Source organism: Rana temporaria, chromosome 1 (genome assembly GCF_905171775.1).
Source record: "Rana temporaria chromosome 1, aRanTem1.1, whole genome shotgun sequence".
Classification (NCBI taxonomy): domain Eukaryota; kingdom Metazoa; phylum Chordata; class Amphibia; order Anura; family Ranidae; genus Rana; species Rana temporaria.
In genome coordinates this window covers 679,304,403-679,376,491 of record NC_053489.1, presented here as the reverse complement: position 1 = coordinate 679,376,491, position 72,089 = coordinate 679,304,403, and the positions used below count along the sequence as shown (strand labels likewise).

Genomic DNA, 72,089 nt, shown 5'->3' with positions numbered 1-72,089 from the left:
TGATCATTTGTTGTAGTGTCTCCGCAGTCTCTGATCATTTGTTGTAGTGTGTCTGCAATCTCTGATCATTTGTTGTAGTGTGTCTGCAGTCTCTGATCATTTGTTGAAGTGTGTCTGTTGTCTCTGATCATTTGTTGTAGTGTGTCTGCAGTCTCTAATCATTTGTTGTAGTGTGTCTGCAGTCTCTGATATTTATTGTAGTGTGTCTGCAGTCTCTGATCATTTGTTGTAGTGTGTCTGTTGTCTCTGATCATTTGTTGTAGTGTGTCTGTTGTCTCTGATCATTTGTTGTAGTATGTCCTCAGTCTCTAAACATTTGTTGTAGTATGTCTCCAGTCTCTGATCATTTGTTGTAGTGTCTCCGCAGTCTCTGATCATTTGTTGTAGTGTGTCTGCAATCTCTGATCATTTGTTGTAGTGTGTCTGCAGTCTCTGATCATTTGTTGAAGTGTGTCTGTTGTCTCTGATCATTTGTTGTAGTGTGTCTGCAGTCTCTAATCATTTGTTGTAGTGTGTCTGCAGTCTCTGATATTTATTGTAGTGTGTCTGCAGTCTCTGATCATTTGTTGTAGTGTGTCTGTTGTCTCTGATCATTTGTTGTAGTGTGTCTGTTGTCTCTGATCATTTGTTGTAGTATGTCCTCAGTCTCTAAACATTTGTTGTAGTATGTCTCCAGTCTCTGATCATTTGTTGTAGTATGTCTCCAGTCTCTGATCATTTGTTGTAGTGTGTCTGCAGTCTCTGATCATTTGTTGAAGTGTGTCTGTTGTCTCTGATCATTTGTTGTAGTGTGTCTGCAGTCTCTAATCATTTGTTGTAGTGTGTCTGCAGTCTCTGATATTTATTGTAGTGTGTCGGCAGTCTCTGATCATTTGTTGTAGTGTGTCTGTTGTCTCTGATCATTTGTTGTAGTGTGTCTGTTGTCTCTGATCATTTGTTGTAGTATGTCCTCAGTCTCTAAACATTTGTTGTAGTATGTCTCCAGTCTCTGATCATTTGTTGTAGTGTGTCCGCAGTCTCTGATCATTTGTTGTAGTATGTCGGCAGAGACTGAGAAAAATTATTCTGTTGGCTTGTAATTTTCAACATAAAAATAAATGTTAATTAATTTACTTTGATATTTTAAGGAATTTACTTAATTTTCATTAATTCTTAAAACACACCTTTTACAGAAAAGAATGTATAATATTGAGTGATCTAGACAAAACTTTTAAGGTATTTGCATTTCTATATTCTACTTGAACAACAATGATAATTGATAACAATTACTTAGAAAAAAATGATCTTTTCATTTGACTGAAATTGCGACGCGCATGTTCGCCATACGTGCGTCCGCACGAGTTTCGATGCTGTATATTTTAAAGAGTTTGACGTCTTTTGGAACTTTGAAAGCCTGCTCAAGGCAGTTCCCCTACGTTTGAGGGCCATCAGGACAAAAGAGCGCCATCAGGACAAAAGAGCGCCATCAGGACAAAAGAGCGCCACCAGGACAAAAGAGCGCCACCAGGACAAAAGAGCGCCACCAGGACAAAAGAGCGCCACCGGTGACAAGAATTTTTCCAAGTCACTAGAAAGCCGTGCAATGCCATTGAAAGGTGAGAATGAACAATGAACACATTATCGGTCACATGCTTCAAATGTTGTGTGACATACCATCCAAAATGTTTATTTTATTTGAAGATTGTGCAGTCAGTGTAGTATATATAATACAGATCAGAGTATATAGTGTAGTCTGTGTAGTATATATAATACAGTTCAGAGTATATAGTGCAGTATATATAATACAGATCAGAGTATATAGTGTAGTCCGTGTAGTATATATAATACAGATCAGAGTATATAGTACAGTCCGTGTAGTATATATAATACAGATCAGAGTATATAGTGCAGTCCGTTTAGTATATATAATACAGTTCAGAGTATATAGTGTAGTCCGTGTAGTATATATAATACAGTTCAGAGTATATAGTGCAGTCCGTGTAGTATATATAATACAGATCAGAGTATATAGTGTAGTCCGTGTAGTATATCCACTTCCGGACCGCCGCATGTACATATACGTCGGCAGAATGGCACGTACAGGCACATTGGCGTACCTGTACGTCCCTGCCTAGACGTGGGTCGGGGGTCCGATCGGGACCCCCCCCCCCCCCCCCGGTACATGCGGCGGTTCCCGTGGCTTCAGGAGCGATCCGGGACGACGGCGCGGCTATTCGTTTCTAGCCGCCCCCTCGCGATCGCTCCCCGGAGCTGAAGAACGGGGAAAGCGGTATGTAAACACGGCTTCCCCGTGCTTCACTGTGGCGGCGCATCGATCGAGTGATCCCTTTTATAGGGAGACTCGATCGATGACGTCAGACCCACAGCCACACCCCCCTACAGTTGTAAACACACACTAGGTGAACCCTAACTCCTACAGCGCCCCCTGTGGTTAACTCCCAAACTGCAACTGTCATTTTCACAATAAACAATGCATTTTTTGCTGTGAAAATGACAATGGTCCCAAAAATGTGTCAAAATTGTCCGAAGTGTCCGCCATAATGTCGCAGTCACGAAAAAAATCGCTGATCGCCGCCATTAGTAGTAAAAAAAAAATAATAATAATAAAACTATCCCCTATTTTGTAAATGCTATAAATTTTGCGCAAACCAATCGATAAACGCTTATTGCGATTTTTTTTACCAAAAATAGGTCGAAGAATACGTATCGGCCTAAACTGAGGAAAAAAAAATGTTTTAGATATGTTTTTGGGGGATATTTATTATAGCAAAAAGTAAAAAATATTGTTTTTCTTTCAAAATTGTCGCTCTATTTTTGTTTATAGCGCAAAAAATAAAAACCGCAGAGGTGATCAAATACCACCAAAAGAAAGCTCTATTTGTGGGGAAAAAAGGGCGTGAATTTTGTTTGGGAGCCACGTCGCACGACCGCGCAATTGTCTGTTAAAGCGACGCAGTGCAGAATTGTAAAAACCCCTTGGGTCATTTAGCAGCATATTGGTGCGGTCCTTAAGTGGATATATAATACATTTCAGAGTATATAGTGTTGTATATATAATACAGTTCAGAGTATATAGTACAGTCCGTGTAGTATATATAATACAGATCAGAGTATATAGTGTAGTCCGTGTAGTATATATAATACATTTCGGAGTATATAGTGTAGTCCGTGTAGTATATATAATACATTTCGGAGTATATAGTGCAGTCCGTGTAGTATATATAATACAGTTCAGAGAATACGTATCGGCCTAAACTGAGGGAAAAAAAAATAATTATATATATCTTTTGGGGGATATTTATTATAGCAAAAAGTAAAAAATATTGTTTTTTTTTCAAAATTGTCGCTCTATTTTTGTTTATAGCGCAAAAAATAAAAACCGCAGAGGTGATCAAATACCACCAAAAGAAAGCTCTATTTGTGGGGAAAAAAGGACGCCAATTTTGTTTGGGAGCCACGTCGCACGACCGCGCAATTGTCTGTTAAAGCGACGCAGTGCAGAATTGTAAAAAGCCCTTGGGTCATTTAGCAGCATATTGGTGCGGTCCTTAAGTGGATATATAATACAGTTCAGAGTATATAGTACAGTCCGTGTAGTATATATAATACAGTTCAGAGTATATAGTGTAGTCCGTGTAGTATATATAATACAGTTCAGAGTATATAGTGCAGTCAGTGTAGTATATATATAATACAGATCAGAGTATATAGTGTAGTCAGTGTAGTATATATAATACAGTTCAGCGTATATAGTGCAGTCCGTGTAGTATATATAATACAGTTCAGAGTATATAGTGCAGTCCGTGTAGTATATATAATACAGATCAGCGTATATAGTGCAGTCCATGTAGTATATATAATACAGATCCGAGTATATAGTGCAGTCCATGTAGTATATATAATACAGTTCAGAGTATATAGTGTAGTCCGTGTAGTATATATAATACAGATCAGAGTATATTGTGCAGTCCGTTTAGTACTCACTCAACCTGCAGCTCCTTTGTGTCTAGCACTACATGTGTTAAACTATGTTAAGCAAAAAAGTGTAGACACCTGGGTCAACCTACTTCTTCAACATGAAATGTTAGTTTTAACATAAAAATCAGAAGCCATAGAGCAGGTTTATTTATTGGTCCATAGAACATTGTGTGTGATTTATGTGTGATTTATGTCTCCTCCACAGATGGTGTATCCCGAGAACTGCACAGCCGTCACCGAAATTCTACTCACCGGATTTAACGCTTTTGAAGGCTTCAGGGTCCCGATGTTTGTTGTGTTTCTGATCATTTACCTTTTGATTTGCTGTGAAAATGTATTGATCATCTACATCATTTATAGTAGCGCTCGTCTCAAGGCGCTGATGTTTTTTATAATTCAGAGCATGTGCATAAATGATCTGCTGAGCATTTCAAATATTGTTCCACAAATCCTAAATGACGTTCTTCGGGAGAGACCGACCTTCACTGTCACCGGCTGCATTGTTCAATGTCAGGTGTACGGGACCACAGCAGATGTTTTATGTTTTCACTATGTTTTATTGTCCTATGATCGATACTTGACTGTTTGCCATCCATTGCGCTATTCTTCCTATGTGAATAATAGAATGTATCTTCGGGGGGTCATTGTATCTTGGATTATTTCGGCCTCATTTACAAGTGTAATATCTGGTTTACAGAGTCAGTTACAATTTTGTGGCCATAACACCATTCACCATTTCTTCTGTGATTCTTCTCCATTCATGGACCTGGCCACCTCCGATACAACGCACATCCGTCTCTTTATTGTTGTAATAAGTTTCTTCATGATATTGATCACAGCTTTGTCTGTTTTTGTAACATATGTTTTTATAATTCATGCAATTCTTAAAATCCCCTCCACCTCCGGGAGGAAGAAGACCTTCTCTACGTGTAGCTCCCACCTCATTGTGTTCTCCATGCAGAACTGTCTCTCTCTTGGTGTCTATGCGTTGCCAGCTAAAGTAGTAACACCGCAGCTCACCAACTCTTTCACATTCATATTCTTTTTCTGGACTCCCTTGGTGAGCCCGCTGGTATATGCCTTTAACAATAAACAGTTCCGTGCAGAATGTCTGAAAAAGATTAGGACATGGCGTAGGATATTTTGACATTATCACATCTTCCTTTCAACCAAGCAGACAAATCTTTTTGTCAATTGAAAAATTTAAATTCTGCATTCATTATCCACATCATCATGGTCAGGACAGGATGGAGGGTAGGGTGACCATGTGTCCCGGATTGCCCGGGAAAGTCCCGCATATTGCAGGTCTGTCCCGGGTACCTTTATTCCAGGACAATACAGTGACAAAACTGAGACAGCCCCCCCCCACCCCCCCCCGGACCGATCTGATGGCCCCAAAAAAGGCTGCCACATCACTGATTTACTCACTGACAGTACTTGTCCTGGCCGGGAATGCCTGGAGGAGCACAATCCCCACCCCCTGCTTGTGATCGGAGAAATCATAAATCGTGGCCCAGATTCACGTAGATCGGCGCATCTTTGAGCGGGCGTAACGTATCCTATTTATGTTACGCCTCCGCAACTTAGATGGGCAAGTGCAGTATTCTCAAAGCACTTGCTCCGTAAGTTGCGGCGGCGAAGCGTAAATAGGCCGGCGTAAGCCCGCCTAATTTAAATGTGGAACAGGGGGGCGTGTTTTATGTAAATGTTATGTGACCCGACGTGATTGACGTCCGTAGAATATCCCAGTGTGCATTGCTCCAAAGTACGCCGCAAGGACGTATTGGTTTCGACGTGAACGTAAATTACGTCCAGCCCCATTCACGGACGACTTACGCAAACGACGTAAAATATTCAAAATATTCAAATATTCAAAATTCGACGTGGGAACGACGTCCATACTTAACATTGGTACGCCGCATGTACGCCACCATATAGCAGGGGTAACTTTACGCCGGGAAAAGCCTAACGTAAACGGCGTATCTGTACTGCGTCGGCTGGGCGTACGTTCGTGAATTGGTACATATTTCTAGGCGTAGATCAGCGTACACGCCCCTAGCGGCCAGCGTAAATATGCAGTTAAGATCCGACGGCGTAAGAGACTTACGCCGGTCGGATCTAATAGAAATCTATGCGTAACTGATTGTATGAATCAGGCGCATAGATACGACCGCTCAGACTCAGAGATACGACGGCGTATCTGGAGATACGCCGTCGTATCTCCTTTGAGAATCTGGCCCCTTGTGTCCAATCACTGTGCTGTGATTCGTTACAGCACAAGCTGATTTTTGGCAAGGGGGGTGTCCCTGATTGGTAGTTTGGAAATGTGGTCTCCCTAATGGAGGGTGGGGTGGGGGGCAGGAACGGCAGGTGCCCTGGGCGCAACTTGGGAGGGGGTGTTTTGTCAATTTCTCCAACCCATCCAAAATTCCTACCACGTCACTTCCGGTTTAGTTAAAACCTGAGTAATTGGTGGTTGGAAACAACATCGACAACCGGATAGAGTCCGGTACAGGAAGACTGAGCTGTTTTGACAGCACAGCGGCTAATGAGGACAAAGTTGTCGCTGCATTTGTTGGCTAGTATCGGAGCGGAGTAAGAATAATATCCTGCACCGGACTCTATTCGGTTGCCAGTGTTGTGTCCAACCACCAATTCGTCAAAACCGCCTATTACTGCTGGTTTGAAGAAACCGGAAGTTAATCGATTTGATTTTTTGACGGGTTGGAGAACCTGACAGAACAGGGGCAGCCGGTTGATAGCACTCAGAAGAATGTAAACATCCTATGCCCCATGTTGCCGCTACAGACCACCAAAAAACAGAGCTGAGGATGAGCTTTTACTCATTACCAGCCTGAGACAGCCTGAGGCAGCAGTCAAGCCCCCTTTTAGAACGGGAAAACCGGTTCTCTCCGGGCCCCATCCTTGGATTCTTGTTAGTCTGGCTGTCTGGACTGTGGCTTTCACAGTAAGAGCTCCAGTACAAGAGGACGAAGCAAGAAGAGAACATTAAAGTGCAGCCCCAATCACTGCTTCTTGCCCCACAGACACCCAAGCTCTCTCCAAGGCAGAATGAAGATGTTAGAAGATAGATGACACACTGCATCTTCTCCACCCGTGAGTCCTGACCTGATCTGTCTTGCAGATCGTATCATGCTTTACTGTAAACCTGTTCTGAACCTTGCAATGAAGGTTTACTGAAAGAGGAAGCAAAATTCTTGACTAAGGTAGGAAATGCTGGGACTTTTCAGGAGCTATATAGGTGTGTTGAGCCTCGTACACACGATCAGTCCATCCAATGAGAACGGTCTGAAGGACCGTTGTCATCAGTTAACCGATGAAGCTGACGGATGGTCCGTCACACCCACACACCATCGGTTAAATAACCTATCGTGTCAGAACGCGGTGAGGTAAAACACAACGACGTGCTGAAAAAAATGAAGTTCAATGCTTCCAAGCATGCGTCGACTTGATTCTGAGCATGCAGGGATTTTTAACCGATGGTCGTGCCTACTAACGATCGGTTTTGACCTATCGGTTAGGAATCCATCGGTTAAATTTAAAGCAAGTTGGCTTTTTTTTAACCGATGGTTAAATAACCTATGGGGCCCACACATGATCGGTTTTGACAGATGAAAACGGTCCATCAGACCATTGTGCTCTGGTTAACCTATCATTTGTAGGAGGCCTTACACGTCTTATGAAAATCATTCTTTATGATTGTGGTGGAAAAATATGGCTATACGCTATTTGTAATTCATATCTCCTGTGCTAATAAGCACCCATTGAACACATTTCATATATATAATCGTATTACTTGCTCTATATCCAGCATATCCCCAAGTAAAGAGACATGACCACAGCTTACATCCTCATCTCAGTACCATACTCCTTTGCCTCTACCGAGCACAGCACTTGGTTTTTATTCAACCACAACAAAAGGTAATGACAAACAGGAAGTCATGGCCAATGGAGGAAGCCAATCGCTTCCTCCATGGGAAATGACATCACATGATATGACCTCAACACAGGAAATTACCTCACAGGAAATCCTTCCAACAGGATGAGTTTATACAACAACCAATGAACAATGGCTAGACGAGTCTTATGGGCGTGTCTGGGCAGGGACAGTGTGTATGACATGGACACTATCCCTGACCATAACAATTCAAAAGCTCCCGTTTTACCGTTGATATGAATCCCTATTCTGCGTTGTTCAGAGAATGGGAGATTATCTGCAGGGGCACGTCATGCCCCCCCCCCCCCTCGTATGTATGGATAAGGCACACAGGGGTGACATGAGCGTATATCCGCTTATAGCTGATAATATCTTTGCAGAGTAAACACCCCCCCCCCCCCCCAGACGAACGTTCTGTGCATTGCACAGGGGCCCTTTTGCTGGCAGACATATCCCCACTCCGCAAACACCTCTCTCCAACCAAAGGAAGTTTTCCACTGCCAGACGGGACTCAACCAGCGTCAGTCTGCCCCATTCAGCTCTTTAAAGCTGGGAGACACTGGGAGACACTATGACAATAAAAATTAAATACATCTTCATAAAAATGTCCACAACATAATGATGTAGCGATGTGGACTACAGTCATAACATTGTACAACTCCCTGTCATTCTTCACCTATAGACATATGCCTCTAGTGCTGGGCGCCAGTGACTGTCATCACATCTGTGAGACTGACCAAAAAGGATTGTGGCACTAGTAGTCTCTCAGACCGGCAATTTCTTTGTGTGACATGACATCTGGACTACACATCCCAGGGATCCTTGCTACCACCCAAAGAGACTCCTGGGAGGAACTTTAAAAGAGTCTGAAGATTCACACCGCGCTCTCTTCTTCCTGGGCCTTGCTGTGCGCACATCTCCCTGTGTGGGGAGAGAGGCTTCGGCCTACCACGCTGTGATCAAGTGATTCCAACCTGGCCCCGGAGGACCTAACCCTGCATGCTGTTCGTTGGACATCTACATGGTACCTATCCCAGCAGATCTAAAATATGTTCACCCACATCCAATAGCCATGGGTCATCGCTGGTCGTTTCGCTGAAGGACGTCTCTTTCAGGATTGCTGTCTGCAAGGCGCAAGCCAGCCAGGTCATTGGTGAGAGGGCAATTGCCCACCCTTTGCAACCCCACCTTGCAACTTTAGCTGGACACTGTGTACAGACACCTTTACCTTAGGAACACTTTACTGCAATGCTTTTTGGAACACTGTACATAGACACCTTTACTTAAATCCACTTTGAGGCGTATCACTAGCTTGTTAAGCCTTTTGGCTTGTTACCACACCATTGTGCCTTATTGGATACAATCTAATGAGCTCCAACTGCCAGTGAAGACTATCAGGCCTGCATCTTGGACACTGCTGTTATTACCATTTAAAGGGCCCTGTTCTGTCTCATCTATCATTAGGATATAAAGGTTGAATAGGCCGGCCTAGGGTTCCCATTAAGAGTGTGACTGCCTGTCCTAGATAACTAACCTTTTACTGCCTTTGCATGCTATGCTCCAGATGGCAATTCAATGTAAATATCTGTAAATTATGCTTTTGTGCTGTTGAACTATTTCTAAGAGTCTGGGCTGTTATCCAGCACTCGGTTGACCACTTACCCACCTTTGTGTATCAATACCACATTACTCCAGTAAAAACCTAGATAATATAAACATATTTGACTTGTGCGATGTGTCCTTTAAAGCGGGGGTTCACCCTTAGAGGGCACTTTTCCCCCTTAGATTCCTGCTCGTTATTACTAGGGGAATCGGCTATTTATTTTAAAATATGTGCAGTACTTACCCGTTTACGAGACGCATCCTCTCCGTCGCTTCCGGGTATGGGCTTCGGGAATGGGCGTTCCTTCTTGATTGACAGGTTTCCGAGAGGCTTCCGACGGTCGCATCCATCGCGTCACGATTTTCCGAAAGAGGCCGAACGTCGGTGCGCAGGCGCAGTATAGAGCCGCACCGACGTTCGGCTTCTTTCGGCTACGAGTGACGCGATGGATGCGACCGTCGGAAGCCTCTCGGAAGAATGTCAATCAAGAAGGAACGCCCGCTCCCGAAGACCCATACCCGGAAGCGACGGAAGAAGATGCAGCTCGAAAACGGGTAAGTACTGCTCATATTTTAATATAAATAGCCGATTCCCCTAGACCGAACGAGCAGGAAGCTAAGGGGAGATTTTTTTTTTTTTTTTAAATGGGTGAACTCCCGCTTTAAAGGTGTTGTGGAAGATGTCTGAACCCAGAGTGTCATGTGGGTTGGAATATTCACAGAGTCATGGCGATTCAGAAGAGCAGGTACATCCAAGCAGTCCTCAAGGGGGGCGTGCTACAAAAGGATATTGGGGTTAGTTTACTAAAACTGGAGAGTGCAATATCTGGTGCATCCCTGCCTAGAAATTAATCAGCTTCCCTTTTTTTTGTTAAAGCTTAATTGAACAAGCTGAAGTTACAGTAGAAGCTGATTGGCTACAATGCTGAACTACAACAGATTTAGCATTCTTCAATTTTAGCAAATCAACCCCAGTGCTCATGTGAGATACATCTTTATGGCACCTGAAAACTATCAGTAATTTCGAACCTATTCGAAAAGAGGATCATAAACAGCAAGGAATGTGATGCCATAATGCAATATGTGATCCCCTAAAGAAGTCATGTTGTTGTGATGTAACGTGTAGGGCGGAGCCGGCTGACGTCACCACGCACTGTGATCGGATGCTGTAGTGCCACCATTTTCCTGAATCCTAATCCATACTGTATATCATGAGATACAACATTTTTAATCTTGATTGATGTGAGTGCATACTTAATAAATTTGACCTTATAATTTTAATACTAAACTATGGGAAGAGTAACTTATCTTCATTTGAGGCACTGTGTATAGCGGATCCCCAACTCCTTAAAGTGGGCAGACAATGAGATTTGTTGAGAAATCATTTAGAAAAGAGAGGATGAGACTTTAATGTGTCAAGATCGCTAGATGTGTCCTCAAACGCTTTAGACCTATGTAATGTGGGTCACAGCTAGATGGTGAGGGCACTGTTTTTATGGCTTGGGGTGGAGCATGTGTGGAATTATTATTAATTATTATACAGTATTTGTGTAGCGCCAACAGTTTACACAGCGCTTGACAATTTAAAAGGGAGACAATACAGTTATAATACAATAAAATACAAGAGGATTAAGAGGGCTCTGTTCAGAAGAGCTTACAATCTAATAGGGTGGGGCAGGTGGTACAAAATGTTGTAACTGTGGGGAATGAGCTGATGGAAGTGGTAAAACATTAGCTGGAGGCATGGTAGGCTTCCCTGAAGAGATACGTTTTCAGGGATCGCCTAAAGGTAGCAAGAGTAGGGGTTAGCCGGACGGGTTGAGGTAGCGAGTTTCAGAGGATGGGAGAGGCTCTGGAGAAATCCTGAGGATGAGCATTGGAGGAGAAGACGAGGAAACTTGAGAGTAGGAGGTCTTGAGAGGAGCGGAGAGGATGGTTTGGGTGATATTTTGTAGACAAGACTGGTGATGTAGCTCGGGGTAGAGTTGAGAATGGCTGTGCGATTGGTAGCCAGTATAGGGATTGGCGGAGAGGGTTGGCAGATGTTGAACGGTGGGTAAGGTGGATAAGCCTGCAGCATTCGTTTTAGACAGAAGAGGGGATAGTCTATGGAGAGGTAGGCCAATGAGAAGGGAGTTGCAATAGTTGAGGCGAGAGATAATGAGGGAGTGAATGGTGCTCATTGAGGTTTTGGTCACTAAAGAAGAACTCCATAGTCACGTATTCACCTGAAGTTATATATCGTATATACTCGAGTATAAGCCAAGTTTTTCAGCCCTTTTTTAGGGTAGAAAATACAACCCTTGGCTTATACTCGAGTCCGTGTACCTGAAGGGCTGCAAGCGTCCATTGTTTAAAAGTTGTGGCTTCCCCCTGTTCCCTTCCGTGATAGGCGTTTCCCAGCACTGTGTTCAGTGTTCTGTCTATCACAGACGTTCTCTTGTCCAAGGATGAGAAGACATCCGTGATAGGCTGCTGGAAAACGCCTATCACGGAATGGGACCAGGTGGAGACCGCGACTTTTAAACAATGAATGGACGCCCGCAGCCTGTCAAGAATTTCAGGTACACTGACAGGGAGGCTGCAATGGGCACAGTGAGGTGGCAATTGGCACAGTGAGGTGGCAATGGGCACAGTGAGGTTGCAATGGGCACAGTGAGATTGGGCACAGTGAGGTTGCAATGGGCACCGTGAGGTTGCAATGGGCACAGTGAGGTTGGGGCCCGTGGAGCCCTATGATGTGGCCCGTGACCTCCTGCTCCGGGATGGCATGTTGCCAAACCGCCATCCCACAGCATCAGTGTTGTGAACGAAGCAGGTGGTAGAGGAAGCAAGTGACTGTGGAGCAGATCCCCATTAGGCGATGCTTCCTGTACAGCGCTGGCTCTTGCCACAGGCGGAGTCTATGGCAAAGTGCAGCTAACCCGCAGGAAAGCCACAGATGCACTGCAATGCATCCTCAGTGTGGGCAAACGGAGAGAGAGGAAAATAAGGGAAAAGAGGGAATCGGAGCATAGATTTTAAAAAAGAACGGCTAACACTAAGCGCGGAAGACAATGGACATTAGGCCTTGTACACACGACCGAACATGTCCGCTGAAACTGGTCCGCGGACCAGTTTCCGCAGACATGTCCGACCGTGTGTAGGGCCTAGCGGACTTTTTCCGGCCTAGCGGACAGGTTTCCAGCGGACAAAAGTTTCTTAGCATGCTAAGAAACTTGTCCGGTGGAAACCTGTCCGTCGGACATGTCCCGATGGTTAGTACACCTAACCATCGGACCGAAATCGACGCATGCGTGGAAGCATTGAACTTCCTGGTTCGCGCACGTCGCCGCGTCATCGTCACCGCTACGTCGCTGCCACGTTACTGCATTCTCTGTCCGCGGGGATTTTGGTCTGATGGTGTGTACACACATCAGACCAAAACCTCCCAGCAGACATGTCCGATGAAAACGGTCCGCGGACCGTTTTCATCGGACATGTCTGGTCGTGTGTACAAGGCCTTAAACAATCAGGGGTATAACAATTGTAGCACTACCCCCACAGGAGCTGCTGAGTATTTTCGGGCGGAATGTTACCTCTATTTCCTCGCCGTCCAGGGTAGTAGAAGAGAGTTGAAAAAGTTCAATGTCCACACTTTACACTTCTTTTTCTAAGATTTATTTGTAGAACTTGGTAAGAAAAGAAGAAGTGGTTGAAGGGGTGGAAATGTAAATAGATAGGTCGGTTCAGGTGCATAATCTCAATTGGGAAACACTCCTGCTTCCAGCAAACAGTTCTCGTCGCCCCTCTAGCCAGAGTGGGTATTGCTCACCCGGATAGGTCCCTCTCACTGGCCTAGCAACCGGAATGGCGCACGGAATAAAGTACAGTCTCTGCCACAGACCTTCCTTTATAAGGAGACACTTTCGGTCCAGAATCCCCTGACACAGGATTCAGCACCTGGAACTCTCCAGACAAGCTTCTGTAGAACTCAGATCTGACAGGCGATTACCATCGAGCCTTTCCCAAGATACCAGCCTCTTGCATGATCCTCTCCAGGATAAGTCCTCCCCTGGCTTCCTTCATCAAGCGTCTTCCTCCCTCCAGAACAGACAGCACAGGATCACCTTGGAAGTGCAGGCCCCAGTCTGACTACTAGGCCTACTTAGATAAACCACAACCCTGGACCATCGTGGTCCCGGAGCCAGGATTCAGGAGCACACACCCTCGGCCAGGCGGGCCACCAGGTGGTGGGACGACAGACCGATGACCCCGGTCCAATGGCGTCTGCCCCTTAAGTACCCCTCCCCAACATGCACAGGGGGACAATCACTCCCACTGATTGGCTGCAGAGGGGGACACCCAATACACCCTGACTCTGCTGCTGCCACCCCCCTTGACCTGGGATGGTAATAACACCCCCAGGCAAACAATTGTGGTTACTCCCAGCACAGCCATGGCTCGAACAGAGGCTAAATTGCCCATAATTACATTTTCCTGAATCAATTAAGAACTCAGACCCCTCTAAATTTAAAGCAGCGCCCGCCCAACAGGAGCAGTCCGCTACACAATATTGTGAGTAGGTGGAACATATGCCAGTGGGGGGGGTTTGGGGCATAGGTCATTATAACTGTGAACAAGCTAAGTCACATATTGTTCTAGTGCTTCGCTGAGAGAGGTAGGGGGTGGTGTTTGATGAGTCCTTGGCGTCAGCTTACTGGAGGAAGGTGTATGGTGATGATGTTTCCCCATTATGCGGGGGAAATGGACCTGAGATAGAGCTGACTGGGGTTGGCAGAATCTTAGAAATAAGTCCCATGTGGAGTGAAAATTAAGAGAGTGTTTGCTGTGAGATAAGGCCACATAAGAGACTGGACAAGTCCACTTTTACATCCGTGATGGTAGGAGGAGAAGTAGATGTCCATTGTTTAAAAGAGAAGTTTGAGTTTTCATTTTTTTTTTTATTCATACTTACCTAGAGTGATGGAGCATCAGATCAATGCTACAGCTGTCCCCCGCCGTCTCTGCACTGAGGACCGAGCCACCAAACACCGCCGATCGCTCGGTTCTCACTCCTCCCTGAACAGAGAGATGCTGCCTGTCAGTCACTCTATAGCACTCCTGAACCCTAAACTCTGTACACAGTGCACTTCTGAACTCTGAACATAGTGCACTCCTGCTCCTTCCTCTTTCTTTACGGGGCCAATATGGCCTGTCCTCCCTTTTTTACTGTTTACTGTTTACAAACTTAAAGAATCTTTTGGGATTTTTTTGTTCTTCTCAGCTATGTGTCTTTCATATTCTATCTTACCTGCCCTAATTGCACCCTTACATTTCTTGTTGCATTCTTTATAAAGTCTGAATGCTGATGATGATTCCTCAACCTCGTATTTTTTGAAGGCCTTCTCTTTTGCTAGTATATGCATTGTCATGGATATGCAATAGTCTGGCAGCTTACCTGTCTCCATCTGTCCATTAGAGGCCTGACTCTGTTCTGGTTACCTTCTTATCTCCTTTCCTTCCTGTATGGCCACACCCAGGCCATCCCAGGAAGTCTATATTAACTGTTGCACTACAGGCCTGCAGTGCTGTTCAACCGTGTTGTTAGCTTTAGTTTCTGTCTGCAGTGTGCTACGATTATCTTCCTGTGTACTGTTTTTGGCTCGTCCCTGACTTCTCCTATTTGCCTGTGATCCTGACCTTTTGCCTGTCCCTCGGTTACCCTTGTCTGCCTATTGCCCTGACCTCGGCTTACCCATCACTACCGCTTGTCCTGCTTGCTGCTTCCCCTCTCTCCCTGCGGAGCGTGACCTTGGGGATCCCAGGGGTCGCGACCTGGATCCAACTGCGGTGAAGGCCATCCTCACCACTAGAGGCTCTGGTGAACACAAAGCTGGGTCTTAGACTCCGCGCCCTGGGTGATCTTGGGTTCACGCTTCCTTTCTAATCACAGCAATGGCTAATTCTCTTATTTAATATGCTTATAAAGCAAACCCATCTCTCATCCGTGTTCTTTGTTCCTAAGATTTTATCCCAATTTCTGCCTTCTAGCAAGGTTTGTAGTCTAGGGAAGTTGTCTCTTTTGAAATTCAGTGTCTTTATATTGCCCTTATGTTTCCTATTTGTGTGATTTATACTGAAGCCAATTGACCTGTGATCACTGTTTCCTTAATTGCCCCGTATTTCCACATCCGTTATCAGGTCTGTATTGTTGGTAATCAGTAGATCCAGTAATGCTTTATTTCTAGTTGGTGCGTCTACCATCTGACCCATAAAATTGTCCTGCAAGACATTTAGGAACTGGCGAGCCTTAAATAAATGTGTGGTTCCCTCCACCCAGTCTGTGTCTGGATAATTAAAATCCCCCATTATGATAATACTTCCCATCCTTGCTGCTAATCCAAATTGTGATAGGAGATCTGTCTCCCCCTCCTCCCTCAGGTTAGACGGCCTACAGCATACTCCCAATATTATTTTCCCCTTAGCTTCATCCGTTTGGAGCTCTACCTATAAGGATTCCACCTCCTCCCTAGCTCCCTTAGTGATGTCATCTCTCACATTCACTTGTACATTATTCTTGATATATAGGCATACCCTTCCCCCTTTTTTACCTTTTCTATCCTTGCGATAAAGGGTATACCCTTGAATAGTTGCCAGCCAATCATGAGAGCTGTTGAACCAGGTCTCTGAAATTCCCACAAAATCCAAATCCTCCTCATACAACAGTATCTCTAGTTCACCTATCTTGTCCGCCAGGCTCCGAACATGCCACATAGTTTAGACCGGTTGCATACTATCCTCTTATTGGGTGTTCTGAGATTGCAACCAAGGACTTGCTACTATACTTACCCTGGGTTTATGTGCTTTGGTTACCCTACCCCTAATGCCCCCAATACTACCCTCTAAAATATGTTCTGCGCTGACTATCTCTACCTCTGGACCCCCCCCCTCCCCCCCGTCACCTAGTTTAAAAACCCCTCTAACTTTTTGTCCATCTTCATTCTGTCACTTCTATAGTACTGGTTATCAACTGAGAAGTTGACCCAGTCCTCCAGGAACCCAAACCCCTTCTTACTACACCAGCTCCTGAGCCACTTGTTTACTTCTCTAATCTCCCTCTGCCTTTCTGGTGTGGCTCGATGTACCGGTAGTTTTCCTGAGAATACTACCTTGGAGGTCCTTTTCCTCAACTTAGCTCCCAAGTCCCTAAAATTGTTGTTTAGGACACTCCATCTGCCTCTTACTTTGTCATTGGTGCCAACCATGACAGCTGTGTCTTCCCCAGCCCCTCCCAGTAATCTGTCCACCAGATCCATGATGTACCGAACCCAAACGCCAGGTAGACAACATACAGTTCGGTGCTTCAGGTCTTTGTTACAGATTGCCCTCTCTGTCCTTCTAAGAATTGAGTCCCCGACCACCAGAATCTGTCTTTCCTTTCCCTTTGTCCCCACACCCCCCCCCCCCCCACACACACTCTCACTGGAGGAGTTCTTTCCCTGGCAGATAGTTTTTCAACAGGGTAAAGAGCACACAATGCAAGTCACATCTTCAAGAAGATTAGCAGACAGATTGAAACAATAGGTGACTCAATTAACAATGGTAATTCACACCTAAGAGGCACACAATGGGGGATTATATAATGAGAGGAAGGCACCTTAATAAACAGGAGACACCAGCATCAAGTAGTTTGAACTGATTATAAATTGATGCTGTGAGTCTCTGAGTCTGGCTGGTTGAAGCAATCAATGCTGGTTTTGGCACAGGGGCCCCTGATCTAAAGCAAAACCCCTCCAAAGGTCCCTCAGGCACACATCTCTTAAAGAAAGAGTCCCCCAAAAATCCAGGGCTCATAGTCAGTAGGTAAGAAGCTACCCTGCAATCCCCTTCAATAGCCCCTGTCTCAATTGAGTCAATCACACCAACCAACAAGTACCACCCATGGGGGTGAAACAGGAGAGGTCAGGCCCAAAGTAGCATGGGTCGCCTGCTTGACTGTGTGCAGGAAGTTCCAGTGTACAGCTGAGGTGCTGGAGTGGAGTCAGCAGACAGGTGGCACATGTGAGCCGTTGCAGGTCTAGGCAAATGCAGAGACTGGAGAGATGTCAGTGGAAAACCAAGGTCAGGAGCCAGGTGGGTATCAGAGCAGACAAGGTCAGGTGGATAGCCCAGGTCAAACACAGGAGACAGGCAGAAGACAGGTAAAGGACAAGCTGGGTCAGTAATAGGAGATCACAGGAACAAGACAATCACACAGATAACGTACTGGTGGAGCTGATGATCAACCAGCAACTATAGCCACTGACAGGCTTCCCTATAAAGGCCGTTTGGCACCAAATTACAGTGGAGGCATGTGCTGTTGTGCTCCAGTGCGTCTGCATGGTCCGGCGTGTGCCCTTTTGTGCATGCATGTGCTAATGTGCATTCTTGTGTGCATCTGCGCATATATTATACACCAATGCAAATTCCTGCAGCCATGCACAGTACTGACAGGAATGCCAGGTCTTCGAGCACCTCCGTTGCAGATGGTACCCTGACAGCTGGTAACAAAAGTTACTCAGGTCTCAGCCAAAAGTCCTAGCCCATGAGGCGAGGTGCAAAAAGAAAAAAAAAAAACAATTGGTGTCATGGCATAGTGCTCATTTTCACAGTGGAGTCCCAAATCTATAGTGATGGTCACAGCACCCCTGGGTTGCCACTACCAAGCAGCACTTGACACCATGGGCTATCTGTGCTCCCAGCCCTCAGCAAGACAAGGTAGCACTGCTCAAATCAGGATGCACTGGGCCCCTTAGGATTCCTCCACACTAGCAGAGAACTATTGACCTCCCCCTTAACCAGCGGGCACTTAACTTGAATTCCTTCATATGAGGAAGAGCCCTCAGGGCCCCCATCATACCAGCACAGATACTATACCGCCAGCCATCGCAGCCAATAAGCTGGAATGGAGAGTTCCACTAACTGTAAAGTTAAAGGGGTTGTAAAGGTACCATTTTCTTTCCTAAATAGCTTCCTTTACCTTAGTGCAGTCCTCCTTCACTAACCTCATCCTTCCATTTTGCTTTTAAATGTCCTTATTTCTTCTGAGAAATCCTCACTTCCTGTTCTTCTGTCTGTAACTCCACACAGTAATGCAAGGATTTCTCCTGGTGTGGAGTGTCGTGCTCGCCCCCTCCCTTGGACTACAGGAGAGTCAGGATGCCCACTAACACACAGCTCCTTTCTATATATGCATTGTAGAGAGCGTCCTGACTCTCCTGAAGTCCAGGGGAGGGGGCGAGCATGACACTCCACACCAGGGAGAAAGCCTTGCATTACTGTGTGGAGTTACAGACAGAAGAACAGGAAGTGAGGATTTCTCAGAAGAAATAAGGACATTTAAAAGCAAAATGGAAGGATGAGGTAAGTGAAGGAGGACTGCACTAAGGCAGGGTGACCAGACATCCCCGGTTTCTGAGGACAGTCCCCGGATTGAGGACACTGTCCCCAGACCAAGTCTGTCCCCGGTTTTGTCCCCGGATTGGATTTGAACAGGGGCTGGGGCAATTTCAAAGACAGTCAGTGTAGAATTAAAAAAAAAATCTGAATTACACCCCCGCTCCAACACACCTACTAGCATAGGGGGGTTGTATTTTTTCCATTACCTGTGCCCCTTTCTGATGATCATGTGCTGGTCGGAGCAGAGGGAATATTTCTTCAGTTTCGGGTGCATGCCCATTCAGCTCCGCTCGCATGTTCTTCTGCCTTGGCTCAAGTCCCGGGCAGCCGCCTGCCTGCTTATCTCCTTGCCTTTCCTGGCGGAGTGATCTTCCTTCGCTCCCCACAGAGTAGTAGTCGGGGCCCGGAGAGTGAGACTTGACAGGCTGTGAGGCAGGCAGTGGCGACAACGGGCTGAGAGACGCCGCCATTACTAGTACACCTTACACTAAGGTAAAGGAAGCTATTTAGGCGAAAAAAATATCCAAATTTGGTGCTTATCGCATAAACCAGAGGGATACGTTTATAGAAAGCTTGGATCCCACCAGGTACATCATCACCCTCAAGTTCTCTAAAGGGTAACAGCAGGTTCCTTAAAAGCCAGGGCAAAGGAAAACGTAAAAGAAGGCCTTTTGGGAGACCAGATAGACCGTGCTGTATTTGCAGTCCTATCTTTTGGCTTATGTTGGGCCATGGACTCATTCCAAAAAATAATGGACCCCATTTACAAGCCCCACAAAGCATATGCTTTGGCATATCATGGGTGTTTTAGTGCCGATAAAGATTCACTCCTACAGAAGGTCCAAGCAGTTCTAGGTTCCATGTATAAATTTAGGTTAATAGCCAATCCAAAATAAATGTGTGATAGACCTGCAAGTAGCCTGAGCTACAACATAGGAGGAGGGTGGCGATGATGGTGGTGATGGTGATAGTGGTGGCCGGAGTGTATATCTTCCCTTGGACAAGATTGAATCAATTAAAATGTAACTTCAACCAGTGTCAGAAAATCAAGTTTGAGCCTTTTTAGGAATTGTAGGATACTACCGGGGTCTTCACCAAGTCTTATTTAATAAATTGTTTATTTTGGTGTGTCAACAGTCATTGTAATTTGCAACATCAAGAAAAAAAATAATAAAAGATCTAATGAGCTGCTTTGGGAAATGAACCCCACTGGGATAAATCAGTAAAGTAGCTGATCACAAACATATAAAAAGGCCCAAGAAGAATCCATAAGACGGAACACGGAGAGAGACCTCTGCCGGAGCATGGAGGTCCATGGAACACGGAGAATGAGACATTCCGTGTTATAACACCGATCATCGTATTCCCAGGACGAATGGTGAGACAAACAACATTCCACTTGTGTCATTAATGATGACTTTCTATAGACAGCTGAGATCTGATATACACAATGATTTATGATTGTTTTACTGATTGATGTTTTATCATTTGTTATCAGTTTGTTATAACCGAGGTCCTTACAGGGACACAAAACACAATTTCCATCATCTTCATAATGTGCTTTATGTACAGGAGATGTAATGATGTCTGAGGAGGAATATGGAACATCTTCAGGAGATTCTTATCATAGAAAACAATGAGAATATTATTCTCTGATATATCACCTTCATTATTAAACACACAGACTATTCTCCATAGAAACCCGGGGGCCAACATCAAAGTCATTAGTGGAATTATTGATTTTCAATGCCAGTGATATCTAGGTCTCATTTAACATCTTCAGTCTCTAATCACCCCTGTACTGAAACTGCAGTCTCTAAACATTTGTTGTAGTGTGTCCTCAGTCTCTGATCATTTGTTGTAGTGTGTCCTCAGTCTCTAATCATTTGTTGTAGTGTGTCCTCAGTCTTTGATCATTTGTTGTAGTGTACAGAGAAACAAGTATGTAGGTGAATGAATGACTTCCTCTTGAGCAACAGTCACTCACAATCCCATCAAAATTGTAAAAAATAAAAGGGTTTAGCTTATATAAGGGGAGGAGGAAAATCTCCTCTCCAAATATAGGGATTTTTACGTGAGGTGTGTTGCTCTTAGTATCGAAGGTAGGCGCACAAAACACAAGGTTTTTAGATATCAAAAATAATTTAATTAAATAGATATAAAGTTTCACATTTCATAAAATAAGTTAGCAAAAAATGAAATATACATGATCACGACCAAATTTACATGATTTATACAAAAAAGGAAATGAAGGTTATAATTAGAAGAAAAGTAGATGCGATATTGCCAACTAGTTTCGCACTTAGGTGTGCTTCATCAGGGCTTGCATGATACTTCTGTTCCTTATTTACATGTAATGGTCTGTGTACGACATAAGAGTTAATCATTAATACAGGTATGATCAATGTAATATATTTAAACTTTGTAAATGAGTGTTCAACACAGATACAGATACTAAAATATATAGTGCGCTTACCAATATGTGTTTAAAAAGCTCAAAAACCATGGCAGAACAAGCTGCCAAGAAAGTAGCGGAGGCGAACCCGATGCGGGCGGAAGGCATTGACTGCTGCACTTTCAATCAGTGGAAGCCAGATCCACTTGATTTTAACAGGTGCGGACAATGAGATGTATAGAGGGGGTCACCACAATTGAGGAGGAAGAGATACAGGTATTTGTACGTTGTATCTAATTCTCTCCTAAGGAATTAAAAATAAAGATATAAAAGGAGAAGAAAGAATGATAATGATACAGCAGATTAAGGAGGTATCCATATATATTTATAGACATTTTTGTTAAATTAAAATAAGTATCTTGTTTTTAAATGGACATAGACCGAGTAAGTATCTAAGCCTTGAATAAGTATGGATACAGTCTAACAAATATATATAAAAAACTAGAGAGTATTACCTCAGTAGTAGTGAAGTTTAGATATAGGGTTAAAGCTGTCAATAGAGTCCAGTGTAGTTCATACTGAATTCATAATATATTCTATAAGTAAGTAAAATACAAAATATGTATGCATATAAGTATATAAATGAATTCAATTTATTTTTTAAAAAATAATAAGTAACTGTTGCATTGCAGCGTAGTGCCCGTCTATTAGAAAAGAATGTAATTGAAAAGGAAGAGAGTTTACCTTAGATGGTTAATAACATGGAGTATATAGTGCTATAAGCTGATGTCCTAGGGGGATATGCTATCCCAGTGGCATTATACTTAAAGGCAATACTGTCAGAATGGTCCAAGGGCCGTTATATCTATTTAGGTTCCGATTCTAAAAATAGACAGAGTAATGAGTAGATTAAGTTCATGCCCATGACCAGGAAAGCCTACATAGAGGATTAAAACCTAAAGAGATGAACTAGAAAGTAATTACCTTATTTGTGTTGTAACACCAGAGAGCTGACTGAAGCAAACTTCCACGTGTACTGTGATATCTTCCCTCACGCCGTCCAAGTCAGCGTCTGACATACATTGTGTCAGCGCTGGCCTTAAGAACGACATCTCCACCGGAAATGATAAGAGTCAAACATGACCCCTGGCATCATATCCGGTCCACGCGTCCCAAGTTACTATGCGGGGGTAGGCTTTCCTGGTCATGGGCATGAACTTAATCTACTCATTACTCTGTCTATTTTTAGAATCGGAACCTAAATAGATATAACGGCCCTTGGACCATTCTGACAGTATTGCCTTTAAGTATAATGCCACTGGGATAGCATATCCCCCTAGGACATCAGCTTATAGCACTATATACTCCATGTTATTAACCATCTAAGGTAAACTCTCTTCCTTTTCAATTACATTCTTTTCTAATAGACGGGCACTACGCTGCAATGCAACAGTTACTTATTATTTTTTAAAAAATAAATTGAATTCATTTATATACTTATATGCATACATATTTTGTATTTTACTTACTTATATAATATATTATGAATTCAGTATGAACTACACTGGACTCTATTGACAGCTTTAACCCTATATCTAAACTTCACTACTACTGAGGTAATACTCTCTAGTTTTTTATATATATTTGTTAGACTGTATCCATACTTATTCAAGGCTTAGATACTTACTCGGTCTATGTCCATTTAAAAACAAGATACTTATTTTAATTTAACAAAAATGTCTATAAATATATATGGATACCTCCTTAATCTGCTGTATCATTATCATTCTTTCTTCTCCTTTTATATCTTTATTTTTAATTCCTTAGGAGAGAATTAGATACAACGTACAAATACCTGTATCTCTTCCTCCTCAATTGTGGTGACCCCCTCTATACATCTCATTGTCCGCACCTGTTAAAATCAAGTGGATCTGGCTTCCACTGATTGAAAGTGCAGCAGTCAATGCCTTCCGCCCGCATCGGGTTCGCCTCCGCTACTTTCTTGGCAGCTTGTTCTGCCATGGTTTTTGAGCTTTTTAAACACATATTGGTAAGCGCACTATATATTTTAGTATCTGTATCTGTGTTGAACACTCATTTACAAAGTTTAAATATATTACATTGATCATACCTGTATTAATGATTAACTCTTATGTCGTACACAGACCATTACATGTAAATAAGGAACAGAAGTATCATGCAAGCCCTGATGAAGCACACCTAAGTGCGAAACTAGTTGGCAATATCGCATCTACTTTTCTTCTAATTATAACCTTCATTTCCTTTTTTGTATAAATCATGTAAATTTGGTCGTGATCATGTATATTTCATTTTTTGCTAACTTATTTTATGAAATGTGAAACTTTATATCTATTTAATTAAATTATTTTTGATATCTAAAAACCTTGTGTTTTGTGCGCCTACCTTCGATACTAAGAGCAACACACCTCACGTAAAAATCCCTATATTTGGAGAGGAGATTTTCCTCCTCCCCTTATATAAGCTAAACCCTTTTATTTTTTACATTTGTTGTAGTGTGTCCTCAGTCTCTAATCATTTGTTGTAGTATGTCCTCAGTCTCTAATCATTTGTTGTAGTGTGTCCTCAGTCTCTAATCATTTGTTGTATTGTGTCCTCAGTCTTTGATCATTTGTTGTATTGTGTCCTCAGTCTTTAATCATTTGTTGTAGTGTGTCCTCAGTCTCTGATCATTTGTTGTATTGTGTCCTCAGTCTTTGATCATTTGTTGTAGTGTGTCCTCAGTCTCTGATCATTTGTTGTATTGTGTCCTCAGTCTCTGATCATTTGTTCTAGTATGTCTTCAGTCTCTGATCATTTTTTCTAGTATGTCTTCAGTCTCTGATCATTTGTTGTAGTATGTCCTCAGTCTCTGATCATTTGTTGTATTGTGTCCTCAGTCTCTAATCATTTTTTGTAGTGTGCCCTCAGTCTCAGATAATTTGTTGTATTGTGTCCTCAATCTCAGATCATTTGTTGTAGTGTGTCCTCAGTCTCTGATCATTTGTTGTATCGTGTCCTCAGTCTCAAATCATTTTTTGTAGTGTGCCCTCAGTCTCAGATCATTTGTTGTATTGTGTCCTGAGTCTCTAATCATTTTTGTAGTGTGTCCTCAGTCTAAGATCATTTGTTGTAGTGTGTCCTCAGTCTAAGATCATTTGTTGTAGTGTGTCCTCAGTCTCAGATCATTTGTTGTAGTGTGTCCTCAGTCTCAGATCATTTGTTGTAGTGTGTCCGCAGTCTCAGATCATTTGTTGTAGTGTGTCTGCAGTCTCTGATCATTTGTTGTAGTATTGTCACGTACACACGATCGTAAATTCCAACAAGAAAACCGTGGATTTTTTTCTGACGGAAAGTTGGCTCAAACTTGTGTTGCATACACATGGTCACACAAATCTTTTTGGAAATTCTGACCATCAAGAACGCGGTGACATACAAGATGTACGACAAGCCGAGATCAATAAGGTTCAATGGGCAGTTTGGCTCTTCTGCTTGATTCTGAGCATGCATGTTTTTTTACGCATCAGAATTGCACACAGACAAGCCGATTTTTAGATAGGAACTTTTTCCATCAGAAAAATAGAGAACCTGCTCTCAATCTTTTGTTGGTGGAAATTCAGACAGCAAAAGTCCGATGGAGCCTACACACGGTCGAAAATTTTCGGCCAAAAGCTCACATCTGACTTTCCTTTTCGGAATTTCCGATTGTGTGTATGCGGCATGTGTCTGCAGTCTCTGATTATTTGTTGTAGTATGTCCTCAGTCTCTAATCATTTGTTGTAGTATCTCCAGTCTCTGATCATTTGTTGTAGTGTGTCTGCAGTCTCTGATCATTTGTTGTAGTGTGTCCTCAATCTTTGATCATTTGTTGTACTGTATGCAGTCTCTGATCATTTGTTGTAGTGTGTCCTCAGTCTTTGATCAGTTGTTGTAGTGTGTCCTCAGTCTCTGATCATTTGTTGTAGTGTGTCTGCAGTCTCTGATCATTTGTTGTACTGTATCTGCAGTCTCTGATCATTTGTTGTAGTGTGTCCTCAGTCTCTGATCATTTGTTGTAGTGTGTCCGCAGTCTCTAATCATTTGCTGTACTGTATCCCCAGTCTCTGATCATTTGTTGTAGTGTGTCTGCAGTCTCTGATCATTTGGTGTAGTGTGTCTGCAGTCTCTGATCAGTTGTTGTAGTGTGTCTGCAGTCTCTGATCATTTGTTGTACTGTATCCACAGTCTCTGATCATTTGTTGTAGTGTGTCTGCAGTCTCTGATCAGTTGTTGTAGTGTGTCTGCAGTCTCTGATCATTTGTTATCAGTTTGTTATAACCGAGGTCCTTACAGGGACATAAAACACAATTTCCATCATCTTCATAATGTGCTTTATGTACAGGAGATGTAATGATGTCTGAGGAGGAATATGGAACTTCTTTGGAGATTCTTATCATAGAAAACAATGAGAATATTATTCTGTGATATATCGCCTTCATTATTAAACACACAGAATATTCTCCATAGAACCCCGGGGCCCAACCTCAGGATCTTTGGTAGATCCTGTGCAGCTGTCAGGTCTGGAAAGTCATTAGAGGAAGCTGTAATGGCAGTGATCTCTAGCAGTCTCATGTAACGTCTCCAACCACCTCTGTACTGTATCCGCAGTCTCTGATCATTTGTTGTAGTGTCACGTACCTGGTTGTGGAGCCCAACGTGCAGGGAGCGGCCTCTCGTAAGCCTCCGACCCAAGACCTACTGGTAGAATGGACAGAGGGTCAAGGGTCCGGAGGGACACAAGTGCCTGGTGGTAAAGCTGAGTAGTGGTCCAGGAATTGTAGCTGGTAGGTGTGCTGGTTCAGGCAGGTCACTTAAACAGCAGACAAGACGGTAGTATGGCACTTGTAGGTACAGAGATCAGGCAGGTAAGTAAGCCGGTCGGGTCACCGGTGAGTGGTTCAGGTAACAAGGAAAGTCCAGAGAATCGTGGTAGTCCAAGCCGGGTCAGTAATACAGGCGGGCAGCGACAAGCCAGGGATTGAGCAGAGCCGTGGTCAGGAAAAGCCGGGGTCAAAGGTGGGTTGCAGACAAGGAAGGTCAAGGAAAGCCGGGTCAGGTAAACAGGTGAATCAATAGGTAGCAGATGCAGGTTCTCAGGTAAACGCTGTAGACTGGTCAGCAAGATGGTGAGGGACTGGCCAGTTTAAATAGCGTTTCCTTGGCGCCACACGCTGTCAGCGGGCGCGCGCACTCCCGCGACGCGCGCCGCGCGCACTCCCGCGCCGCGCGCCGCGCACACTGATGTGCGCATGCGCGCGCAAACGCGCGCCAATGCGCACGCGCTGGGGCTGAATTCCCCTGACATTGACAGGACTGCGGAATCTCCTTTCATGACATTGCCCCCCCTCTACGGGCAGCCTCCGGATGCCCAACTGGGCCAATCTTCTTGGGTGTGCCCTCTTATAAGCTTGGATCAGTCTCTGGGCATGAATGTTGGCTTCTGGTTCCCAGGAATTTTCTTCCGGACCATAACCCTTCCATTTCACTAGGTATTGTACTAGGTTACGTCTCTTCCGACAATCTAGGATGGATTCCACCTCGAATTCCTCCTCACCGTCGATAAGTACCGGCTCGGGGGGACCGACATTCCGGTCGGTGAAGGGATCCGGGATCGCAGGCTTGAGAAGTGCCACATGGAAAACTGGATGGATCCGGAAAGAAGCAGGTAGTTTTAACTCGTAGGCCACTTCGTTAATCCTCCTGAGAATCTGGAAAGGCCCCACAAACTTGGGACCAAGTTTCTTGGACGGGCAGGCTAGTTTTAGATTCAAAGTGGACAGCCAAACTTGGTCTCCTGGAGCCAGATCAAGTTCCCCCCTTCTCCTCCTGTCGAATACCTCTTTATTATGTTCTTGGGCCTTTGCCATTGTCTCTTGGAGTAATTTATTATTAGTGGCGAAAAAATCCAAGGTTTCTTGGGCAGCTGGTACTGAGCATTCCGGGATAGTGTTGGATAGGAAGAGAGGGTGGAAGCCATAATTAGCAAAAAATGGAGATTGGTTGGTGGCCGAATGGACCGAGTTGTTGTAGGCGAACTCTGCCAGAGGCAATAGAGAGGCCCAATCGTCCTGTGAAAAACTGGAGAAGCATCGCAGATATTGCTCGAGCGTCTGATTGGTGCGCTCCGTTTGGCCATTGGTCTGCGGGTGGTACGCAGAAGAAAAGGAAAGGTCAATCTTCAATGCCCCGCACAGAGCCTTCCAAAACCTTGAGGTGAATTGCACCCCGCGGTCCGATACAATATTAGCAGGTATGCCATGAAGTCTCACAATCTCTCTTATGAAAATCTTTGCTGTTTCAGCCGCAGAAGGTGTCCCCAGCATTGGTAAGAAGTGCGCCATCTTTGAAAGCCTGTCCACCACCACAAAGATAGTGGTATATTCTTCCGAAGGGGGTAGCTCAACAATGAAGTCCATTGAAATCCTTCTCCACGGTTTCTCTGGAACAGGCAGTGGTTTGAGTAAACCCCAAGCTTTGGTTCTGCTACCCTTATGCTGAATACAGGTGATATAGGATTCCACGTAATTTTTACAGTCCTGAAGTAGTTGGGGCCACCAGAAGGTGCGCTGGAGGAGCTCAGCCGTCTTATGTATCCCAAAATGACCAGCTAGCTCATGGTCATGGCAGGACTTAAGAGCTGCTACCCGTAGCTGTTGAGGGACGAAAATCTTGTCCTTGTTCCAGAGTAAGCCGTCCCTTAACTGTAGAGTAGGATCTGGGGCTAAGGAACTTCCTGAAGAAGCCTGCTTGATTTGAGAGAGAAGGTCTCCTTGTAACATGAGAAAATTTCCAGGAGTAAGGATGGTGTCTGAAGATGAAGGGACTTCAAGACCACTGAACATCCGGGAGAGGGCGTCGGGCTTGGTGTTTTTCGACCCAGGTCTGTAGGTTATATGGAACGAAAAACGGGTGAAGAACAATGCCCACCTGGCCTGGCGTGGCTTCAGTCTTTTGGCAACCTTTAAGTACTCTAAGTTTTTATGATCCGTGAAGATCAGAATAGGGTGTGCAGCACCCTCCAGAAGATAGCGCCATTCTTCGAGGGCTGCTTTGATTGCCAAAAGCTCCCTGTCCCCAACATCATAATTCCTCTCGGCTTCTGAAAGTTTGCGGGAAAAAAAAGCGACTGGATGTAGGAGAGATTTGGACCCCTGTCTCTGAGAGAGCACTGCCCCGACCGCCACTTCAGAGGCAGCCACCTCCAATGTATAGGGTAGGACCGGATCAGGATGCTTCAGGATAGAGGCTGAAATAAACAGATCCTTCAAGGTGACAAAAGCAGCTTGTGCCTCGGGAGACCACTGAAAACGGTTGCCCTGTTTGGTTAGACTTGTGATAGGGGCGATTATTGAAGAGAAGCCCTTGATGAACTTACGATAAAAATTTGCAAATCCCACGAAGCGTTGGACCGCTTTTTTATCGGTGGGAGCAGGCCACTCTGTGATAGCAGTGACCTTCTGAGGATCCATCCTGACACCTTCGATTGAGATTATAAGACCCAGAAACTGAATAATTTCTTGTTCAAACTCGCATTTCTCGGCTTTAGCGTATAGGCTATGTTGACGGAGCCGGGCTAGAACTCTTTGGACATGCTTCCGATGATCTGGCAGGGAGGAAGAGAAGACCAGGATGTCGTCCAGATAGATAATAACGAATAGATCAAGGTAGTCTCTAAATATATCATTTACGAAATGTTGGAAGGTGGCTGGGGCATTGCACAAACCGAAGGGCATAACTAAATATTCAAAGTGCCCGAATCTGGTGCGGAATGCTGTCTTCCACTCGTCTCCGTCTCTAATACGGACAAGGTTGTAGGCCCCGCGGAGATCGAGTTTGGTAAAGATGACAGCTGCTCCTAGTCTCTGGAATAATTCGGGGACAAGAGGAAGAGGATATCTGTTTTTAATTGTGATCTTGTTCAAATCCCGATAGTCTACGCAGGGGCGTAGAGAGTGGTCCTTCTTCTCCACAAAGAATATGCCGGCTCCCGCGGGGGATGTGGAAGGACGTATGAAGCCTTTTTCAAGGTTTTCGTCAATATAGGATCTTAACGTGCCCAATTCCAGTTCTGTCAAGGGGAATATCCTACCAAACGGGATTTCTGCACCAGGTAAAAGTTCAATTGGGCAGTCGTAGGACCTGTGTGGGGGTAAGGTTTCTGCCCCTTTTTTACTAAAAACATCCAGGAAACCATGATATGCCTCCGGAACCAGTTGACGGTTTCCAACTTCAGAGTCTAGACACATTAAGGGAGATGAGGAAGCTGCAGACTCCTGGAGGCAACGTTGGCGGCAGTAAGAAGAAAGGAAGTTGATCTCCCCGGACTCCCAGTCAATCTGGGGATTATGAGTCTTTAACCAGGGCATTCCCAAGATAACGGGAAAGATAGGTGACACAATGATATCAAAACAAAGAACTTCTCGATGGTTGTTAGCAATGAGCATGTGTAAGGGGGCAGTTTCCTGAGTGACAGGGCCGGATCTGATGGCTGATCCGTCGGCTAAATGAACGGTGAGTTCCAAGCGTCTAGGTCGAAGAGGAACTCCATGTCGGGCGGCAAAGGAAGCATCCATGAAGCCGCTGCAAGCGCCGGAATCAATAATCACGGGTACTTGGACGTCCCCTCCTGGGAGCTGCAGAGAGATTGAAATTACCAGGTGAGTATCATTATTACATAAAGTAGATGAAAGGGTAGAAGGCAAGACTGAACACTTACGGAACTTGACTGGGCAGGTGTTTACATAGTGCCCGGATCCTCCGCAATACAGACAGAGATTATTGCGTCGGCGCCGCTGGCGCTCTTCCGGTGTTAGAGAGGGCCGCAGTAGGCCTAGTTGCATTGGTTCTGGGGCATCGGCAAAGGTCGATACAGCACTTGGAAGAGGTATATGCGGAGAGCTTGGTACCCGTGGCATCATCCATGTGGGTCGTGCGGAACCGGATGTACGTTCAGCACGCCGTTCCCTTAAACGTCTGTCGATCTGTACAGAGAGGAGGGTGAGGGCGTCAAGCGTTGCGGGAATGCCCACTCGAGCCAGTTCGTCCTTTAATGAGTCCGAGAGGCCCGCACGGAACTGGTGACGCAGGGCAACATCGTTCCAGTTGGTGTCGGAACTCCACTGTCTGAATTCAGCTACATAGTCCTCTACTGCCCTGCGCCCTTGTTGGAGTACACATAACGCTGCTTCAGCAGTTGCCGCTAACTGAGTATCCTCATAAATAAGGTCCATGGCTTGAAAAAAGGCAGCAAGATGGTTAAGGCATTCTTCCTTGCGTTCCAACAGGCGATGTGCCCAGGTTTGGGGTTCGCCGGATAACAGCGAGATGACGAAGCCCACTTTTGTAGCTTCGAGCGAAAAAGTTCTAGGTTGTAGCGCAAAGAAAAGTTCGCAGGCGTTGCGAAAGGCTCTGTATTTGCTGCGGTCACCAGAAAATCTTTCAGGTGTGGGCACACGGGGTTCCGGTGGCAACATCACTACAGAAGGGGTGGCTGAAGTTCCGGATGCCGCAGGAGCGGTTGTAGCCAAAGTTTGGACGCGCTCCTCCAAACGGGTATAACCCTCTTGTAGGTTCCTTACAGCCGTAGTAAGACCATCCAGATGGCGGCATAAGTCCTCCATAGGAGACGCTCCCTGCGTGGGCTCGGTCATGGCTGACCAGTACTGTCACGTACCTGGTTGTAGAGCCCAACGTGCAGGGAGCGGCCTCTCGTAAGCCTCCGACCCAAGACCTACTGGTAGAATGGACAGAGGGTCAAGGGTCCGGAGGGACACAAGTGCCTGGTGGTAAAGCTGAGTAGTGGTCCAGGAATTGTAGCTGGTAGGTGTGCTGGTTCAGGCAGGTCACTTAAACAGCAGACAAGACGGTAGTATTGCACTTGTAGGTACAAAGATCAGGCAGGTAAGTAAGCCGGTCGGGTCACCGGTGAGTGGTTCAGGTAACAAGGAAAGTCCAGAGAATCGTGGTAGTCCAAGCCAGGTCAGTAATACAGGCGGGCAGCGACAAGCCAGGGATTGAGCAGAGCCGTGGTCAGGAAAAGCCGGGGTCAAAGGCGGGTTGCAGACAAGGAAGGTCAAGGAAAGCCGGGTCAGGTAAACAGGTGAATCAATAGGTAGCAGATGCAGGTTCTCAGGTAAACGCTGTAGACTGGTCAGCAAGATGGTGAGGGACTGACCAGTTTAAATAGCGTTTCCTTGGCGCCAAACGCCGTCAGCGGGCGCGCGCACTCCCGCGCCGCGCGCACTCCCGCGCCGCGCACCGCGCGCCGCACGCCGCGCACACTGTAGCGCGCATGCGCGCGCAAACGCGCGCCAATGCGCACGCGCTGGGGCTGAATTCCCCTGACATTGACAGGACTGCGGAATCGCCTTTCATGACATGTAGTGTGTCTGCAGTCTCTGATCATTTGTTGTAGCAAATCCAAAGTTGACCACCTCTACCATATTGTTGTACTTTTGCCAAATGTGCCAAGAGCAGTAAAATATATTTATGGATAAAAATGATATTTATGTAAAGAAAATTCTACAAAATATGGGTAAAGGCAGAATGAAATACAGTATCTCACAAAAGTGAGTACACCCCTCACATTTTTGTAAATATTTTCTTGTATCTTTTCATGAGAATTTCCAATTGTGTGTACGCGGCATTTGTGTCTGCAGTCTCTGATTATTTGTTGTAGTATGTCCTCAGTCTCTAATCATTTGTTGTGGTGTCTCCAGTCTCTTATCATTTGTTGTGAGTACACCCCTAGGGCAAGTTCCCTCAACGCTGTGAGAGGGGTAAAGGAGCCAGGGCCTCCTCTTGCTAGTGCAATGGGTCATACCTTTTTGTCACTGCCACAGTTGCCTCTGCATCTTCCTGGTCCCACACAACCGCGTCCACCACTGTATCATGAAAATAGATTGCGGGGGGCGTGGCCAGCAGCCGAGGAGGATGGCTGTGTAAGGAGAGAGCTCCACGAGACCCGCTCGAATCCTGCTCCATCCAGCGACACAGCAGCTTTTTTTGGGCACCATTCGACTGTCCCTCACCCCGGGGAACCCCGACGCAGCTATGGGGAAGAGGAAAAAGGAGAAAGGGCCGAGAAAATTTACGGACTTCTACCCGTCGGCAAGCACGCCTAGGCCGCAAGATGGCGCCGAGGCCTCGGACTCGCAGTTCGGCCCACGCCGAAACGGCAGCGACGCAGCAATTCCACCGCACGGCAAAGGCTCATACCCACTGCACGATAACGGCAGAGGCTCATCACCCGACACGTCGCCCATACAAAGCCCTCAAAAATCGGCACCAAAGATGTCCTCATCCCACAGATATGCAGGTGAGCCAGGGGATGGGTGTAACTCGCATGATAGCACTAGTGACTTTGTGGAGCAGATTAACGAGTTCCCCACAACAGGCCAACCCCTTAGCGATACAGTAATGAGGGACATGTTGATTACCCTCAGGGGCTCCCTGCACAAGGACATGATGTTATGTGTCACCCAACTTAAAAGTGATGTTTCTGCCATTGGGGATAGAATCTGCCATGTTGAAGATAAGATGGGGGAATTCACAACAGCCCACAACGAACTAGTGGATGCCCACAATGATGCTGAGGGAGAAATGCAAGCCCTGAAAGAGAAATTAGCTGATTTGGAAGACAGATCTAGAAGGAATAACATAAAATTGAGGGGAGTAGAAGAGGCTGTGACCCCTGCGGAGCTCCGGCACTATGTTCAGGCCTTCATAGCAACCATGCTTCCTGATGCCTCTACTAATGAAATCATAGTAGACAGGGCCCACCGGCTTCCTAAACCAAAATATCTGCCTGAAAAGGTACCGAGGGATGTCATAGCTCGGGTACACTTTTTCCACGTGAAGGATGACCTCATGCGATTTACCCGAAAGAATCAACCTCTACCGGGACCCTACTCTAATATCAGCGTCTTTGCTGATCTGTCCAAGCACACTATGATGGCGCGTAAGAATCTGTCCTCGTTTACCAAAATCCTTCAAAATCACAAAATCACATACTCCTGGGGATTCCCAACTAAACTGCTGGTCACCAAAGAGAACCCCACTTATACGATTACCACCATTGAAAATGGGATTGCTCTGGCCAAACAATGGAACCTTCTCCCCGAAGAAACTGATGTTCCTGCACAGAATCAGAATCTCCCAAGATTGTCCCCAGAGTGGCGACAGAAGTGACACTCTTTCCCTTCAATGAGCACTGTTATGCTCCTCTATTTCCTTCTCACCATAGGAATGTGTAGTGCCTTAAAAGTTCAATCACCAGAGTAGCTGGCTCTGGGTCTCGGGGAGACATATCCCCCTATCTCCATTGCGAAAATTCTCGCACTTAGTGGAACTGTTCGTATGTTCTTATCGTTTTTGTTCATGCTATTTGTTTTTTTATTTTATGTTTTTACTGTACCAAGGGACTTCCACATTGAAAATGATCCTCCTTCAGCACAACTTTTATCCGCAAACACCTCCAGCATTGCAGGAACATTGCAGCTCTGGAACTTTGGAACAATGGCACCATCTTCAGGCAAATTTAAGGTACTACACCGACATATAGAATATCTCTCACCTCACATGGAGCATATCTTACTGTTACTGCCATGACGATTTCAATTGTATCCATGAATGTCCATGGCCTTAACAGCCCCTTTAAGAGATCTTCCATGTGGTCAGAAATGGCTAAACTCAAAGGAGACGTGATCGGCATCCAAGAAACACATTTCATGACTTCTAACCACCCTAAATGCTCACACAAGGCCTATCCACATATCTATCAATCCACGGCCCCTGTTAAGAAAAGAGGTGATCTGTTGGCTATTAAGCATTCAGTGGCGTTTAAATTACATGACCTGGTGTGCGACACAAATGGAAGATACATAATCCTGACCTGCGATCTGAATAATACAACCTACACTCTGGTTAACCTATATGCACCAAACAAAAGACAACCTAGATTCCTAAACTCCTTACTGAAGAAAGTCGAGAAAATCAAAAAAGGTTCTCTAATTCTGTGCGGTGACTTTAATTGCATACCCGACAAATCTATGGACTGTTCTCAACCACAAAGAACACGCAGAACGGAAATCCGATCCCTAATTCATAACCATAATTTGTATGACACTTGGAGATGCCTACACTCCTCAGAAAAGGACTACACCCATTATTCCTACCCCCACAGAGCGTACTCCAGGATTGACCTGATTCTTTCTGATTTACCTTTACTGCAAAAAAATTTGTCGATTAAAATACACTCTATAACATGGTCGGATCATGCTCCTGTGTCCATCTTACTTCAAGATGGAGGTTCGCCCTCTCCGACTTATCTGTGGAGGAACAACGTAGACTTGCTTTCTAACCCTGTCCTAACAGATAGAATTGGATTGCAACTTAAATAATTTTTTACCATTAATGACAATGGTGACACCTCTGTTGCCTCCCTGTGGTGCGCACATAAGGCGTTTAGCAGGGGCATTTTAATTCAGGCAGCTGCCAGGCAAAAGAGGAGGAAGGCAAAACAGTTAAACGACTTGCTAGAGGAGCTTAAAATACTGGAAACACAACATAAACAAAAACCCACCCCAGATATAGAAGACAAACTATTCCTATGTAGACACAACCTTCGCCTACTACTGATTACAACCCATCAAACATATCTACGACGGTCTAAGGCCACATACTATGCCCATGGTAACAAAGCAGGGAAGGTCCTGGCGAGATACATAACTAAACGGCAACAACAGACCAAATTTCCCTACATCAGGGACCCTCACTCTAATGAAATGGTTAATCACCCGACACATATAGCAAATGCATTTATGAAATACTATAGTGACCTTTATAATCTCCAACTAGACCCACATACTATACAACCCACTGATGTAAACATTAACTCATTTCTTGATGCAATAGCTTTACCCTCATTAACTACCGAGCACCTATCAACACTTAATGCCCCAATCACAATTACAGAAGTCACTGACACCATACATGCTCTTCCTAATAATAAATCTCCAGGCACAGATGGTTTCACTTCAGAGTACTACAAGGTCTTCTCTACGATCCTTGCTCCATCCCTATGCACCCTATTTAACGGTATTGCCTCCTCCTCTATGTTTCCGGAAGAAATGCTTCAAGCCACTATTGTGACATTGCCTAAACCGGGGAAGAAGCCCGATACACCACCAAATTTCAGACCTATTTCTCTCCTAAACACAGACCTTAAGGTCTATGCGAAGATCATAGCGAACAGGCTGGCTAACATTACCCCTTACCTGGTCAAACCTGACCAGGTGGGATTTGTTAAGGGACGCCAAGCTCCTGATGGCACAAGGAGGCTATTTAATCTGATTAACATATTAGAAAGTAGAAAGACCCCAGCAGCTTTATTGGCCCTAGACGCAGAAAAAGCATTTGATAGGGTGCACTGGGGCTATCTCAGAGCTACCCTACAAAAATTTGGCCTGCAAGGCAATATTCTCTCAGCAATTTTGGCACTGTACACACGCCCCTCGGCGAGAGTTTTCACGTCCGGTGCCTTGTCTGACCAATTTTATATCACGAACGGCACGCGTCAAGGCTGCCCGTTATCCCCTATAATCTTCACCCTGATGATGGAGCCTCTAGCGGAGACTATTAGATCCAACATAGGAATATCAGGGATTAAAATAGGAAGAGAAGTCCACAAAATAGGCCTCTTTGCAGACGATCTAGTACTGACAGTAACAAATCCGGCTTCTTCCTTGGCAAAGGCACAAGAAATCTTGCAGCAGTTTGGTACAATATCATATTATAAACTGAATATAACAAAATCCTGTATCCTACCCACTAACCTAAATCATTAGTAGCATATCTCAAAGATAGATTTCCATTCCAATGGATGACTAAATCCCTCTCATACCTAGGTGTAAAACTAGTCTACCCCTCTGCCCAAACATATAAGGTGAATTTCGAAATGCTTCTCGCCACTATTAAATCAGACCTTGAACACATCACAACATTTGAAATGTCGTGGCTAGGTAGATGTGCAGCATTAAAGATGACCCTTCTGCCTAAAATAATCTACTATTTTAGGACCATTCCTGTCACAGTCCCTGAAGCATTCTTCTCACAAGCTGAACGGTTGTTCAGGAGGTTCCTATGGCAGGGTAAAATGCCCAGAGTGACGTTCGCCACTATTCAAAGACATAAATGGGAGGGGGGTGTAGGCTTCCCTACCCTAAGGAACTACTATAGGGCGGCGATTCTGGACCAAATGAAGGCGTGGTTTGACCCAGTCCCATCCAGACTTTGGGTAAAAATAGAAAAGGCAGTTCTTAGGGAAAGGGATCTTCCGGCACTTCTGTTGGCTAAACTGACGAATCTACCATTACCACGTACTGTTTTGCCTTCTATTGAGACTACACTCTCGGTATGGGGAAGTATACAGTCCCATGTAGACCCCACGACTAAAAATAGACGCAGACTTACCGACCTGGCACTAGCGGAACACTTGATATCTGACTTGACAACTACCTCATGGAGACAGGACGGACTGACAACCGTTCAAGGGGTACTGAATAGTCACCCCACTTCACATGCATACTCGTTTACTAGACTACAACATTTCCAAAATTCGCATTCTAATTTAACCTTTGAACTCCCAGTAGATATCTGGTCATATCTTTGTACGTCCTATGGTAAACCACGGGGTCTTTCATGGTTCTATTCCCTTCTACAACACAACAAAAAATTCTCTAAAACATCCAACATGACTAATTGGGAAAGAGACTGGGACCACTCGTTTCCACTTGCAGAATGGACGAGGGCGATCAAATTGACGTACAGACATACCCATTGTTCTAACCACTGGGATAATATGCTAAAAATTTTGCACAGATCCTACCTTACACCAGTTAGACTAGCATTGATCTTTCCCTCCGAAACTTGCCTCTGTTGGAGGCAGTGCGGAGCCAAGGGTAATATCTTCCATATACTGTGGGATTGCGAACGTATTTGCAATTACTGGTATGATGTGTTTCAGTTAATAACCTCCGTCACAGGTTTATATATACGTCCAACTCCTCCTTTAGCCTTAATGAACATCTCTGCCACCTCCATTCCGGTAGCATTGAGAAGCATAGTAATACATATTTTGATAGCTGCTAGATTAACGCTTACATCAAAGTGGAAGACTGCTCAGATTCCTAGGTTAGATGAAGTAATACAGAGAGTCTCGACTCAACATTCATATGAAAAATTATTTTCTTTTCAAACTGGCAATTCCCGCATTTTTTACGAACAATGGCTACCTTGGACTTCTAAATTTCCTGGTTAAAACACTTTCTTAAACTTAAAAAGACAACTAAAGTGGACCCATTTGGTACAATGTTCAATGTGTTAATTATTCTCTTTTTAATTTATGTTTTTTTTGATACTTGTTTTTCTTTTTTGTTACTACTTTAATTACTCTTATGATTTATATGCCTCATGTCATCACGTTACTGACATATTGGTTTTCATATAGTGACTCTGACCCCTGCCTGGGGGGCACACCTATTAGGGTTGGCCCTACTGGCAATGGTATTCTACCCTACATAGGCATTGACAGAAGCACACCCTGTTGCATGACATATGGTCAATTTATTATGACATTCTCTAAGTTACTAACATTTCTTTTTATAGGGGACCGTGGCTCCACATTGTGTAGTACAGGGGTCTTGAATTAAAATTCAAGGAGGTCCGGTCACTAAAAAAAATTTTGGGTCGAGGTCCGAATCTCAAGTCCCCATTTGTCCCCATCACGGTGCCCCTTTACATCAGGCGTCCCCATCACGGTGCCCCTTTACATCAGGCGTCCCCATCACGGTGCCCCTTTACATCAGGCGTCCCCATCACGGTGCCCCTTTACATCAGGCGTCCCCATCACGGTGCCCCTTTACATCAGGCGTCCCCATCACGGTGCCCCTTTACATCAGGCGTCCCCATCACGGTGCCCCTTTACATCAGGCGTCCCCATCACGGTGCCCCTTTACATCAGGCGTCCCCATCACGGTGCCCCTTTACATCAGGCGTCCCCATCACGGTGCCCCTTTACACCAGGCGTCCCCATCACGGTGCCCCTTTACATCAGGCGTCCCCATCACGGTGCCCCTTTACATCAGGCATCCCCATCACAGTGCCCCTTTACATCAGGCATCCCCATCACAGTGCCCCCTACATCAGGTGTCCCCATCACAGTGCCCCTTTACATCAGGTGTCCCCATCACAGTGCCCCTTTACATCAGGTGTCCCCATCACAGTGCCCCTTTACATCAGGTGTCCCCATCACAGTGCCCCTTTACATCAGGTGTCCCCACCACAGTGCCCCTTTACATCAGGTGTCCCCATCACAGTGCCCCTTTACATCAGGGGTCCCCATCACGGTGCCCCTTTACATCAGGGGTCCCCATCACGGTGCTAATTTACATCAGGCATTCCCGTCAGAATGCCTCCTTACATCAGATGCCCCATCAGAGTCCCCCTTAACATAAAATAAGGGTCACGCTGATGGGCACATTTTATGTTAAGGGGCACCCTGATGGACACATTTTATATTAGGAGCACTCTGATGGGCACAACCAAACGTGCCCCTTAATTCAAAATGTGCCCATCAGTGTTGCTCATAAAATATGCCCATCAGCATGACCCTTAACATAAAATGAGGGTCACGCTGATGGGCACCTGTTATTTTAAGGGGCACTCTGATGGGCACATTTTATTTTAAGGGGCATGCTAATGGGCACAACAAAATGTGTCCATCGGTGTGCCCCTTAACAAAATATGCCTATCAGTGTGCACATTAAAAATATACCCTTCAGTGTGCCCCTTAAAATACAATTTGTCAATCAGAGTGCCCCTTTAAAAAAAAAAATTGTCCATCAGAGCGCCCCTTAACATAAAAAAAATATGCCCAGCAGTAAATACCAGCTAACATGTGGCCCACATACCTTGAATGAGGGCACAACAGAAGGGGCAGAAGCTGCAAGATAAGGAGACAGGACCCGGGAACCGCGAGTAGCAGGGGGCGGGTCGCACCCGTGACGTCACGCCCCTACTAGCAAGAAGAGTCAGGACCAATTGTCTGGTCAGAACACCGGGAACCGCGAGTAGCAGGGGGCGGGTGGCACACGTGATGTCACGCCCCTACTTGCGGCTATGCAAGCTTTTCGTCTCAGACCTGAGGTGAGGAGCGGGGAGCGGGGAGCCGGCGCACGCACGCACACACGCACACACGCAGCGTCACTGGGGGAAACTCGCAGTCCCAGCAAACAAACAGCTGCGGACATTAATGATTATACTGGCGGTCCGGGCAGAAGCGGCACTCGGTCCGGACTCGGACCGCGGGCCGCCATTTAGTGACTGCTGGTGTAGTAGGATGCGCGGTCTCCGACCCTGATTTTCCATATGTAACATGTAGTAACTATAATACATGCAGCTCAGATTGAATTATGTCTTGTTGACTATCTCGTTGTGGACCTGTGTTGTCCCTCTTTTTTTGATGTCTTGCCTATGCATGTGTTTATGTATAAACCCAATAAAAACTAATTGAAAAGAAAATAGATTGCGGGTTGCATTCTAATTCGCTCCTGTAGGGCCCTCCTAACTAGGCCATTTTCCACTCCCACCACAAACTGATACAGACATGTAACACTTTCAAATCTCTCCTCCCACTCAGGCAAAGGAATATTGGAGCCATTATCCATGATCCCTTCTCCCACCACCAAAACCCAAACCCCCCCTTTCCAACCCTATCCGCCCCCTTCCTTCCCCCATCCATATCCCCCTCCCTCCCCTCCTCCTTTTCCTCCCAATTCCTACCCCATCCCATCCCCCATATTCCCTTTTTTCCTCCCCTATTTCTCTCCCCCTTTTTCTCCTTCCCCCCTCCTTGCTCCCCCCGCCGCTCAATTGTCATTCAAAGTGTGACAGCACTGAAAGCTAAAAATTGGCCTGGGCAGGAAGGGGGTAAAAGTCCCCGGTGGGCAAGTGGTTAAAAAGGTTCTGCCTGACCCAAGATGTCTTCCAGAGTCACATGAGGTGGCAGAATCCACTCAGTTTCCACAGTGACCCAGGAAACCATAGAGAAACCATGTTCCTCTTGACTTCCCCTCCATCTGCAATGCGACTGCGGTCGAGCACCACCTACAGTGGAGAAAATAGACTGCACCTGCCAACATGGGCCCGGATTCACAAAGCACTTACGCCGACGTATCTCGAGATACGCCGCGTAAGTGTAAATATGCGCCGCCGTATCTCTGCGCCGGACTCTGAAACCAAGATATGCCTGAAAATAGGCTTCATCCGACCGACGTAACTTTTCTACGCCGGCGTATCGCGGGCGCATATTTACGCTGGACGTAGGTGGCGCTCCCATTGATTTCCTATTCAAATATGAAAATGAGGGAGATATGTCGATTCACGAACGTACTTGCGCCCGGCGCATAATATACACGATTTGCGTAAGTCGTATGTCCGGCGTAAAGCTATTCCCCATAGATGAGGCGCAAGCCATGCAAAGGTATGAACCAGGGAACACTAGGCGTAGGTTACGTTAATGTCATAGGCAGTGATCCGTCATATCTTAGGGAGTAGTTCTGATGTGATTCTGAGCATGCGCACTGGGATGCATCCATGGGACGGCGCATGCGCCGTTCGTTATTCGTATAATTATGGCGCTTGGCCCATCATTTGCATGGGGTCACGCCTCATTTGCATGGCTCACGCCCACTTCTACTTACGAGGACTTACGCCTAAGAAAACCAGCACAGATTTGGTGGCAAGTGCTTTGTGAATTTGGGGCTTGCCTCTCTGCGCTGCGTCGGCGTAGCGTAAAGAAGATACGCTACGGCGGCATAAATATGTGCCGATGTATGTGAATCCGGGCCATGCTTTCTAAAGCACATTTCAACTGCAGGTGTGTCAGTGAGTTCAGGTACTACCCAAGTGGCTCATTGTCTCGGGAAGCATAAGGAGTCACTCAACCAACAGCTCCTTCATGGCTAACGATACATTTGCAACACTATGTTATAAAGATGAGAGAAGATAACTAGATGATTAAGGTCTTTTCCTTTAACCTGAAAAAATTGCTTTAGCACAACTAAATAGAAGACATAGACCTTTATTGACCTTCAAATTATTGTATGTCATGTTTGATTGTCTCCCCCACAGATGGTGTATCCCGAGAATTGCACAGCCATCACTGAAATTCTACTCACCGGATTTACAGCTTTTGAAGGCTTCAGGATCCCGATGTTTGTTCTGTTTCTGATCATTTACATTTTAATTTGCTGGGAAAATGTATTGATCGTCTACATCATTTTTAGTAGCTCTCGTCTCAAGGCGCTGATGTTTTTTATAATTCAGAGCATGTGCATAAATGATCTGCTGAGCATCTCAAATATCGTTCCACAAATCCTAAATGACGTTCTTCGGGAGAGACCGACCTTCACTGTCACCGGTTGCATTGTACAATCACAGATGTTTGGTACCACCGGAGATGTTTTATGTTTTCACTATGTTTTAATGTCTTATGACCGATACTTGGCTATATGTCATCCATTACGCTATTCCTCCTTTGTGAACAATAAAATCTATCTGTGGGCGGTCATTGTATCTTGGATAATTTCGGCCTCATTTACAAGTGTAATATCTGGTTTACTGAGCCAGTTACAATTTTGTGGCCACAACACCATTCACCATTTTTTCTGTGACTCTTCTCCATTCTTGGACCTGGCCACCTCCGATACAACACACATCCGCCTCTTTATTACCATAATAAGCTTATTCATGATATTGGTCACAGTTTCGTCTGTTTTTGTTACATACGTGTTTATAATTCAAACTATTCTTAAAATTCCCTCATCCTCCGGGAGGAAGAAGACCTTCTCTACGTGTAGCTCCCACCTCACTGTGTTTTCCATGCAGTACGTTGTCTCTCTTGGTGTCTATGTGTTGCCAGCCAAAGTAGTAACACAGCAGCTCAGCAACACTTTTACATTCATAGTCTTTTTCTGGACCCCCTTGGTGAACCCACTGATCTATACATTCAACAATAAAGAGTTCCGTGCAGAATACCTTAAAAAGGTTAGGTCAGTGCATAAGATATTTTGACGTATTACTTTGAACCAAGCAGATCTATGTTTTTTGCCAACTTAAAGTTGAACTTCATAGAGGTACAGTGCATCTGGAAAGTATTCACAGCGCTTCACTTTTTCCACATTGTGTTATGTTACAGCCGGTTGGAAAGCAACATGGTTTAGGGTCGTAGTTCTGGAATTTACAGTCAAAGCTTGGTAGCATATTAGAATCTGCATAACAAAAGGGCTTGTCTCCAGCCCACCTGGTGTGGCTATAAGCTTCAAAGAGAGGAGAAGGAATACCTTGGCATTATCTGATTGGACAGGAGGAAAGTGGGGGTGGTTATGGGTGAGGGGAATGAATGTTAAAAGCACATACCGAAGAGTAAGAGTTCTCTTTGTCCCTTTTTTATTCCTGGCATGTGAGCCTTTGGCTCGTTCCATTTTATCATTCAGAACCAGCCGATGAAACCTTGTGCGATAAGTATCTTTCATGTTCTTTTGTATATGTACTCTGCTGTTTAATGTGTGAAGTTAGAATATTCCTATTTTCTTGGGAAATAAATGAACAATATTATTTTTACTACCAGCAGTGTGTGTGTTTTCATAACTAACTTTACATTATTGTGCTTAAAATCTTAATAGACTAATTATAGGCAAAGAAAAATCAATCCATTTATGCAATAGATAGAGGGAATCTGTAAACACCTTTCGGGGTAAATAATTATATAGGTTATTTTGTTTTAATTTATTAGCTTGTATATTGCAGCATTTAAATCACATTATTTTCCTCAAAATTCTACAAACAATCCCCCATAATGACAACGTCAAAGAAGTGTGTTTGAAATCTTTGCAAATTTATTAAAAATAAAAATAATCCTGTGTACATAAATATCACAGCCTTTGCTCAATACTTTTATCCGGATTCAGGTAGTGCGGCATATCTTTTAGCCGGCGTAGCGTATCGCATATACGCTACGCCGCCGTAAGTCAAGAGGCAAGTGCTGTATTCACAAAGCACTTGCCTCCTAAGTTACGGCGGCGTAGCGTCAATGGGCCGGCGTAAACATGCCTAATTCAAATGAGGATGAGGGGGGCGTGTTTTATGTAAATTACTCGTGACCCGACGTGATTGACGTTTTTTACGAACGGCGCATGCGCCGTCTGTGGACATATCCCAGTGTGCATTGCTCCAAAGTACGCCACAAGGACGTATTGGTTTCGACGTGAACGTAAATTACGTCCAGCCCCATTCACGGACGACTTACGCAAACAACGTAAATTTTTAAAATTTTGACGCGTGAACGACGGCCATACTTAACATTGACTAGGCCAGCTATTTGTTCAACTAACTTTATGCCGGGAATCGCCCTACGTAAACGGCGTATCTTTACTGTGACGGGCAAGCGTACGTTCGTGAATCGGCGTATCTTGCTGATTTACGCATTCTAGGTGTAAATCAGCGTTCACGCCCCTAGCGGCCGGCGGAACTAGACAGCTAAGATACGACGGCGCAGGCCGTCGTATCTTAGCTAGGTTTAAGTGTATCTCAGTTTGAGAATACACTTAAACATACGACGGCTTAGATTCCGAGTTACGACGGAGTATCTACTGATACACCGGTGTAACCCTTTGTGAATCTAGCTATTTGTGTTTTTGAGTATGATGCTACAAGCTTGGCACACCTATTTTCGGGCAGTTTCTCCCATTCTTCTCTCTTTCAAAAAGGTATGCAATACTTTGTAAAATGTAACATTTCATAAATAAATAACTGGAGGCTGACAACTTGGAAAAATTAAACATATATCCAAAATATGTATAAGAAGAAATTAAGACCTCTTAATTATAGGTTCAGTACAGCTTACAACCAGATAAGTACTTTTAGCGTTAGATCACCCCGGGAGTTCCTTGAAGAGGCGAAGATCCTCTTATTCCCTCAGCACCCCTATCGGGATCAGATTGTGCCATGAAGAGAATCTACAATCACCCTCATGGCCCCATCCCTTGGCCTCCTAAGCTTTTTGTCTATAGTGGCCCTACTATGTAGTCAAGATTCCAGGCCTATTTATCCATCACTTCATTTTCCAAGAAATTATAGAGGAAATAGTGTTCCTTGAGGTCATCTCCAGGTTCCCCAACCATCTGAGAGAGATAAAGAAGAAGAAAAGAGAAGAAAGGGAGGGGTAAAAAGAGGGAATGCAATTGAGGAGGGAAGGGGATGAGGTACGTGCCTAACCTGATACTAATGTAGGTTGAGGAGCTGGTGGAACCACTTGATTAAGTGATATCCCAATAAAGTTAGCCCATGGTTCCCAGATTTTTTTGGACTTTGAGATTGTATTATTTAAGATACTGGCCAATTTTTCTTGGGTCATTATCCATGATATTTTCCATTTGGTTTCTGAAAGGAAGGGTTTAGGTTTCTTCCGCGCCTTGGCTATTGCTAGTTTGGCTCCTGTGAGGATAAGGTGAATTAATGTTTGTGTAGCCCTTGATATATATGAGATATATGAGCATTTAGGAGGGCTACAGATGGGGACATGAGAACCTGGCAATTAGTCACTTTGAAGATTAAAATTAAAAATTTTGCTCCAATAGGGGGGAATCCTAGGGCATTCACGCCACACATGAGCCATTGACCCAGAAACTCCCATTCTTCTTTGCAGGACCTCTCAAGCTCCATCAGGTTGGATGTGGAGCATCGGTGCACAGCCATTTTCTGATCTCCCCAGAGATGTTCAATCAGGTTCAAGTCTGGGCTTGGGCTGGGCCACTCAAGGACATTCACAGAGTTGTCCTATAGCCACACCGTTGTTATCTTGAAATGCTTAGGGTCGTTCTCCTGTTGGAAGATGAACCTTTGCTCCAGTTTGAGATCCAGAGCGCTCTGGAGCAGGTTTTCATCAAGGATGTCTCTGTACATTTCTGTATTCATGTTTCCCTTGATCCTGACACTGATAGGTGACACTGGTGAACATTAATAGGTGGCACTGATGGGCACTGCTTAACAGTACTAATATGCAATGGTTGGTGACACTGATGGGCACTGATTGGGAGGCACTGGTGAGTACTGATCAGGAGGCACTGATGAAGCTTCACTGATAGCTGGCACTGTTGCGCACTGTTAGGTGGCACTGACGGGCACTGGTAGATGGCACTGATGATGAGGCACTGATATGCACTGATTGGCAGCACTGATGGGCATTGATAGTTGGCACTGATAGGTGTCACTGGTGGACATTTATAGGCGACACTGATAAGCACTGGTAGATGACACTGATAGACAGCACTGATAGGTGGCACTGATGATGAGGCACTGATAGGTGATACTGGTGGGCATTAATAGGTGGCACTGGTAGGTGGCATTGATGGACACTGCTTAACAGTACTGATATGCACTGGTGGGCACTGGTAGGTGGCACTGGTGGGCACTGCTTAGCAGCAGAGGGTGTCCATGTGCGGGACTGATGTACCATTTACACAAGCCAGTAATCGGCTTTTTTTCTCCTCATGCTGTCAGTGTGAGGAAAAAAATGGATTGCTGGCTTCTGTTCACATCACTTGATTAGCTGCCATTGGCTGACAGCTGATTACGTGGTGCTGGGATGGGCCGTTTACTCCGATCTGTGATCAGCGAGTCCCATGGACTTGCTGATCACAGAGCCCACTGCCCGTGCCATGCAGGCAGCACATGCACAGGAGGACATACAGTACATGGACACCCTCTCAGAAATTTAGGCCCACGCTGTAGTCGACTTTTGGCTATAGCGCAGAAGGCAAGAGGTTACAATTTTGGATAATTTATCTACAATACCACATCATGTGGAGAAAACCTGCCCCCTCTCGACTGCACCTCACACAGCTTGATGTTGGCGTCCTCCCCATTTTATACAGTCTACTTGGACTAAAATAAGTCTCATGTATTATATCTCGTGGGGTTCCCCTTAGAATCCATACCAGACCCAAAGGGCTTTCTTATGGATTGGGGGGAACCCCCACACCTTTTTTTAAACATTTTTGTATTGCCGCTAATGTTATTGTATTGCCGGAAATTTAAATGCCATTTCTTTTTCTTAATAAATGTCAGTTTTGCTGCAGCAGGTTCTATACATGGTACAGATTTGCCATTTTAAATATAGTGCCTGGGGTGTCCCCTTAGTCTGCTTGTAAAGGATTTATTTTTATTTTTATTATTTCACTTTAAGCATCATTAACCACCTTCTTTTAACGTCCTCGGCTTTGTGCGGTGATATCTGAATGATGGGGCAGCTACAGACATCATTCAGATATCACCGTCTTCAGCCGGCGATTCTGTGAAAAATATAAATGATCAAACCGGCAGTTCCGCCGCTTGATCGTTCTTATAGGCGGCGGGAGGGGACGTCCCCCGCTGCCATCCGGTGCTTCCCTGTGCCATCGGGGGCCCGGAGAGCGAATCGGCCGCCGCTGTCTGGGAGGCATGGAGATGACTGTTATGATGTCACGCCCGGTACCCGCAAGTAAACAAAGCCGCAATTGCGGCTGTCGGCATTTGATGAGTGAATTTTTTCACCAATTTCATGCTAGTGTAGCGCCCCCTTACTTTCAGTATGGGCACTACGCTAAAGTTAGTGGGGAATGGGAGAGTTATTTTTTTGCTCCCATTCACAATTTTCTAGATTTGGGCTACTGTCATTCCATAAATGTCCTGTGGGTCAGCCTGCGCTCCAGGGGTGTTGTTTCCACCCCTGGGCGACAGGTGGCGCTAGAGGGGTTCTGGCAGAGCCGCTTTTCCCCAGCAGCCAATTGGAGGAGTTTTCCCTCGCGGGGCATGCTGGGGGAGAGTATATCTGTGGCGAACACCATTTTGTGTGGTTCTTCGCGGGTTCCAGGAGCGGCACCCACCTTCAGGGTGTGCGCATCCAATGGATGGCCTTCCAGGCCGGGGTCGCGTGCTATGCGGAGCTCCATGTTCCTGACAGGGGCCCCAGTGACTTACTGGGTTCCCAACTCTACTGAGGAGATCCCAGGCTGTGTGCCGTTCGATGGGGGGTCGGCTTGAGGAGAACCCGGAGGCAGGTTGTCCAACAGGGCTTGAACGAACCATCGGGGATCTGGTGACTGGGACATTGACAGGTACACTTCAACTGTCATCCGGTGACCCTGGCTTAATCTACTGGGAGGATTCGCTCAATCCGTTCCCCTCATTCAAGTAATAGGCCTGTGGCAGAGGCCCTAGAGCCAGGCCTGTGGCAGAGGCCTGTTCCTCCCAGCAATCTAAAGTGACACTTCGGCTGCCAGGCTTGTGGCAGAAGTCTGTCCGGAGGCACTTCACCCACTCTGGCTAGAGTGGCGACGAACTGTAACTACTACTACTGTGCTACTGAGAGCAGGATTGCTCTATTCATATCCAGGCCTGATACCGCAAGGTTTTCTATCACTTCATCAACCTTTCCTTCCTATTCCATGTTGATGTTGGCTATGTTGGGCCAAAAATAAAGCATTTGAAAACCTTCCTTCATTGCCTGGACATTCGCTCACTGCTCTACTCTACTCATCAACTGCACCCCTAGACAACATTGAGGTAACTTAAATACGCCGATCCCAACAACAACCAGCGGCTCCTGCGGGGGTAGCGCTACATAGGTATAAAAGCAGATCACCCTGGTGGATGGCATGGGCTCACCTGAGTTGCGGAGTATAAAACACTAACCAATATTCACCTGAGTCCCTGATGGTGGAGATGGGTTTTGCTGTGTCTTAGTACCAGGTCACAGTCCTCAAGATTTATCCACCGGGAAGTGAGCAGGCCGGGGTCCAGTAGCAGATATCGCCAGTAGGGATATGGAGAAGCGTAATCAGAAAACATGCCAAAGGTCGGTAACAATAATTTTCAGTTTGGGATGAAGCATAAGCGTAGCGAAGGAACAAGCGAAAGGTTGGTAATGAGTGGTAGCAAAGATATGGACAGCAGCAGGAGCAGTGATGGCCCATCCATACGGGGTGCAGGGGCACTGCCCCCCTAATCCCTGCAGGTGGACCCTAATCAAAATGCAGTGTGCCTGAGGCTCTAATTGGCTTAAAGAAAAAGTAAGAAAGAATGGGTCATGGGACTTTATATGAGACGAGGGTGTGTTGTCTAAAGACATTTTTAGGAAGTCAAACGATGGATTATATGTCAGGATCCTAACAAGGAATTCTCTGCTTCCATATGAGACTGCTGAGTAATCAATCCAATGAATGAAATAGCAGTACTAAACATGAGATATGTGTAATGTGTATCATATTAAATGGTACACAAATCATGCAGACAAAGGCATAATTCAAATCATAGTAGTTACAATAACATATTTAATTATTCATCTTGGATATACATGATTAAAAAAGCAGTCACCATCAATAAATGGACATACAGATATGGTGAACATAATTATCATGGATATGGACAAACTTGACTTGGCATCCATGAGTGTAGACTCGACGCGTTTCTTGGCATTTAAAGCCAGTCATCAGGAGTGGGGTGCGTAAATGTCGACTGAAATGCTAAATACATAAATGAATGGACAATTAGGTCAATAAAGTCTCAGGTGGGCTGAATCATGCTTTCAATAGGAAAACAGAGTAGGAAATCGTATACATTACCAATGGCAAAGCCCAAAGTGATTACCCTAAAAAGGTCCCACAATTGGGAATAGACTGATGGCCCCGGATGAGCTGTCTCCCCTGAGGTAGAGGCGGTGGTTAGGCCCCCCCACAGAACAGGGCTCTCAGGTTGGAAAAAGAGAGCCCCAAAAACCGTGGTGGTGGGAAAAGTCAGACCCGGACGGACACGGACAGCCACAATGCCAGATTGGGACGTAGGCAAACAGGGAACAGAAAGCAGGTTCTGTGGAGAAAAGAGCAAGTAGGTAATAGGACGCAGAGGAAATATTGGTAACTGGAATACACCAGAGGGGCACATACCACCGATGAACACTTCCATCTCAACCATATTTCTTTATCGTACATCACGGGGACACAGAGCTGCTTCATTAATTACTATGTGGGTTATATTGTCTACCTTCAGGTGATGGACACTGGCACTCTAAAACAGGAAGTTCCCTCCCTATATAACCCCCTCCCATACAGGAAGTACCTCAGTTTTTTCGCCAGTGTCTTAGGTGTTGGTCACGTTTGGATAGCTATTAGGCATGTGCAATTTTTTAAGTTACGAATACGTTTTCCGTCAATTTTTCGTTATTTTAGTTGATTCGTTAACATACGAATGAACGAACGGTTTAGCGCAATTAATAACGATATTTTCAAAATAACGAATATGAAAAACAACGAAGATACGAAAGATGAAAGAAACGAAAACATAGAAACAACGAAAATACCGAACCCAAAAAAAATAATAATTACGAAAAACAAAATGAACGAAAATGCACACTTACTAATATTCGAAGACCGAAAAGAAAACAACCGAAATGCTGAACAAAGAATAAAAAACGAAAATCAAAACTAACGAATAATAAATTACGAATCTTCGGAAAACGGAAATGAAAACAACGAAAATACGAAATAATGTAAATTAGCTTTCATTAGTACTGAAATATTTCTGGACATTGACCAATAGCCACTGAGCGCTGTCCCTTTCCTCTGAAGAGGTTCGTTCCTTCCCCCAATGAGCTTCTTTTTCTGTGTTAGACTGCAGTGCATCTAATTTCTAGATTTGTATTTGTAATATCTGACATATTTTAGATTTTTTCCTACGTCAGACATCATTCTAGACAGGGTGTGTGTGCTAACTAAGGCCTAGTACACACGAGAGGATTTATCCGCGGATACGGTCCACCGGACCGTTTCCGCGGATAAATCCTCTCGAGGATTTGCGAGGATTTTTATCCGATGGAGTGTACTCACCATCGGATCAAAATCCGCGCCGAAATCCCATCGCGATGACGTGATGACGCGGCGACGTGCGCGACGATGTCATATAAGGAATTCCACGCATGCGTTGAATCATTACGACGCATGCGGGGGATCCATTCGGACGGATTGATCCGGTGAGTCTGTACAGACCAGCGGATCAATCCGTTGGGATGGATTCAAACGGATAGATTTTAAAGCATGTCTTCAAATTTTTATCCGCTTGAAATCCATCCCAGGGGATAAAAATCCGCGCAAACAGATCCGCTGGATTGTACACACCAGGGGATCTATCCGCTGGAGCCGGTCCGCGGATCAATTCCAGCGGATGGATCCTCTCGTGTGTACGGGGCCTAAGACAGTCAAGTCAATCACAGTAAAGTACGAATTACAAAATTACGACGAGTAGTGTGTCGAATAAACGTAAAATGTATTCTAACAGAATTACGAATACAATAAAATCTACAAAAGTAAGTTTTTACAATCAAAGGAAATTAGACAGGAAAATACGAATGATCATAAAGCAACGAAAATATATTTCTTACGAAAATACGTATGCGGTATGATGGAAAATATAATGTAAATACGAATAGCAAAACAACGAAAATTAAAGTAACGTAAAAACGAAGGAACGAATAAAATCATTTTAAAAATACGAACGCGGCAGAATACAAAATATAACGAAAATACAAATCTCGATTCAACGAAAAATAAACTAACAGAAAAAAACAGAAACGGAAAAAAGAGTGTTACGAAAATACTAAAGAGTACGAATACGATAACTAACGTCTTACGAAATTGCGACTCGTTATGAATCACGATAAACGAACAGAAACGAAACAGAAATAAACGAAAATTTTTGCTGTGCACATGTCTAATAGCTATGCTGTAAGGGTCCTTTGTGGCCTAGACAGGCTAGAAACCGGATCCATCCAAGGTGCTTCATAGCCAAAGTGGACGGTACCCAGGCCTCGGTGTGAAGAACGAGGTTTGGCCTATAATGCCTCTCTTCGGAGGGCTGGACCCTGGGTTCCAGAACTTTGTGCCTTCCAAGGACCAAATGTTTTCTGCTGCAACGGTACAATATATGTCCAGGGGAGTGGTGCTCCTGTTCACAGTATCCCGGTCTCTGAAGGTCTATGACAAAACCCACGGTGAGGGGGTAAAGCCTGGGCCTCTTGCTTTGGCAATACCCTGCGGCGTGGAAAGGTAAGCTATGGAAGTACTTATGGAACTTGGTTCGACGGTAAGTCTTCCGTTATTGGGGTTTATGGGTTGGCCTGTTATTTTGCTTCTATGCATAAGGCAATGTTTCCACTATGTCTTTTAGACAGGATGGTTTCTGTTTATTCACCCATATATTTGTTTCCCCTAGCCTGGTTCTCATTTATCGGGGGGTGCGCATATGTACTGTTGTAGATTGTATATATGTCCTTGGTGCATGGTACCTGCTGTTTTCTTGTAACCAGCACGAAGGTTTGTTTAGCCGACACTGGACCGCTTCAGCCTCTCCTCGGCCTGAACGCTGACCCCCTCTGCTGCCTCCATCATGGCGTAGTGTCTCGGTTTGTACGTTCGGAGAGGCGTGGTTGCGAGAGTGGGAGGAACGGTCGTGCTGACGGCTGGGACACAGAGCGCTAACGGAGGTCCACAGGTCTATGGGAAGCTCTTGGAGCAGTAGCAGGACAGTGGCTCAGACGGGTTCAGCTTTTGTCAGCTAGAACAGACTGGTAAACAGTACCTCGTGGGGGACCAGGCTTGTCAGGCATACCTTAGTCTTCTTATAGCACCTGGGAAGGTCATGGCTCCTAAGGGGTCGGGGACTGCAAAAAATGCAAAGAAGCAAAAGGGTTCCCCTTCGGGTTCGGAGGACCTTGGTCATACCTCTATGGTGCCATACTCCCCTGAAATTCCAGGTGTGATTGCTTCCACCCTAGGGGGGTTGGAGCAGAGACTAACAGCTTTAATTGCTGCTTCTCTGCCTGATAGGAAGCGGGCTAGATCTCCATCTCCCAGGAGCCAGTCCCTGGGCCCAATGAATTTCCCTACAGAAGGAGATTTTTTGGAGGATCAGGCTGATGAGGAACTGGAGAGGTCTGACTCAGAAGAGTCAACTATTGAGGAACCTTTTTCTGCATCCCAGGCTGAAAAGCTTTGGATTCAGTCTTTGACAGATATGGTTCGCTCGGCATTCAAATTACCTCTTCCAGAGCCGGCGGTTAATGCGGTGTCCTCTTTGGGTTCCTCAAAGGCTCCACAGTCGGGGTTTATCTTTCCAGTTCATCCTCTACTAGAGGACCTGATTTATCAGGACTGGGTATGCCCAGACTGAATAATTGTGGGGGTACCGGCTCAGGAACAGGGATTAGGGTTCTACTCGAACCTCTTCATTGTTCCGAAGCCAAATGGCGATGTCAGGCCAATCTTAGATCTAAGGAGCCTAAACCAGTATCTAAGGATTCGGTAATTTCGAATGGAATCCATTCGCTCAGTAGCCACCGCTTTGCTTGCGGAAGATTTCCTAGCATCTATAGACGCATACCTTCATGTCCCTATTTTTCCAGGCCATCACAGGTTCCTGCGATTTGCAAAAGGCCCACGCCACTTTCAGTTCGTGGCTCTCCCCTTTGGGTTGGCCACGGCTCCCCGGGTCTTTACAAAGATTCTGGCACCCCTGTTAGCCAACCTGAGGGCCCAGGGGATTGCCATTATGTCTTATCTGGACGATCTGTTATTAATAGATTATTCAGCCCCAGGGTTAAATCAAGGGGTGCGATTCACGGTACAATACTTGGAGTCATTCGGTTGGGTCATAAACAAGGACAAGTCAGCCTTGGAGCCAACAAAGAGATTGGAATATCTCGGCATGTTCCTCGATACCTACCTCCAAAGTTTTTCTGCCCCAAGCAAAGATCAGCTCCATAAGAGAATTGATTCTCTCGATCTTGTGCAAAGAGAGACCGTCGGTCCGTATCTGCATGCGACTGTTGGGGAAGCTGGTAGCCACTTTCGAGGCAGTGCCTTATGCGCAGTTCCATACAAGAGAGTTGCAGAGGGCCATTCTATCAGCCTGGAACAAGGAGGTGCAGGCATTGGACTATCCAATGGCTCTATCCCCATCAGTTCGACGGGCTCTGGGTTGGTGGTTAACCCCCCAGAATTTGCAGAAGGGGAAATCCTTCAGCCCAGTCTCCTGGAGAATAATTACCACAGACACCAGCCTGTCAGGCTGGGGGGCAGTTATGGGGGAGCTTTCCCAGCAGGGGAAATGGTCAGTTTCAGAGAAAACTCTTCCCATCAACTTATTAGAGATCCGTGCGGTTCGGCTAGTCCTGAAGGCATGGACAAACGAACTGCGTGGATACCCAGTCAGGGTGCAGTCCGACAATGTCACGGCGGTGGCATATGTAAACCATCAGGGTGGCACCAGGAGTCGAGCTGCTCAGAGAGAGGTAAATCAAGTCCTCACTTGGGCAGAGGCCCATGTGCCCTGCATCTCGGCGGTGTATATTCTGGGGATAGAAAACTGTCAGGTGCCTCCATCCCGTAGTTTTCCAGGAGATATGCCGGAGGTGGGGTACACCGGATGTGGACCTTATGGCGTCAAGGTTCAACACAAAGTTAAGGAGGTTTGTGTCTCGGACAAGGGATCCTTGGACGTGCAAAACGGATGCGTTGGTGTGCCCATGGACTCAGTTCTCCCTTCTTTACGCATTCCCTAATTTTCAGCTGTTACCCCGGCTCCTCCACAGGATTCGGGCAGAAAACAAGCCGGTGATTCTGGTAACCCACGCCTGGCCCCGCAGGACATGGTTCACCCTCATTGTAAGGATGGCGATAGGAGAACCTTGGACGCTCCCGCTCCGGCCAGACCTACTTTCACAGGGTCCGATCTTCCACCCTTTTTTACGGTCGCTAAATTTGATGGCCTGGCGATTGAATCTTATATCCTGAGTAAGAGGGGTCTTTCCAACCCTGTGGTTTCTACTCTAATCAATGCCAGGAAACCGGTATCTAGACTGATCTATTATAGGGTGTGGAAGGCATACTTAGCCTGCTGCGAGGCCAGGCCCAGAGGTTGGCCTCCCCGCAAATTCATCATGGGTCTTGGATTTTCTCCAACAGGGGGTGCGCATAAAGCTAGCTGTCAGCACCATTAAGGGACAGGTCTCGGCCTTATCCATTTTGTTTCAGAGACCGTTGGCTACCCACTCCCTTGTGAAATCCTTTTTACAGGGGGTTTTACGGGTTAATCCCCCGATCAGGCTCCCATCATGCCCTTGGGACCTAAACTTGGTCCTCTCTGTATTACAAAGGCAGCCCTTTGAACCCTTGAATCAGATTCCGTTAATTTTGTTAACCAGGAAGCTAGTATTCCTGGTAGTCATGGTGTCCGCCAGGAGGGTTTCGGAGTTAGCTGCGCTTTTTTGTGAAGAACCATACTTGGTGGTCCATAAGGATAGGGTCGTTTTACGACCTCACTTGCATGTTTCCCCCCCCCCCCCTCAGGTGGCATTGCTGTGGGACATCCCACATAGTAATTAATGAAGCAGCTCTGTCTCAGCTCTGTGTCCCGAAGGTGGTGTCCGGTTTTCACTTAAACCAAGATTTGGTCCTTCCTTCCTTCCTTCTTTCCAAATCCGGCTTCCTGGATGGAAAGGTTGCTACATTCCTTGGATGGGGTTAGGGCAATCAGGATCTATATCAGAGCTACTGCCCAGGTGAGAAAAACCAATATCCTGTTTATTCTGCCGGACGGGCCCAGAAAGGGCCAGGCAGCGTCGAAAACCAGGATCTCTAGGTGGATTCGGCAGGTAATCTCTCAGGCTTATGGCCTAAAAGGGAAGGATCCCCCGGTATCTTTAAAGGCTCACTCTACCAGGGCTGTGGGCACTTTTTGGGCAATGCGTCATCAGGTTCCCATGGCTCAGGTCTGTAAGGCGGCGACCTGGTCGTCTGTTCACACATTCACAAAATTTTACCATTTGGATGTTAGGGGGCACACAGACATGGCCTTTGGCCATGCTGTACTGCAGGCGGCAGTATAGTTGTTTTGCGTCTAGTGGCTTCTATGTTTTGCACTTGCATGTTTCCCCCACCTCAGGTGGCATTGCTGTGGGACATCCCACATAGTAATTAATGAAGCAGCTCTGTGTCCCGTGATGTACGATAAAGAAAAAGGGATTTTTTATAACAGCTTACCTGTAAAATCCTTTTCTTGGCGTACATCATAGGACACAGAGCTCCCGCCCCTCTTGGGGAATATCGGAATTACTTTGCTACAAAACTGAGGTACTTCCTGTATGGGAGGGGGTTATATAGGGAGGGAACTTCAGTGTCCATCACCTGAAGGTAGACTATATAACCCACATAGTAATTAATGCAGCAGCTCTGTGTCCTGTGATGTACTCCAAGAAAAGGATTTTACACGTAAGCTGTTATAAAAAATCCCTTTTTTCTTCCACCGTCAAAAGACCAACCACCGCCACCGCTCACTAGGGTGACACCTTACCCTTGGGGGCCCCTCCACACCCGCAATGTACATTGAATGCCATCCTGCAACCCTCAGGGACCACAAATCAATACACACCCCAGATAAATGGACCCTTACCCCCCCCGGTACCGGACTCCAATACTAAATGGCAAATGACCATGCCCCATTACGAATACAATTCGACCCACCACTTTATTAACTTTTTATTTTTTTGTACAATCTCAGAAATGACCGTTTCATACGCAAAGTTGTCTGAGCCACCATGTTGGACTACAAGACCAGCATATCCATGAAGGCTGTACAGAGCCTCCAGAAATCAAATTCAACTTCCCGAATGAGCTCCCTACTGGAGCAAACCCCCCAGATCGTTCCCACAAACATGGAGTACCACCATGTCCAGTGGCCTGTCAAGGCAAGCAAAGTAATGCACCTCAGGCAATTCTTTGTTCCACCTCATCCCCGGTACCCCTAACCAGCAGACACCCGCCTCCCCCCTGAAAAATGTCTTAACAGCAGCTCGCCTGGCCCCCAGAACATAAGAGTAACCCCAGATCCAGACGAGGCGTGCTGCACTCCATCTGAAAGAAAGAACAAAAAAAAAGGACCCTCGTCCTTACCTTCGACTACACCTGATCCACCCATGCTAGCCGCCAGACCTACCACCATTCCCACTATAACTTGGTATAGGCTGTCCCCGTAACCTCACTCACCGACCTTCTAATCCAATACAATCTCCCACAGCCACCCATGTCAAGGTTGCTCGGCCGCCAGTGCCAGCCCTCTGAACCTATCCCACTAAACCAAGACAATGAGTCCGCCAGCGTAATGTCTACCCCAAGGGAAGTGAACAGCATAAAGAAAGATGTTCAATTGTAGGCAGCGAAGCACCCTGTGGCGCAACAGCCTTTGACCGGGTTGGGACGAACTGAGATGCAGTCATTGACTTGAACCACTCCCATTTAGTCACAATTCAACCTAATTTAAATTTTCAAACAACTCGTTCCAGATTTCCATAGCCAGGACTACCGTAAAAAGCACCAGGAGCACCCTGTTAAAGAAAAAAACAGTGTCTAACCAGGAATGTGGCCAAGGTGCCGCACTCCAACGCCCTGGTAGAAAGCCCCATAACCAGATGACCCTGTATGATCCGTAAAAAAAATTTGAGGTAGCTTCTCCCCTGGCATACAAACCGATCTCCCATCACACTCTACCAAAATGTGTGCCACACTCTCAAGTCCTCCCGATGTTTCAGATTAAGATGGAGAAAGTGTGTATAGGACTTAACCCCTGCCGTAGCAGCCAATAATCGGCTGCAACAAAAAAAACAGCCCATGGGGGTAATGCGACATGTAAAATTAAAATACCCAATGGTGATTGTATTTTTTAAGATGTAACTTACGCATTCCCAACGTCCCATGGATCTCCGTCTTGAGGGCCACCAATGTATCCTCCGGCAACCGACACAGTTCTCGTCGCCACTCTAGACAGAATGGGTATTGCTCTCCCATATAGGTCCCTCTGACTGGCCTAGCAGCCGGAATGGCGCACGGAATAAAGTACAGTCTCTGCCACAGACCTTGCCTTAGGATGAGACACTTATGGCCCGGAATCCCTTAACACAGGATTCAGCACCCGGATCTCTCCAGATTCACTTCTGTAGAACTCAGATCTGACAGGCGATCACCATCAAGCCTCTCAGTGTATGGTGCATCCCTCAATGAAGTTTCCAGGCCTCATCCCAAGACTACTGGGCAGGGCCAATGATAGAAATCATGGGGACCCGTACAGCCTACCTGACAGGGCCCCATATAGCTCCACCCCCGGCCCCACCTTCAACCCCACCCATGGCCCCATCCCCAGAACCCGCCTTGAAACAAAGTGCGTGTTTTTCTACAAGTGATATTTATTTTTCTCACCCATGCTGCCATTTCCGTAATGTGCTGCAGACAGTGCCACCCATGACACTAATGCCAAAAAAGCATGTGCTGCCTGCAGAGACAGTACAACCCATGCTGCCAATGGCATTATTATATTGGCGGCATGGGTGACACGGTCCACAGCACAATATGGCATTTATGGCATAGATGGCACTGTCAGCAGGTAGCACATGCATTATGGCATTAGCGTAATGGGTGGCACTGTCTGCAGCACATTACGGCATTGGCAGCATGGGTGGCACTATCTCTGCAGCACATTGCGGCAATGGCGGCATGGGTGGCACTGTTTCTGCAGGCAGCACATGCATTATGGTCCAGTGCCACCCATGCCGCCAATGTGCTGCAGACAGTCCCACCCATGACACTAATGCCATAACGCATGTGCTACCTGCTGACAGTGCCGCCAATGCCATATTGTGCTGCAGACAGTGCCACCCATGCCGCCAATGACATAATGCCATTGGCAGCATGGGTGGCACTGTCTCTGCAGGCAGCACATGCATTATGGCCCATAATGCATGTGCTACCTGCAGACAGTGCCACCCGTGCCATGATGTATAGATGCTGGCTGCTGCAGTAGATCTTGAATCCTCCCCCCCCAAGCAAGCACACAAGTCACACCTTAGACTGCCGAGCCCCAGGAGTCACTTCCTTCCTGATCCTGCATGGACTGGAGTGGCCACACAAACTATTCCAGTCGGATGCCAGCTGCTTCTTCTGCCGCCGCCGCTTTCCTCACTGCTTCACTCACACGGAGGGAGAGGAATCACGGAGCCGCGCCAGGAAAGGCAATATAGAAGGTGCACTGGCTGTGACTTTAGCCAGCAGGAGTAGCGGGCACGGGAGAATGCCTCTTCCGCGCCCGAAATAGAAGAAATAGTTCCCCCCCCTGCAGCCACTAGCACATTAAAGTGACAGTGCTGGGCGTCGGATGGACGATGGCTGGTGGATTTTTATTTTTTTTTACATTTATTAGCTATCAGTTCAGGTTGCCCGGGCCCCCCTGCTGGCCGGGCCCAGTACAACAGGGCCAGTTGTACTGGCCTATCAGAGGCCCTGCTATTGGGCCTACTTGGATAGATCACAACCCCGAACCAACGTGGTCCCGGAGCCAGGATTTCAGGAGCACGCACCCCCGGCCAGGCGAGCCACAAGGTGAGTTGGACGACAAACTGACGTCCAACGTCAGTGGCGTCTGTCCCTTAAATACCCCTCCCCAGCATGCACAGTGGGATGATCACCCCCACTGTTCGGCTGCCGAGGGGGACACCCAATACACCCTGACTCTGCTGCTGCCACCCTTGGCCTGGGGTGGTAATGACACCCCCAGGCGAACATTGGTGGTTACTCCCAGCACAGCCATGGCTGGAACAGAGGCTAAATTTGGTCACAATTACACATATCTGAGTCAACTAACATTCAGACCCCCCTCTAAATTTAAAGCAGCGCCTGCCCAACAGGATTAGTCCGCTACACATATATATATTAATTCACTGCCTGCACTGACTGAATATAGAGTAAACACTAAATATATAGTCTATGCTGAATGTAGAGTATATATATATATATATATATATATATATATATATATATATATAGACATTTTAGACTGACTGTATATACAGTATATATCAAATACACTGCCACTAATAATCTGTCTGCTTAATATAACTCAAGCTATCTCTCTGTCCACGCCAACAACACTACACACAACTGCTGTATAAGCAGCCTTATATAGTGTGGGGCATAAACTTAGTCCCCCTGAGCCATGATTGGCCAGAGGCACCCTGCTTTTGGCCAATTATGGCTCGCTCAGCAGAGCGCACTGTGATTGGCCAAAGCATGCAGGTCAGGTGCAAGCTTTGGCCAATCATCATACAGAAATGCACTGCGATCTCGCAGTGCATTATGGGGGGTTCCGCGGTACTCAAATTTTCCGCAAAAGCCCCATGTTTGGTTTGTTTTAGAACAAACGAACACTTGATGTTCGATTCGAACTTACGTTCGACTCGAACTGCTGGCTCATCCCTACTCATTTTCACAGTGGGGTTTCAAACCCATAGTGAGCACCCTCAGGGTACCACTCCCAAGCAGCATTTGCCACAGTGGGCTTTCAGCCTTCCCAGCCCTGAGCCAGAAAAGGTAGCACTGTACAAATCAGGATACACTGGGCCCCTCAAGAATCCTCCACACTAGGGGAGTACTACGACCTCCATTTTAACCATTGGAATTCCTTCCTATGAGGAAGAGCCTCCAGGACCCCATCATACCAGCAAGAATACTATACTGCCAGTTATCCCGGCCATAATTCTAGAATGAGAGCAGAGCACCACTAGGGCCCCGTACACACGAGAGGATCTATCCACTGGAATTGATCTGCGGATCAGTTCCAGCGAATAGATCCGCTGGTGTGTACAACCCAGCGGATATTTTTCCGCTGATTTTTTTCGGGCCGACCGATTTCCAGCGGATAAAAATTTCTTAGCATGCCAAGAAATCTATCCGCTGGAATCGGCTCCAGCGGATCCATCCGGTGGTCTGTACAGACTCACCGGATCGATCTGTCCGAACACATCCCTCGCATGCGTCGTAATGATTCGACGCATGCGTGGATATCCTTATATGACAGCGTCGCACACGTCGCCGCGTCATCATCGCAGCGATGGCGTGACACGTCACCGCGGACGGAATTCCACAGGGATTTTGATCTCCTGGTTAGTACAACCAGGAGATCAAAATGGAGGACCGTTTCCGCGGATAAATCCTCTCGTGTGTACCCGGCATAACTGTAAAGTTATGAGAAAAGACATTTCAGAAGAAGTACAGAAAATGTTGGCTCTTGGAGATATGGAGGAATCTAACAGTAAATGGGGTTATGGAGAATTCTAAAAGAAAATCGAGTTATAGAGAAACATAAAAACAAATGAGGTTTTGGAGAAATCTAACAGCTAATGGAGTTATGGAAGAATCTAAAGCCTTGTACATACGATAGGTTAACCAGAGGACAACGGTCTGAAGGACCGTTGTCATCGGTTAACCTATGAAGCTGACTGATGGTTCCTTTGTGCGTACACACCACCAGTTAAAAAAACTATCGTGTCAGAACGCGATGACGTAAAACACAACGACGTGCTGAAAAAAACGAAGTTCATCGCTTCCAAGCATGCGTCGACATGATTCTGAGCATGCATGGATTTTTAACCGATGCTTTTGCATACTAACGATCAGTTTTGACCTATCGGTTACCAATCCATAGGTTAAATTTTAAAGCAAGTTCTCATTTTTTTAACCTAAGATTAAATAACCTATGGGGCCTACATACGATCGGTTTGGACTGATGAAAACGGTCCTTCAGACCGTTGTCCTCTGGTTAACCTATCGTGTATACGAGGCCTAAAAGTAAATTAGGTTATGGAGGAATATAACAACAAATGAGGTTGTGGAGGAATCTAACAGCTAATGGGGTTATGGAGGAAACTAACAGAAAAAAAGGAAGGAATTTTTTCCCCTGCTGTAGCAAATTGGATCTCATGCTCTGCTGGGGTTTTTTGCCTTCTTCTGGATCAACTGTGGGTATGGAGTTGGGTGTATGGGATTGTACTGTGTTTTTTATTTTGTTTGTTTATTTTTATTTTTTTGTGGTTGGACTGGATGGACTTGTGTCTTTTTTCAACCTGACTAACTATGTAACTATGTGGGAATCAAATAGCTAATAGTATTATGGAGAAATCTTAGGCAAATGGGGTTATTGGAGGAATCCAAAAACACATGGGTTTATGGAGGAATCTAACAGCAACTGGTTAGGTCCCATAGTGCTCATCTCCAAGCCGGATGGTAGCCAAAGGAAGGTTCTGCAATGCCCTAAAGAAACTAAATTAAACATCCAAATTTGATACTTGATACCCTAATGCGGCGTACACACGGTCGAAATATCCAACAAAAACTGTCTGATGGGGCATACACACAGTCGGAATATCCGACGAAAAACTCCCATCTGACTTTTTCTGACGAAAATTTTGACAGTGTGTACGTGGCATTAGGGTATGGGGATAAGTATCAAATTTGGATATTTAATTTAGCTTCGTTAGGTCATTGCAGAACCTTCCTTTGGCTACCATCCGGCTTGGAATTTCCGACGGACTTAGATAGAGAGCAGGTTCTCTATTTTTCCATTGGAAATTCCGACAGAGTTTTTCCCGTTGGAAAGTCTGGCCGTGTGTACGCGGCATTAGTGGATGAGTTCAAAGAAAGCTTGGGTCCCACCAGGTACACCGCCACCCTTGGTCATTCTGATGGGCATTGTCAGGTTCCCTTTAAAGCCAGGAGACAGGAAAATACTTGTGTGACAGTTTGTGGTCCTATCTTTTGGCTTACATGGGGCCCTGACCTAATTTCTAAAAATTCTGCACCCCATTCCTAAGTCCCCCCCCCCCCACCACACGCATATGATTTGGCATATCTTGGTGTTGCCGTTTTTAGTTTTGATAGGGATTCCTGACTGCAGGAGGTTCAGGCAATCCTAGATTCCACGCATTAACCACTTTACCAGTAAATTCAACAAAGTGTGTGATAGGTCTGTAAGAAGCCCCGTATCTGGACTACAGCATTGGGCTGGGGGGACTCATACATTTATTAAATGGATTTAAACAATTAAAAGTTGGTCCCAGTTAATGTAAAAAACAAACAAACAGGTTAGAGCCTTCCTTAATTTCCTTTATTTCAGTCTGAAAAGAGATATTATTTTTTGCAGCATCAAAAAATAAATATACAATCTAATGATCTGCTTTGGGAAATGAACCCCACGGGGATAAATCAGTGAAATAGCTGATCACAACTGTATAAAAAGGCCTGAGAATTATCCATAAGACGGAACACCGAGAGAGACCTCTGCCGGAGCATGGAGGTCCATGGAACACGGAGAATGAGACATTCCGTGTTATAACACCGATCATCGTATTCCCAGGACGAATGGTGAGACAAACAACATTCCACTTGTGTCATTAATGATGACTTTCTATAGACAGCTGAGATCTGATATACACAATGATTTATGATTGTTTTACTGATTGATGTTTTATCATTTGTTATCAGTTTGTTATAACCGAGGTCCTTACAGGGACACAAAACACAATTTCCATCATCTTCATAATGTGCTTTATGTACAGGAGATGTAATGATGTCTGAGGAGGAATATGGAACATCTTCAGGAGATTCTTATCATAGAAAACAATGAGAATATTATTCTCTGATATATCACCTTCATTATTAAACACACAGAATATTCTCCATAGAACCCCGGGGGCCCAACCTCAGGATCTTTGGTAGATCCTGTGCAGCTGTCAGGTCTGGAAAGTCATTCGAGGAAGTATTGATTTGTAATGGCAGTGATCTCTAGCAATCTCATGTAACGTCTCCAACCACCTCTGTACTGTATCCGCAGTCTCTGATCATTTTGTGTAGTGTGTCCTCAGTCTCTGATCATTTGTTGTAGTGTGTCTGCAGTCTCTGGTGATTTGTTGTAGTGTGTCCTCATTCTCTGATCATTTGTTGTAGTGTGTCTGTAGTCTCTGATCATTTGTTGTAGTGTGTCTGTAGTCTCTGATCATTTGTTGTAGTGTGTCTGTAGTCTCTGATCATTTGTTGTAGTGCGTCTGCACTAAACCTCCTCTGTAACTCTAAACTGGTAACCTGTAAAAAAAACTGAAGTGTCGCCTATGGAGATTTTTAAGTACCAAAATTTAGCAAAATACCACAAGCGTGTGACATTTTAAAGTATGACATGTTAGGTATCTATTTACTCTGCGTAACAACATCTTTCACATTATTCGAAAAAAATTGGGCTAACTTTACTGTTTTGTTATTTTTTAATTCATGAAAATGTATTTTTTACCCCCAAAAATTGAATTTTTTGAAATGTTCGCGCAAATACCGTCGCAATGACTGCCATTTTATTACCAAAAAAAAGCATATAATGGCCCGGATTCACAAAGCACTTGCGCCGACGTAAGTGCAAATATGCGCCGTCGAATCTGTGAGCCGTGCCCTCAAAACTCGATACGCTTGAAATTAGGCTTCATCCGACCGACGTAACTTGCCTACGCCGGCGTATCGTGGGCGCATATTTACGCTGTACGCATGTGGCACTCATATTGATTTTCTATTCAAATATGCAAATGAGGGTGATACGCCAATTCACGATCGTACTTGCACCCGGCGCAGGCTACGACTGGTGCACGTAAGTTGTACGTACGGCGTAAAGTTATGCCCCATAAAGGAGGTGTAACTCAGCAGCATCCATGCAAAGGGCTGCACCAGGGAACACAAGCCGGGGTATTTTACGTAGTGTACGTTGTACGTGAATAGGGCTGGGTGTAGGTTACGTTCATGCCGTAGGCAGGGATCCGGCGTATCTTAGGCAGTTGTTCCGACGTGATTGTGAGCATGCGCACTGAGACGCGCCCACGGGACGGAGCATGCGCAGTTGGCAATACGTATCTGTCTGGCGCTCGGCCCATCATTTGCATGGGGCCACGCCTCATTAGCATGGCTCATGCCGACTTACGCCTGAGAAACCCAGCACAGATTTGGGAGCAAGTGCTTTGTGAATCCAGTGCTTGCCTCTCTGCGCTGCGTTGGCGTAGCGTAAAGAAGATACGCTACGGCGGCATAAATATGCGCCAATGTCTGTGAATCCGGGCCAGAATGTTTATATATATATATATAATGTTTGGGGATTCTGAGTAATTTTCTAGCAAAAAAATGATGATTTTTACATGTAGGAGAGAAGTGCCAGAATAGGCCCGGTATGGAAGTGGTTAAAGTTCATGTAGTGCCCTGGTCCTGATGATCAGGTGCTATGTTAAATTTAGTGGGTGTCAGAGCTGATAATTGGCTCAGACTTTGATGATTGATACAAAATCAGCCTCTGTTCTGGCTGTGGCTGTGCTTGGAGGGATTTTCCCACTGTTGCCTGTAGGTGGCGATACCACCACCGGCCAATGTTGGAATTCAGGCAGGCTATGGTGCATTGGGTGTCTTTTCCCGGGAACAGCCCAGTGGTCTCCCCACTGGGCATGCTGGGGAAAAATACTTAAGGGACAGACGCCATGTTGTGAGAAGCTCTGCCTCGAGGCCCTCCTGGCTCGAGGTCCGTGATGGTCGTTTAGCCTTGGGGCTTTGTTGGCCCGAGGCTGTACTTCTACCAAGTAGGCCCAGCCATCCTGACTGGGGCCTATTGATCCTGAGCTGTCCGTCCCACGAGAGGAGGCTACTTAATGGAGAAAACCAGGGGAGGCCCTGCGCAGGATGGGACCAAGCAGAAGGCTGATGTCTCGGGATAGGCCTGGTGACTCTATTCGGGGATGATCCACAATCCATGTTACCCTACAGTTTCACCGTGTCGGCTTAAAGGCTCTTAAACTGTAAGGCTGGAAGTTTGGGTACCAAATCCTGTGGCAGAAGATTCCGTAATGTTCACTTTTGCTTGCAACCAGTCTGTTGCAGAGACTGTTACTGATCATTGTTTATGCGTCATTCCGGCTGCTAGGCCAGGTGAGAGGGGCCTATCCGGGTGAGCAATACCCACTCGAGAGGAAGTGGTGAGTGACTTTTTTGGAACTTTCCCCAGTGATCTGTACTATGTGCCTGAACCTTCCCCTGCTCCTCCATCCTTCTACTTTCTTGCAAGTTATGAGAAAAATAAAACAGCTAAAGGTTTTACAACTTGTGTGGACATTGGAGCTCTTTACAGACTTTCTTCCCCTAGACAACGAATGTTGAGGTAACGTGCAAGACCCAAAACTAATCCAGCAGCTCCTACGAGGGTAGTGCTACATTCATGTGCGTGTAAAGGCAGGTGTCCCAATACTTTTGGTAATACAGTGTATATATAGCTTTTTTTTTAATTAATGAAACCCATTCCTGTTATTTGCCGCTACTCATTTTACCCATTCACAAGATTTTACTGCTTCTGGGGAAGTGTAGTGTGGTGCGTGGGAGTAAACACTCAGAGCCATGTTGCAGAAAACAAAACTTGTAATAACGTTAAAGTTCAGCAATTCACAACAAGCCCGGCGGGGAGGAGTCCGATCTGGGAACACTCACAAGATGCAACAGTGGTTACAGAGCAGGTCTCAGAAGTGCTGAGTGCTGACCATGTCTGTCTTGAGGGTCGGAATGAGGCCCGGCTAGTCTGTTCCCAAAGGGGAAGTTTTCTAGGAAGGATGGTGTGTCCCTATACTTTCTTTACTTGTCAGGAACCTCTCCCTGATGCTAATTACTGGCCCTGTCAGACAGGTGATCTGTCCTTACTCTACCCACTTGTGAAATGTGTGCCAAGCCCTGGAGGAGCCTTCAATAGGCTCTGCTTGTCTCAATATGGCTGCCAGAGTCACATGGGGTGGCGGCATCAAATTGGATAGCTTCCCCACTGACCCAGGAAATTACAGTGCAACCATTTTCCTCTTGACTTCCCCCCCAACTGCACTTTTGCTGTGGTCGAGCGCCACCTACAGTGGAGAAAATAGACTGCACCTGCCTACACGCCCCTCTTTGACTGTTCCATTCAACAGAGACTTCCTGCACAGGTGGAACATCCACAGGGTCAAACATGTTTCTATCTCCTGCTGGTTTGGCAGAACAGTCGCCGCTAAGCTCACAGGTTTGCAGTGGAGATGTCCCTTGACGGGATTAGTACCGCTATGATCACGCCATCTACTATAGTTGGAATAAAGGGTTGCTGTTTCAAGGATCCAGTTTACTGCCTTGCTCGTTCTTGGTATTTTTTACCAACACCCAGTCCAGATGCTTAACATGGTCTTGGATAAAATGATAATGTTTTTAACGTAGACTATCACAGTCTCAAAGTTGAAATCTCCCAAGCACCTCTCCATTAAGCGCTGCAAGGTTCAAGGAGCATTAGCCCAAAGGGCATGCTGTTAAATTCGAACAGTCCCAGCGGTGTAATGAGGGCAGTCTTTTTGCGATCTTTGATCTTGCCAGTAGCCGCTCACTAAGGCAAAGGTGGAGAAGTACTTGGCTTGCCCCACTACCATAAGTGATTCCTCTACCCGGTGCAAAGGGTAGGCATCCTTGTGGGTACATGCCTTTAGCTTGTGGTAATCTACACAGAATTCCACCCTTCTTGTGGAGCTGCCCAAAGACTACGGCTCTCCCGAATCACCCCACTTTGCAACATGTTGTGAAGTAGGTCTTTGATCTCCAGTCACAGCACTGAAGGAATGTAACGGTATCACTCCTAGATGGGTGGAGTGTTCCCTTTATAGATTAGATGGTCAATGGCCTCTGCTACCAGCCTGGAAGACTACAGATAGAGGGTTGTAATGGTAAAAAATGGACTTTGTAGGCACTACTTAAAAATATATAACACATTTTAATATGACACAAATATACAAATATTATTTACTGAATGCATCCAATGGAATACATAAAAGAAAAGCTACACAAATAAAAGAAGCATATGAAAAAAACACAGGACGGCATTTAAAGATAACAATCACTTGTTGCGGAGAAATGTATCATAGAATAGCCCACGCTAGAATAAGGAGGAAGTGTCTCCTGGGTGATCATGTAGAGGGTTCTTGAAGCATTAAAACAAGCTTGACATGTTTCGCGATTAAACATTGCTTCCTCAGGAGCTATTACATTTTAATGGGAGATAGAGAACATAATTGTTGTAACGGTCACCACCGTTTACAACCTTCCATCCACGACAACAGCTCATCTGACACACAGACAGACCAGCAGGCCTCCCATTTTCCCAGAATCAAGACGAGACACGCTCTGTGCTTGTTCCAAATGTAATGATACTTTAATGATTTCTCTCAGTCTTTTTATATAGTACAACAGGTCACAGAATTTACAGGAACAATCAAACTGCCCCCCCCCCAATCACACACTAAGGCTAATTACTAAACATTCCTCAATTACTAACAACAAAAGCCTTCACCCACTCCGTCTCCGCATACCGCTTGACACCTCTGAGCATCAATAGATTGTAGACAGGGTTATCACACATAAGCAGTCTTTAGTATGCATAATTAGAGTTCTGGGAGCAGACCTGGGATTAACACCTGTCCGTTACAACACCTTTACACAAGGACAATGGAATGTCCTCCAAGCCCTGATGCAATTAGCATGTCACTAGACTAATCATAGAAATGAGTCATAGAATATTGACTGGTTGGGGTCACAATTAACCAACATCTTGTAGTCTCTCAAGATCCTGCAATATGAACTGTCCGTGATGTCAAATCTCATGTAATCCATGAATTACGATTCACTTGCCACTCCATGCCCAAAGGGCACAGAGTGGACTCAGACCCAAGAGTTATCAGTGACGCTGACACAGGAGTATCCTCCATCCTCACAAAGTCTCTGTTTGTTCCGGGTCATTCCGTTACAATTGTAATTTACAGTAATACAATACGGTTATTAGTATCAACAACCTTGGAGATATAAAGAACTCACCAAAAAATTGGTGTCATTAGGGAATATCCAGTGTGGTCATCCCAGATCCTCCAGCACCCCAGCTATCTGACCACACCCCAAGATTGGGGGGGAGGGGGAGAGAAAACACAAAAACTTTTCAATCTGGCTCTGGCCACGATCCCCAGAAGGCGATGAGTTGCAGGGAATATTTTCAAGTAGTGCCTACAAAGTCAATTTTTTCCCATTACAAGCCTCTATCAAACAAGTAGGATGTGGCACTGTAGTTATTAAGGGTGCGAGTACCACCCAAGGGCATATGTAATCAACCATTTACTGGAAGACTACAGATACATAAAGACCATTAGGTGCTTTTCCAGCAGTTGATGAAGCAGCTGTTGTTGTGTCAGAGGGTAGTCTCGGAGAGGAATATCCAGCTGTTCTAGCAATAGTTGGTATTGAAACTCATTCAACAAAGCCATGGCTGCCTGTAGAGGGGCACATATGGATTCTACCCTGGGCTAAGCCTCCAAGATACAGTGACGAGGCTCTATGTAAAGGTCTGCTAGGGTGGCATGGTTGGGAAGTGTAATTGCGGTCACCCCTAGGTTGATGAGTTGCACCAGGACCTCCCCTTTGTGAACCTTGGACAGAGTGCACAACACTTGCAACACTATGGGCTAGATTCAGGTAGGTGGGCGCATTTGTACGGCGGCATAGCGTATCGTATTTACGCTACACCGCCCTAAATCAGAGAGGCAAGTGCTGTATTCACAAAGCACTTGCCTCCTAAGTTACGGCGGCATAGCGTAAATGGGTCCGGCATAAGCGCGCCTAATTTAAATGAGTATGAGGGGGCGTGTTTTATGTAAATGGGTGGTGACCCGATGTGATTGACGTTTTTTACGAACGGCGCATGCGCCGTCCGTGTACATATCCCAGTGTGCATTGCTCCAAAGTACGCCGCAAGGACGTATTGGTTTTGACGTGAACGTAAATTACGTCCAGCCCTATTCGCGAACGACTTACGCAAACAATGTAAAAAATAAAAAATTTGACGCGGGAACAATGTCCATATTTAACATTGCGTACGCCTCATAGAAGCAGGAGCAACGTTACGCCGGAAAAGCCTTACGCAAACAACATAAAAAAATTCCGCCGGGGGCACGTACGTTTGTGAATCGGCGTATCTAGGTAATTTGCATATTCTACACCGAAAGCGACGGAAGCGCCACCTAGCGGCCAGCGTAAGTATGCACCCTAAGATAAGACCGTGTAAGAGACTTACGCCAGTCGGATCTTAGCCTAATTCCGGCGTATCTTGCTTTCTGAATACAGAAAGAAGATATGCCCGCACAGCTTTGAATTTACGCTGCGTATCTATAGATACGCCGGCGTAAATCAATGCTGAATCTAGCCCTATGTTATGAAGATGAGAGAAGATAACTAGATGATTGAAGTCTTCTGCTTCAACGTGAACAATTATCTTTAGCACAAAAAACAGAAGACATAGGGCAGATTTATTGATCTTCAAAATATTGTATGTTTGATTGTCTCCTCCACAGATGGTGTATCCCGAGAATTGCACAGCCATCACTGAAATTCAACTCACCGCATTTACAGCTTTTGAAGGTTTCAGGATCCCGATGTTTGTTTTGTTTCTGATCATTTACATTTTAATTTGCTCGGAAAATGTATTGATCGTCTATATTATTTTTAGTAGCGCTAATCTCAAGGCGCTGATGTTTTTCATAATTCAGAGCATGTGCATTTATGATCTGATAAGCATCACAAATATTATTCCAAAATTCCTAAATGACGTTCTTCATGAAAGACCAACCTTCACTGTCGCTGGTTGCATTTTACAATCACAGATGTTTGCTACTACAGGAGATGTTGGGTGCTTTCACTATGTTTTAATGTCTTATGACCGATACTTGGCTGTATGTCATCCATTACGCTATTTCTCCTTTGTGAACAATAGAATCTATTTTTGGGCGGTCATTGCATCTTGGATTATTTCGGCCTCATTTACAAGTGTAATATCTGGTTTACTGAGCCAGTTACAATATTGTGGCCACAACACCATTCATAATTTCTTCTGTGATCCTTCTCCATTGATGGACCTGGCCATCTCCGATACAACGCACATCCGATTCTTTATTGCTGTGATAAGCTTCTTCATGTTATTGGTCACATCTTTGTCTGTTTTTGTAACGTATGTGTTTATAATTCAAACAGTTCTTAAAATTCCCTCATCCACCGGGAGGAAGAAGACCTTCTCTACATGTAGCTCCCACCTCATTGTGTTCTCCATGCAGTCCGGTCTCTCTCTTGGTGTCTATGCGTTGCCAGCCAAAGTAGTAACACAGCAGTTCAGCAACACTTTCACATTCATATTCTTTTTCTGGACCCCCTTAGTGAACCCGCTGATCTATACATTCAACAATAAAGAGTTCCGTGCAGAATGCCTTAAAAAGATTAGGTCAGTGAATAAGAAATTTTGACATTTCTCTTTGAACCAAGCAGATCTGTTTTTTTTGCCAACTTAAATGAGAAATCTAGCCTGAGCTTTTTAGGCTGGGCTTCTCCTCTGGGTCACAGGAGTGCAATTTGTTTTGCACTCCTGTGACCCGTTTTCAGCGGAGAGCGGTCTGAAGTCCTCTCTCTGCTGACATCACTGCCGTTAGTCGAGGCACCGCGTCATCCCGACTTCCAAGGCTGGATCTGCCAGCTGCCTTGATTGATGGCAGTCTCAGGCCTCGTACACACGACCAAGTTTCTCGGCAAAAACCAGCAAGAAACTTTTTTTTTTTTTTTTTTTCGCCGAGGAAACCGGTTGTGTGTACATTTTTAGACGAGGAAACTGTTGAGGAACTCGACGAGCCAAAAAGAGAGCATGTTCTCTTTTTCCGCGACGGCAATGGAGAAAATTGGCATGTCGAGTTCCTCGACAGCCTAACAAGGAACTCGACGAGCAAAACGATGTGTTTTGCCCGTCGAGATCCTCGGTCGTGTGAACGAGGCTTCAGCATCTTAGCGAGCCACTGAGATGGTGAGACAGCCGCTCCCCGTTCCTCCACTACTCAGTGCTCCAATGAGCATGGAGAAGTAGAGCAGAAGTGATGCTGACTGACAGTCAGCATCACTCTGCTCAGGGAGGAGTGAGAACCGAGCCATCGACGATGTTCGGTGGCTCGGTTCTCGGTCTGATGCTGCATCCACCAAGTTAAGTATGACTAGCAAAAAAAAAATAAAAAAACATACTTCTCTTTTAAGTTGAACTTCATACAGATATAAAAGGCATGTACTAACACAACTCTTCATTCATTAAAGAGGTTGTAAACCCCAAAACAAAAGAAAAAAAACTGTAAGACAAAGGCATAATGAGCATAGTATGCATCGCATGCTAGCTCATTATGAAATACTTACCTTAGAACGAAGCCCTGCAGCGGCGCCCACACACCGCGGAGACAGCTGACATCTTCCCCAGTGTTTCTTCCAGGTTCGCGGGCTAGGGCACTGTAATTGGCGGGAGCCGCGATAATGTCACTCTTGCGTGTGCGCATGGGAGCCATCATTCATGGCACAAGGTCCTGAAGAAATGGCACGGGTGGCCGTTCTTTCAGAATGCATGCGCCGATGATGTCATCAGTGGCGTATGTAATGACACCCCGAGTATGAAAGGGGTTAAAGTCGTTTAGGACATTCCATTCCCGAACACAAAGTCAGCTACTGAACACTCCAATCAGCCGAACAAGAAACCCATATGAATAATTCTCCCCCCAAGTACAAGACAAGGCTCTGTATTGAGGGT

At 45.5% G+C, this 72,089-nt stretch overlaps 2 protein-coding genes and 2 long non-coding RNA genes across 4 annotated transcripts; 3 read left to right on the top strand and 1 right to left on the bottom strand.

Annotated features, from left to right (window-relative positions):
- The first annotated feature begins 20,220 nt into the window (after nucleotides 1-20,220).
- Nucleotides 20,221-43,031, top strand: LOC120924661 (olfactory receptor 11L1-like). Its single transcript, XM_040335660.1, has 2 exons — nucleotides 20,221-20,336; nucleotides 41,601-43,031. Exons 1-2 carry the CDS (start codon nucleotides 20,334-20,336, stop codon nucleotides 42,540-42,542), a joined length of 945 nt encoding a protein of 314 aa, XP_040191594.1. The 5' UTR covers nucleotides 20,221-20,333; the 3' UTR covers nucleotides 42,543-43,031.
- LOC120924664 lies at nucleotides 21,247-22,515 on the bottom strand. Its single transcript, XR_005746399.1, has 3 exons — nucleotides 21,869-22,515; nucleotides 21,435-21,657; nucleotides 21,247-21,319 (listed from the first exon to the last, which is right to left on the bottom strand). It is a non-coding gene; the product is annotated as an uncharacterized LOC120924664 (long non-coding RNA).
- On the top strand, nucleotides 22,891-23,591 carry LOC120924662. Its single transcript, XR_005746398.1, has 3 exons — nucleotides 22,891-22,969; nucleotides 23,181-23,403; nucleotides 23,519-23,591. It is a non-coding gene; the product is annotated as an uncharacterized LOC120924662 (long non-coding RNA).
- Nucleotides 43,032-52,196: 9,165 nt separating the features above from the next.
- Nucleotides 52,197-70,814, top strand: LOC120945202 (olfactory receptor 6C65-like). Its single transcript, XM_040359185.1, has 4 exons — nucleotides 52,197-52,712; nucleotides 54,148-54,349; nucleotides 62,673-62,797; nucleotides 69,838-70,814. Exons 1-4 carry the CDS (start codon nucleotides 52,197-52,199, stop codon nucleotides 70,777-70,779), a joined length of 1,785 nt encoding a protein of 594 aa, XP_040215119.1. The 3' UTR covers nucleotides 70,780-70,814.
- The last annotated feature ends 1,275 nt before the right edge of the window (nucleotides 70,815-72,089 follow it).

Excerpts from the sequence above, each read along its gene's own strand:
- LOC120945202 (XM_040359185.1), top strand. The coding sequence starts at position 52,197 with ATGGCTCCTAAGGGGTCGGGGACTGCAAAAAATGCAAAGAAGCAAAAG. Across the intron at positions 52,713-54,147 it reads ACCTGATTTATCAGGACTGG|GATTCGGGCAGAAAACAAGC; the intron begins GTATGCCCAGAC and ends GCTCCTCCACAG. Across the intron at positions 54,350-62,672 it reads GATTGAATCTTATATCCTGA|GCCTGAGAATTATCCATAAG; the intron begins GTAAGAGGGGTC and ends CTGTATAAAAAG.